This window comes from Ceratotherium simum, chromosome 29, assembly GCF_057802395.1.
Source record: "Ceratotherium simum simum isolate JZ-2026a chromosome 29, ASM5780239v1, whole genome shotgun sequence".
Lineage (NCBI taxonomy): Eukaryota > Metazoa > Chordata > Mammalia > Perissodactyla > Rhinocerotidae > Ceratotherium > Ceratotherium simum.
In genome coordinates, this window is record NC_141928.1 from 30,766,567 (window position 1) to 30,838,655 (window position 72,089).

Sequence of the window (72,089 nt, forward strand, 5' to 3'; positions counted from 1 at the left end):
GTGTGTGTGTGTGTGTACACATATACCACATCTTCTTTATCCATCCATCGATGGACACTTATGTTGTTCATCCATATCTTGTCTATTGTACATAATGCTGCAATGAACATGGGGTGCATATATCTTTTCGAGTTAAGTGTTTTGTTTTCTTCCGATAAATACCCACACTTGGAGCTGCTGGTTCATTTGGTAGTTCTATTTTTAATTTTTCAAGGAACCTCCCAACTATGTTTTCCATAGTGGGTGTACCAATTTACATTCCCACCAATAGTGTACAAGAGTTTCCTTTTCTCCACATCCTCCAGTTTCATTTCTTGATTCCATTTACACAATCTATAATCTAGGCACATAGAAATATTTTCACTTCCCCAACATTCCATGTTCTTTCATGTTTTCACGTCTTCTGCATGCTCTTCCCCCTTCCCTGGAATGGCACTGCCTTTTGCTTCCAGTAATGGTTCATTCAGTTCCCACTCTTATCTAGAAGTAATCAGAGCCTCCATGCCTATAGCTCTGTGTAACAAATACACCACTTGTGGTTTGATTACGAGTACCATAATGAACCTTCTACAAAAACATCTCCTCTACCTCTTGTCCAAGTGCTTGAGATTTCCTCAATTATAAACTCACTAATCTTTATCTTTCTCCTAAAAATGAAAGACTTTTTAACACCTGTAATACTTTCCATTTACGAAACACTTGTTGACCTCTCTGTGTCAGGTACTGCGCCAGGTATTAAGGATAAAGAGATCCATTAAACATTGTCTTTGCCCTCCTGCTCCAGAGAGGGCTAACACAGAAAGAACAGGGCAAGTGCTCCAAGAGGGGTCTTACAAGTACTGAGGAAGTTTAGAAGGGGCGATAACTCAGTCTACCTGAGCAAAGTTTCAACAGACATGCCATTACATCTGAGACTTGAACCAGAGAGAAAATTTCTAGGCAGGGATTGGAATAAAGGGCTTCCAGGTAGAAGAAACAAGAAACAACGTAGCATGGAAAGTTTGAGTAATGGCAAAAAGAAAAGAACTGAAGTAACTGGGACACAGAGCGAGTAGGGGCAGTAGTCAGGCAGTACATGTAATGACGAAAGTATTGGGCTGGGCAGGGAGACAACTCTAAGTCCCACAACCTCTCTAGGCTTAAATTGCCTCAATAAGGAAAACAATGGGGCTGGATCAGGTGAGCTCTTAAGGAGATGCATGTGTAGGTTGGGTGGGGGTCGGATTTGATTTATACAATTCTTTCCTGCTATGTTCCAGGAATTGTGTCAGGTAGAAGTAAGGGAATTCAAAAAGGGTAGAAAGGAGAAGTCTAAATAACATTTTGGGTACTACAGTATTTCACGGGAAGGCATTGCACATCTCGTGTGAAACGGCTTTACGAGAATTCAATGGTTCGGCAATTCCTCATTGATTGAACAAAGTGTTAGACACTATGTTAGTCAATGAAAATGCTAGAATTAGCCTAGTCCCTAAGACCAAAGTGTTTGAAGTTCAGTTGGGGTGACAAACTAACCTGTAGGACAACGTGATATATACTATAATTGAAAATGTACCTTTGGAATATTATAATTTTTATTTATGCTAGTGGGGATAGGACTTAACATGTTTTTTCAGTACCTCGTATATGTCAAGAAAGTGAAAACGTGTATCATGTTCTAATTTAACTTTTCCAGCAATCTATCAATTTGATATTATCAATTTCACATTATGAGAGAGGCACAATAAATAGGTTACTTACATTTGACATTTTTAAAAGACTTTGAAAAATTAAAAATTAGACCCAAAATGGGAGAGTTATTCCAGCTAGCTTTCCTTAGTCCCAAAATAAGAGGAAGGGTGTTCTGAAGCTGTCACTTTCCAGGGAGGTGGAAAAACTTTACTCCACAGAAAGTACAGTGGAACAGAGATGAGAAATACTAGCAAAAATGCTACTGTGGAAGGAACCCTGCCTTGTCAGAGAATAATGATCCTCTCTACAAATTATGCAAGTGTACCTTCGATATGCTATAGTGCAGTTTTTTTTCCAACTGCACTTTGAGGATCTCTGGGGAGGAATCTTAGGATACATTCTCAGGAGTCTATAGCATCTTCTCAGTATTTTAAATTTTGTGCTTTTGATAAGTTTAAAAATGAACACGTACATATTTGGGGCTCATCTCAACTTGTACCTTAAGCACTGCATGGTGACTTCAATGCTAGCATTTACACTTGTGTAACAATCTCTTTAGCATGAAGTGGAGGTATTTTAATGCAATGAGCTATGAAATAAGAGAACAGAGGTGTTCTTAACGTGTACATGGTGTGTCCCTAGCAGGTGATGACCAAACGACACGACAGCACGCTGTACAGGTTTGACAGCGGTGCAGTGAGGAACGGAGTAGGGGAGAAATGAGTCACTGCATGGTTCACATTATCATGCTAAAACCAGAAGAACCTGCTCTGCAGCAGATAATATCATGGTCTCACTCTAAGCAACAACTTTATTTCACTCTTTATCTGCATAATTAGATAAATGTTATTGAGCTAAACTTTGCTTTTATGGTTGTATTTATTTTGTGTTATTTGTTCTCTTACAGTTTGATGAGAATGGAAGGCAAAAGGAGTTCATTTCAAAGTTTACACTCCTATATATTTAAGTAAATCTTGTACGGAAAGTTTTTTTCCTTTAAATAGTTTTTACATTATTAAAGAACGTTTTAGAAAAAGTTGTGTAGTTGAAATTTCATGAACCTTGGAATTAAAGAGACATATTCTGATTCTGCTGTACCTTAACTGAGGGAGTAAATTAACTTCTCTGAGCCTGTGTTTTCTCATCTATGAGAATAATAGCAACTCTGTTGAGTTGTTAAAATCAGGTATTACTTGAAACTATATGCCTTCAAAGCATGCTCAGTTCCTTCCTTTCTTTTCTGTCTTTATCCTGGATCCACATTTTGCCATTTAAATTTTTCAGTAGCAACCCACCAGGGAACAGCATGGACCATGGATTAGCAGCACAGTGCATTTTTGGTCCATTTAGCCTTGATGGAAATTATGTGAGAGACGGGGTGGAAGGTACGGCTTAAAGAATTGAAATTATTTATAAAAGTAAATTACTTATGCTCTTTCTGGTCCCCAAAAGCAGAGGTAATCAGGATGTGTTTAACACCTGCTCCCTTATGCTGAGCTGGAAACAATTTCAGGAAAAAAATCTTTTATAGATTTTTCTTCAAATTAACATCGACCTTGAATTTTTAATCCTAATTAGCAATAAAGCAAACATCTATACCTATATTACTAATGGATTTAAAATTTTGTCTTTGATTAAAGTCAATACATGTGAAATAAAAACCTTTCAACTTTGGAACACAATAGTTTAGACAATTTATATACTTTTCACACTTACAAAAATAGAATAGGAAGTGATAGATACAATATTTAAAAGGGCTGATATTATCAGTTCTTCTGATTCTTGGGATGAAAAGTCTCCAGCATGAAATCTTTGCTCATAAATTTTACTGAGACTTCATTACAGGTATGGTTGTATGACAAAACCCTACTAGTAACTTTACAAAGTGAATATGGGTCAAACAGTCTCATTCTAGTCTCTTTGCTAATCCACACTGTGTGGTACATAAGCTAAATACCACGATCTATTGCATCTTTAACTTTTATGATTCCTTATACTCATTTATTAAGTGAATAATCTTTGAGATCAGGCATTAATAGGTTATGGACTCCAAAGAGATGCACTCAGCAGTTTACAATCTACCAGAACTAAGATACGTCCATTTACTATTATTATGAAATATTTTTTGATGCCTTATGAAAGGGGGATGGGAGAGAAGAATCCATAGAGGTGGCGACTTTTAAGTAGAACCTTGAAGGATGGGTACACCGTCGGTAGGAATGGTATAGAGTAACTGTTCCACATTGAGAGAAGAGCATGAACAAAAATACAAAGAAGAAAGCTGTGTTCAGGAGTGGCAACTGCTGCAGACTGGGTGGAATGTAGGATTTATAAAGGCATCAGTTTAAGATAGGCTGGAACTTTACAAAGCGGGCGATTAGAAGGCTTAGAATGCCAAACTGTTTAAATAGGGTGGTAATGTGCAATAGGATCAATATGCAGAATGGAGCAAGAATGAGCCTTGAGGTTTAAGAGAACTTTAGAAGATGCTTAATCACCATCAAGTAACAGAGCTCATCCTACAACCACGTAAGAAAAGTTGTCTTGTAGAGGATAACCTGTAAATCCTCAACCCACTGAAGAAAACTCTGGTCCTTAACTGGTGGCAAGAAAAGGAACAGCTTATGCCTACCATTCTGTCATGCATTTAGGGATTAGCAGCCATACTATCTCACTAGATTGGTATAAAATGATCCATTAGCATGAGCCTTAGGACTAAACCTCAATCTTTGTTCTCTACCATGGATTTAAATATATCTCCCCTTGCTCCTACCCATGCATGATAAGTTATTAAGAAAATCTTGTCTATGCAAGGCAGAAAGCAAATATTATCTCAGCTCCAGGCACAAACCCAGGAGTATACCTAACTCATAGTTTGTTATATTACAATGGCTAAGAGTATGGGTTCTTCAGCTATACAGTCTTGAGTTTAAATCCTGCCCCCAACCCCCACTTTCTAGCTGTATTATTCAAGTTTCCCATCTAGAGTTGAGAATAAATATGTAGTTGGGAAGGGGAGGAGCATTAGATAATGTGGATATTCTTTCTCCATACTAACAACAAAATGCGACAAGTGACAGCTTCTTAAAAGTTAGTTGCAATGTGGAATCTGAAACCATATCAAAGTTCTCATACTCTGTAACATTAAAATCCACTGGTCTTTTCTGTACTTAGAAGGGCTATTTTACCTATGTGTGATTTTGTAACATCACACATTGGTCATTGGAAAATACCACTCACTGAGTTATGTAGACCTTCAAAATGTTAACACATTTCATAATATCAAAAAAATCCGACTTGAAGATATACAGATGGCCAATAGGCATATGAAAAGATGTTCAACATCACAAATCATCAGGGAAATGCAAATCAAAACTACACTAAGATATCACCTTACACCCATGAGAATGGCTATAATCACCAAGAGAAAAAATAACAAATGTTGGAGAAGATGTGGAGAAAAGGGAACCTTCATTCACTGCTGCTGGGAATGCAAACTGGTGCAGCCTCTATAGAAAACAGTAGGGAGATACCCCCAAAAATTAAAAACAGAAATACCTTATGATCCAGCTATCCCACTTCTGGGTATTTATCCAAAGAACTTGAAATCAACAATCCAAAGAGGCTCATGCACCCCTGTGTTCATTGTAGCATTATTCACTCTAGCCAAGAAGTGTAAGCAACCCAAGTGTCCATCAACACATGATTGGATAAAGAAGATGTGGTATATACAATGAAATACTACTCAGCCATAAAAAAAGACAAAATCATCCCATCTGCAACAACACGGATGGACCTGGAGGATATTATGTTAAGTGAAATAAGCCAGACAAAGACAAACACTGTATGACCTCTCTAATATGTGGAATATAAACTAACACACGGACAGAGAGAAGAGTTTGGTGGTTACCAGGGGGAAGGGAGTTGGGGGGTGGGCACAAGGGGTGAAGGGGCCCATTTATATGGTGACTGACAAATAATAATGTACAACTGGAATCTCACCATGTTATAAACTATTATGACACCAATCACAAAAAAAAATCCCATTTGTTAATATCACCACCAGTGTTATCAGAAAAGTCTTTAACTATTGAGCCATCAAGCTCACAATGGCAAATCAAGTTTGCCAAAATTCTAGTTTTCATTTGAAAGCTACAATTCTACTATTTGCAACAAATATGTCAGGTTCATATGACAGGCTCACTGTTCATTTTTGAGAAACGTCTACCAAGTACCAATAGACTTAATAACCATAGTTTGTCTTAGTCATCTGTTTAAGTACAAATGATATTCCATGAAAAAAGCAGTTACTTCAGACCCCAACTGAAATAACTGCATTTCTGCAAAATAACCATCATGTTTTGGCATGCAGAAGTGCTTTATACATAATTCCAATTTGAACAGATTATTAAAGACATACTCACGAGGTTGATATACAAAAAAATTAATATTTACAGCTTCATCAGACACTCTTAATTGAAACTGCCATTTAAGAAAAATTTAAATGCATGGCAGTGACAAATGCAATCAGTCCCACAGTACAAGGTTGCACTGCCTTGATTTATGCTAAGGTGACAGCAGTTTTACCCATTGCTTTTACCCCATTCGTGCAAATGTCAAAATGTGACTTACAAGTTCTTGATATATTTTGCATGCAATTCTGTCAGCCCTTGTAAATAATTTCTCCTAATGTATGGTCTGTCTTTTCACTTTCTTAAGTGTCTTTTGAAGAGATGTTTTCAATTTAACTTTAATGTTCCATTTATCCTTTTTTTTTTCATTTATGGCTTGTGTTTTTTGTGTCCAAGGAAATCTTTGCCTATTCTAAGGTCACAAAGACTGTTCACCTGTTTTCTTCTAGAAATGTTATAACTTTTTACATCTATGACTCATTTTAGATATTTTTTGTGTATGTTATGAATATACACAAAATGTCTAGCTGTCAGAACCATCTGTTGAAAAACCAACTTGAAAATGGATTATCTTTTATAAATGTTAGATTCAATTTGCTAATATTTTCAGGACTTTTGTTCCTATATTCACGAATACTATTGTCCTGTAATTTTCACGTTTTGTAATATCTTTGTCAAGTTCTAGTATTAGAACAACACTGGCCTCATTAAATGAGTTGGAAGTGTTCCCTCCCCCTCTGTTTTCTGGAAGACTTTGTGTAAGACTGGTGTTATTTCTTCCTTGAATGGTAAAATTCACAAGTGAAGCCATGTGGGATTGGAGTTTTCTTTGTGGGAACATATTTGATAATAATTTTAATTGCATTAATAGATATAAGGCTATTCAGGTCTTGTCTATTCCTGTGGCAGTTTCAGTGAGTTTTATTTTTCTAATAATTTCTCCATTTTGTCTAAGTTGTCAAATTTACTCCCATAAAAATAGTCTTAATTTTGTATCCTTTTAATTTAGGTGAAATCCATAGTGGCAACTTTCACTGCTATTAGTGATTTGTAATTTCTCTGGTTTATTTGATTGGTCTAATTAGAGATATACTGATTTTGTTGCTCTTTGGAGAACCAGGTATTGGTTTCACTGATTTTCTGTCTTATAAATTGTTGATTTATACCCTTTATTATTTCCATCTTTCTATTTGAGTTTACTTTGTTCTTATGTATCTAGAATATAGATTAAAGTAGACCTTAGACCATTGAATTAGTACCTTTTTATGTTTTCTAATAGAAGCATTTAAATCTACCATTTTATTTCTAACAATTTTTTAAAAAATGAAATGATACAAAGTATGGTCCTTGACTACAACAAAATTAAACTAGAAATCAGTATGAGAAAGCTACCTGGAAAATCCCAAGTATTTGGAAATTAAGAAATACACTCCGAAAAAATCCATTGGTCAAAGAAGAAATGTCAAGATAAATTAGAAAATATTTTGAAGTTGAAGATGAAAATGCAACATATCAAAATCTGTGAGAGGAAGCTAAAAGATTACTTAAGAGGGACATTTACAGCGTTAAGTGCTTATCAGAAAAAAACAGAGGGCTCAAATCAATAATCTAAACTTCCACCATAAAACTAAAAAAGAGCAAAGCCCAAACCAAGCAGAAAAAACAAAATAAGCCAAGAGCAAAAATCAATGAACTGAAAACAGAAAGACAACAGAGAATGTCAATGAAACAAAAAGCTGGTTCTTTGAAAAGACAAACCTCCAGCAAGATTGACAAAAATAAAAAGAGAAAAGACACAAAATACTAACATCAGGAACGAAAAAAGGGATAGCATTTCAGAACTTGAAGACATCAAAAGGATAATGAGGAAATACCATGACCTCTACACACAAATTTGACAATGCAGATGAAATGGAACAATTCCTCAAAAAACACAAACTATCACAAGTCACCCAATATGAAATAGATAATTTAAATAGCCCTGTAACTATTAAAGTAATTGTACCCATTTTACCATCCCCCCAAATCTCCAGCCCCAGATGATTTCACAGGAGAATTCTACCAAATATTTAAAGAATTAATACCAACTCTATACAATCCTCCAGAAAATAGAAGAGGGAACATTTCCCAATTCATTTTATAAAGCTACTATTACTGTGAAACCAACGGCAGTAGGAAAAAAAAAAAAAAGAAACTTACAGACCAATGCCCCTCATGAACATACATAAAATTCATGACCAAACTATTAGCAAATAGAATCCAGCAATACATAAAAAAAGTTATACACCATGACCAAGTGAAGTTTATTCCAGGGATACAAGGTTGGTTTCATATTTAAAAATTAAGCAAGGTAATTATATTGTTAACAGGCTAAGGAAAGTTACAGGATCATGATCATATCAATCAATGCAGAAAAAAGCATTAGACAAAATTCAACACCTATCCATGATAAAGTTATGATCAAACCAGGAATAGAAGGGAACTTCTTTAACTTGATAAAGAACATCTACCAAAAGCCTATAGCTAACATTACACTTATTGGTGAAAGATTGAACGCTTTCCTCCTAATTTTGGGAAAAAGGCAAATAAACCAGCTCTCATCACTCTTACACAACATAGTGCTGGAAGCTCAAGCCAGTGCAATAGGGCAATAAAAGGCATACAGATTACAAGGGAAGAAACAGAACTGCCCTGATTTGCAGATGACATGACTGTGGGAGTGCTGGCTTGTTAGATTACCCCACCATATTGGAAGAGGGATTCTCAAGTCTTTGCTTTTGCATTTGCAGTTAGCATACCTGAAACGTCAAAACAACGAACAAAAACACAAGGAATCCTCTCTTCAAACGTTTGAGGTTCTTCCTGAAGATAATTTTCACATGTTGTGTATACAGCTCATCCAGGTATCTCTTAAATTTATTATGTACAATAGATGCAAATGTTCAAGCTGTCAGAGAGGTGGTGTATCATGGTTCCGGAGACCTACAGCCAAGATTTGTATCTTGGCTCTGCCCCTCACTAACTGTACTATCACTGTGGGCAAGTTTCTTAATTTCTCTGCTCAATTCAATTTCTTCAATTATATAACGCTGATAACAGTACTTACCTCACTGGATTATTATTAGGATTAAATGTGAAAACGTGCAAATGAGAATAGTGTCCGATGTATAGAAACAGATCAATAAATATTATTCATGTTATTGCAGATGTGTGAAATAAATGTCCCCATTCCCCTGAAGGTGTTTCCTCTAATCAAAGAATAATGACATTACTCACAAAAATTTAATATGTTTGAGGGTTTTCATCAAAGAGCAAGATTATACGTAAGAAAAAAAATAGGAAAACAAACAGAAATTTGTAGCAGAGGAAAAAAAATTAGTACATACGGCAAAATACTCAACCTCACAAGTTATTTGTAAAAGGCTAGTTAAAACAGCAATGAAGTACCATTTTATAACTAGTAAATCAGAAGTATTAAAATTAACAGCCAGTCTGACTAGGTTGTGGTCAACGGTATTGGAGACAGTGTGAACAGATATAACTGTTTTGGCAAATAATGTGCAATACATTTGGAAGGAAATAAACTTATGTCTGTTATATGTGATATTGGACTTCATGTAACTCAGCATTTATAGCTTTGTCTCTCTCTCCTTCCACAGTGGACAAAACTAATTCCAGATTCAATCCTTTCCAATGTGTCCCACAATATCAGTTACTGGGGTGTTCTCTGACATCCTCAGATATGTATAAGAATGAAGGATGAGAAATGTTAAACCTAGGGCCAGTAAGTATGAGCATATATCAGAGAAAGGATAACACCAAGGAACTAAGACCCAAGTATCAACAAGGGATGTGGGGCCAAAATAACATACCCAAGATCAGACTAGATCATGTCAGAGCTTCCAAGATTCAGAGTTTGGAGACACTGTTCTGGTGATGCACCTAGAGATACTAAGAACTATATATAGTATTTTTATGGCGTTTATTAGCATCATCTTTTGAGTTCTTAAAGGCATTTCATCCTTTTGAACTGGAAAGCAGAAGACACTAAAAAGTATAATGATCATGAAATTTTGAGTCCTTTTGGTAGAAAAGATGGATCTATTTATTTACATATGTATCAGACTGAAGGAAAAAGATAAATTTGGTTTAGTCTGCTGGCTCCTGCATTCTCATTCACCAATAGATTGTTATTGATTGGATTATGAAAAGGCTGGCAAAAATCTTTGAAAATATTAGGAGACTTTAGATAAATTTGCAGCAGAGAGCAGCACGCAACACATCTTTTCCCAAACTTCTATTAAAATATTCATAAAGTTTTTTTTAAAATTAAGATTGCACAGACTAATTACTAAGCATACAGAAACATGATATTGAAGCATCATTAAAATGAGAGAAATCTTTCAAGATCTGTTTCCCATCTGAGTTTAACTCAGGGATCTGGCACTGTGTCCTCAAAGAACTAACTACAAACAGCTCCAAGCGTGCCCAAGAGCTTTCCTGGTCTTCCTTTTGTTGGTCCAGTTATTTGCTTTATAATTCTTCCTTACCGAATGACTTTATTAGCAATAGAAAACACACTAATATTACCTTAGGAATTAAGCTAATTATTTAAAGCTGACTATCAGCTATATTTATCCTACAATTTAATTTAATCTGTTTCTTTGTATTTTTGCTTTTACAAACAGAAGTGATCACCAACCACGTATCTCAGGCTCCCTAATATATAAAGACTTGTGAAAGAATAAAACATTTGATGACACACATAAAATCACAATCACAGTAATTGGACCATAGTTAACACTAAGAAAAGAGGAATCTATGCTCATTTATAAGTGATTACATAAAGGAAGAGAAAGTACGGGTTAAGTAACAAAATAACATTACCTTTTTATATAAACAAGTTAGATAAATCCCAAGTTCTTAAAAAGTTTGTTTAAAAAACAGGTCAAGGTGAAGGAGAAAATCTGTACTTTTAACTTCCCCATGTGATCATTTGGGTCCTTTTGCCTTGGCTTTGGTTTCCTTTGGATTCTTTCCATCTTGACACTGAGTAAATCTGGCTACTGTAGAAACACCATCCACAAACTTGGTTTTGAAAAGGACGTTTGCATTGTTGAACATACCTTCCTTTAGGGACACCACAATGAACTTAAGGGAAAAGAAAACAAGCATGAAAAATATGTTTTGTAATAGTCTTGAAGTTCATGCCTTTTTTTACACTGGGGTTAAGAATTGTTTGGAGATATTGATTTTGTTCTTTCTTTAACTGCTTGGCTCCAAGCAAATGCACAACCTCAAATGCAAGTAACAAACAGTTATACTATTAGGCCCCTAAATGAATTCTGGCTTGCCATGTTTGGTTTTACGAGTCCCTTAATTTTACCTTAAGTGCTGTACTACCCGGGTTTACTACTTCCTGCTGGTTGACTGTTTGTTGCTGTCTTCTGCAGCTGGCATCACTGTTTTGTTGCTAGCTCTAAATGCCCTAGTGAAATACTTTTCTCTGTGATATTTTAATAATATCAAAGAAGGCTTCAAGTTCCTACAGCACTACCACTATCTCAAATGGAATATTTGTATAATTAAGAAATTAACTTCACCATTATCTGCAAAAAAACTGCCATAATAAATGCACAGTCTATAATAACCACGACACATGAAGCCCCCCAGAGTTGTACAATGCATTATCTGTATGACCATGTTTGGCAGCCCCAGTTCCTGCAGCAACAGTTCAATAAATACAAACTGGTGTTAGCTTCAGGGGCTTTTCTCTACTTTCTAGCCAGGAGAAATGAAGACTACCCCATCAAGTGCCACATGATTTCCTGATACCTAGATATATCCTTGAAATAGTCTTGTTTTGATTGTGCATCCTCTGGCAGCTAGAGAAAATAATTAAATTAACTTTAAATTAATCCCAAATTAGGAAAAAATTAGATTCTCCCTCATGCTCCAACCAACAGTTATAATGCTTTCTTTAATAGGGGACCAAACCCTCTTTCCTTCTATACCCATTTGAATCTAAGTATATATTTAAAGAGATACACAGTGCTTTAGTATTCCTCAATGCTAAATATCTTATTAATATTGACTACTACTAAAGAAGTTTTAGAAAAAGAAATACTATACTTTACTACTGAGACAGTTTTTCTGCCTCTCACCTGAGAATGTGTGAAATGAGTACGCAGCATCTGTCCAATATTCTGGGTGTGAGAAAGGTCCAAGGCTGCGTCCACCTCATCTAGGATGTAAATTGGAGCAGGTTTGAAGAGCAGCATGGACAGTATTAATGACAAAGCCACTAAAGACCTAAGAAAAGGAGGCCGGAAGAAAAGCTGTCAAAACTTGATTTTACCACTTTGTAACAAAACATTGAAGCAAATCTGCTATCCTGTCACTACTATTATTATTATGAATAGTATATATTTAGCTGAAAGATAGTCATAGAAAATGAGTTTTAAGCTTCAAACTTCAACACTTTTGTTATATTAAAACGTTGTTTTTATTTTAGCTTTCCATTTTCCTCTCTTCAACAAGTTTTATTTTGAATAGAATAGGTTTACATCTTTCTTCCAGTCAGGTAATCAGGATATTACATTCGGCACCCATCCTTAAGAAAAGATCATGTTAGTGTTAATAGTTTTTCTTTCCTTCCCCAATTGCTTATTAGATACCTAGGTAGCAGGTGAGTGAGGGCTACATACTTAAACTTGTTAGGACAACAGCTATTGTCTTGGTAACAGTATAACTGGTTTATAACTCTTTCCAACTTTTACTGTGTACGCACCCACATGCACAGACACACAAACATATAGACACACTCTACTTTTTATTGGCACCATTTGAGAGTAAGCTATATAGTATATGACCCATTACTTTAAATACTTCAGGGTTAGAAGTTCAAACAATCCTTATGTGATGGTTAATTTTGTGTGTCAAATTGACTGGATCATGGCGTACCCAGATATTTGGCTAAACATTATTTCTGGGCGTGTTTGTGAGGGTGTTTCTGGATGAAATTAGCATTTGAATTGGAGGACTCAGTATAGCAGTTTTGCCTTCTCCCATGTGGGTGGACATGATCCAATTCACTAAGGGCTTGAATAGTGAAAAAGGTAGAAACAGAATTGGCCTCTTCCTGCCTGATTACTTGAGCTGGGACATGGGTATTCCGTCCTCAGTGCTCCTGGTCCTCAGGCCCTCAGACCCACTCTGAACTATACCACTGCTTTCCTGGGTCTCCAGCTTGCAGGCAGAAAACTGTGGAACTTCTCAGCTTCCACAATAAAATGAGCCAATTCCTTATAATAAACCTCTTCCTATATATATATGTACTATCAATTCTGTTTCTCTAGAGAACCCCGACTAATAGCCTTATTTAAAATTTGTAGTTACGCCTACTCTCAGATTCTACAGCTCTTTTTCACTTCTCTTCTAGCTAACCATCCCTTTTAACTGTAACTGTTTTCATTCTAATCTGGTATGAAGAATCATAATAATTCTTATATTTTTTCTTAAACATTTTATAAAAAAGCCTTTTTTATTTTAATACAAAATATTTGTAATTAACATTAGAATAAAAATTGTAACACTTGTAACACACTTTTCTGTAATTTCAAACCTCTCCTGCCATGCAGCACTAGAGTAAATAGTCAATCTAATGCTTATTACATTCCAACAGGGTATTTATTAAGAAACATGTAAGTGGGAAAAAAAATATGTGCCCAGTGGAGGAGGTCTGGGAAGGTGAAACCAAAATTTCTAGCAAAGAAAATGAAACAGTACAATAAAAAGCAAACAACAGTGAGATGGATCTACCTCCACAGAGGGGAGCTGAAGTCATTCAAACAATCTAAAATTATTTTTCACTGCCTTTCTCTGTGTCAAATGTTTAAGGCACTGAGCTTTACACTTAGTCATTCAGAAAAAAAATCTCACCAAGAGTTACACTACTATGCTGATGGTGGTATATCTAAAAATAATTTTATATTATTTTAACTATAGAAATAATTTTTAGGTCCCGATAAGAAAATAAGTATACATTTTCTATTTTCCCCAAAACATTTTCTAGGACTTCAGCAAAAACAGTTAAAGATACCAGGATTTAAACTGTGGAATTCAATTTTGGTTAACAGGCAGCAGAAGCTGTCTTTTAGACTCTTAAAATATTCAGGAATTTTATCAATAATGAAAAATATAGAGTGGACTGCTATCCTGCTCATAAAAATGGCAAAGGATTTCATAAGGAAAATTGACAGGTCTTAGTATTTTCTACCTATGTAAGAGTTACATGATGGCACTATAGGGCACATGAGAATAATTCAAGGACTATGGATTATACATCTCGCAGGGGAAAACACAAAACTAATAACCATCTTCAATTATGTGAATATTCACAATGTTCTCTCAGGAGGTTTTAATTATTTGGCTCTCTGCAGGTAAGGAGTTGGGCCACACAACCTTCTACTAAGTTTCTCTCAGTATGCTGACTGTCTGAATCACTGTGTAAGGCTGGGAGAAACTTCTCTGAAGCTCTGAGCATGCTATCTCCACACCCTTCATTCCTTTAGGTAGATCCAATTTTCCATCTGGTATCATCTTCCTTTCACTTGTACTTTTTTGCCAGGATCAAATTCTTTCAGCTTTTGTTTTTCTGAAAAAATACTGCTATTGCTTTCAATTTGAAGAATATTTCTACTAGAATATTTCTACTAGAATTCTAGGTTGACATGTTTTTTCTTTTGGAACTTTATAGATGTTGTTCCAGACTTCTGGCTTGCATAGTGTTTGATGAGAAGTCTAAGTTACTCTTATCTTTGTTCCTTGGCACATACTCTGCCTTTTTACCTCTGGCTGCTTTTAAGATTTTTCTCCTAATCACTGGTTTTCAGCAATTTTATATGATGTGCCTTGCTGTGGTATTGTATGTAGGGGGGAGTGCATGTGTTTATCCTACCTGGGGTTCATAGGAATCAAGCCTGTGTGGGTTTACAGAACTCATCAAATCTGGAAAATTTGGGCACATTATTTCTTCAAGTATTTTTCTTTTTACCTCTTCCTCTCCTCTTGGAACTCTAATTACATGCATGTTAGACTGCTTGATATTGTCCCTCAGGTCAGTGAAGCTTTGTTTGTTTTTATAGCTTTGTATTTGTCAGTTTAGCCTGAATAGATGCTATTGCTATGCCTTCAAATTCAATCACATTTCTTTTACATTGTCTAAGCTGCTGTTAATCTCATGCAATGAATTTTCATTTGAGGTATATTTTTTTTATCTCTAGAAGTTCCACTTGATTCTTTTTTAACAACTTCCATTTCTTTCATCACGTTCTTTTTTTCTTGTAATTCTTGGAAATAGTTAATGTAACTCTAACTTCCTTGTCTGCTAGTTTCATCACCTGTTATTTCTGGGTCTGTTTCCAGACTGATTTTTCTCTAGGCTATATAAGAGTCACATTTTTCTTGATTTGTCTAGTAATTTTTCTTAGATGCTGGACATTGTGATTATGTTGTTCAGAGTCTTGTCTTTCTTTAAAGCATATTGAGCTTTGTTCTGAGAAACAATTAAGTTACATGCAGATCACCTTGATCTCTTCAAGGCCTTCACTGAACTGTGCTTAGGTGTGTCTAGAGTAGCCTTCACTTCAGGGATAGTGCAGACCTAATGCTAAGGGGTGGCTCACTGGGGCTTCCCAAAATTCTAACCTCTGTTTCCTTAAGTTAGTGAGACTACTGGGCTTTGTGTGGTTCCCCTCCCTGTATCTGCAGTCCAGAAATTGCTCCTGGGGAGAAAGCCGGGTAAACACTCAGCTCAGCACTTCTGTTTCCTTTCTTTCAGGTACCATACTCCACGGCTACTCATTTTCCAATGTCTGAAAACAACTGCTTTTCATATATTTTGTCTAGTTTTCTAGTTGCTCATCCTTATTTCTCCTTTGTTGCCTATTTTTATCAAATATTCTAACTAAAATTTGTAGTCTTAAATATTAGGCTCCTTAAATACTACATGCATAGATAGCTAAGCAAAGCAAAACTGAAATAAAATTGGGAGGCAATGAGATGATGGATTATAATAAAATAAGAGGAATTAGGAATTATAATATTGCCAAGGGATTACGCACCTCTGACCACCACTAAGTTCAGTTAGGTTTTCTTTCCAAGTATTTCCTAAGGCAACCTTGAACTCCAGACCATCCAATACAGTTTGCCCCTCTGGTGGTGCAAGCATAGCATTGGCACCAGGCAAAAGAGTAGAGAAAATGGATCCAAAGTCCTTGTTCACCTGGATAAAAAAATGATATTAAAATATCATAGAAGGTTTTCCAGAAGAATCAAATGTTGATGCGTGTATATGCAACCCAGCAGGTGCATTGTGTTGTTTGTTACTCTAACTCAGGGGTTGGCAAATTATGGCCCATGTGACAAACCAGGCCATGCCCATTCATTTATGTATTGTCTATGGTTGCTAGCACTACAACAATAGAGTCTAGTAGGTACAACAGAGAGTATATGGCTCATAAAGCCAGAAATATTTATTATCCGTCCCTTTACAGAAATAAATTACTGAGTCCTGCTCTCACTTCCAAGGGGAGCTAGAAGTTATATCTCTAACTCTACCCAGAAGGTTTGATACCTTTGTAGGCCATACTGCAGGAAGCCTCAGAGGCATACAATTATATAATATAGGACATTGAACTTTCAGTCGAGGAAGCAAAAACAAAAAAAACCCTCTCTTTTTGGCATAAAATTTTCTCTTATAAAACTTGTTTTCTGTTGACTGGTGGTTATCAGCTAACCTTAAAAAGCCTAAGAAGATCAGGGTGAAATCTAGGAGAAAAGGAGGCATGAAATCAAACAATCACATCTGTTCCAAGGCATCAAACGGTTCTTTTCTGTATACTTCTTCTCATAGCCAAAGAAGCTAAGGTGTCAAGGGACAAGCACAGGATTGGACCCCAAGAGAAAAGGCCTCAAGAAGCTGTTTGGCTATCCCCATCAAGACATAGTAGGAGATTACACAGAGATTTAGGCCTAATTCTAGCTTGTAATTGAGTAATTTTTGTGCATACACACTTGATCAATGATTCGAGAATTCAGCCATCTGTCTTCAAAGACATGATTAATAACATTAAAGAGTTTGGCAGATAAATTTGAGAGTATATATAAACACACACATGTACACATCCAAGTGAATTTGACAGCCGTGTTCTCTAGGGAAATCTCCAAATTCAAGTACAAAATTCAAGTGCAAATATATTTTTATGAATATTTGTAGTAATAAGGAAATCTTCTAGACACAAGCAGTACTCCTGAATATGGATTTACTAAGGAATGCATATTTTAAGAGCAACTGCACACATGCTGAGTAATATCCTACAGAGGTTTTTGTTTTATCTGGGATAGATTTCCAGAGCTAGGCAAGGTTTGTCACAATAGAGAGAGGACCTCTGTCTTTTTTGGGAAAGATGGAAGATATCATAGTATTTATAAACACCCTAGGTTCTTTTTCTTTTTTTAAATTTTTTGGCCAGGCAGGATAGAGGCAGCTCAGGACTAAGACAGTGGAATGTTACTAAACCCCAAACATGACGATGGACCCCATGTGGAAACTCTTCCAAAGTGGAAAAGAGAAATTTACCGGTTAATGGGAAGAGAAGAATATAGCCCTATCCTAGATAGGAAATGAATTCTATTCATGGAGAGATATAAAGATGAAATGCAATCAAATTTTGAAAATCCAATGAGGCTAAGAAGGGAACAAAAAAACAAAAAACACAATACTCCGGCTTTGCAAAGCAAGTATGCTTGATGCCAGAAGGAAGTATACAGTGCTGATAATAATAGTTCCTACCTCGTTAAGTTATTGTGAGGATTAAATGGGAAAATTAATATGTGAATAGTGCCTGAAATATAATAAGCACTCAAATTTACTTGCTTGGGAGAATCTTGGAAATTGGGGAAAAATCCATTTAAAGGATAAATTTGTACTTGCACTAAATCCAGGAACCACGGAGAAAATGACACAAAACCTCTCAGATCCAGTGTTAAATCCAAGTTGTACAAGAAAAACGGGGCCAACTTTTTGCATGCATTTTAAAAGATATTATAGAGAGATGGAACACTGAAAATAAGTCACAGAGCAGGAAAAACAAGATGACTGAAAAGGATAATTGTGCTGCCATTATTGAAAATAAAGTTCCTACAGAATTAAAAAGAGAAAAAGACGCCAGGTACCCAGTTAAATCCCAGAGGCTTGTTAAAGTATCAAACAACACAGTAACTATGTTTGGACTCTTTTGAGTAACAGTCTTTTGCTGTGATAGAGACAGAAAAATTTCCATGCTGAGAGGCTAAGGAGTTATCCTAAAGGAAACAAATACATGCAGCCAGAGAAATAGAACAATAGCAAAGAACCTTCCAATCTGCCAACGTTGTCACAGAACAAAACAAAATGGTAATTGGAATTCTGCTGAATAAGAGATCAGTAAAAGAGAATACTACATTTCATTGTTTACTGCCCAATTATTAAAGGGCAACAAGGGTGACAGCAGTTAGCAACAAAAGGTAATTTTAACTTTGGTTCTAATTTAGGAAAAGAGAATACCAGTTTTTCCACCTTTTGGCTATATGATCTTAGACACACTATTTCATCTTTCTAAGCTTTGGTTTCTTCATCTATAAAATAGGGATAATAAGTATCAAAGTTATAGAATTGTTTTAAGATGATTCGTGTAAGATAATTAAGAGAGTAACTGCTTAATACGTGTTAACTAACATAATTATTAACCTAACATGTACAAAATGCTTTGCTAAAAACCTACGGAATGCATAATATTTATGAGTTATGATGTGCAATTAATAATTTGTAAGTGGTAAAGAATACACCAGCCTTGCTATAGAAATGTTGTTAGAACTAATATTTGACCTCTGAGCTGGGCAAGAGAAATCAAGGAGATGACAACTGAAGGGGTGCTTGGGAGAGGTTTTCTGACAATCAGAGCTCCCCCAGTGTGAAAATCAGATTGCTTCCAATTTCAAGCAGAGGGTGAGTGGGGTACAGCAGATATTGGACAGTATCTAAGGTTTCTTCCAAATAGAAGAGCCTCTGATCTCCTGGGAAGGAAAAGAGGACAAACGGTATCCCCTTTAAAGGTAACACAGACCTAGCAAACAAGGTTAAGAATGAAAAATGCAGAAATCTAGAAAGTTGGAATTTAATATAACTTAGGAACCAGAGAAGTAGACTATGAGAGTATGATGGAGTGACCCAAACTTACCTTTGCAAATCGGAAGTAGCCAAGTCCGAAAAGAATATGAGGTTTTAATTAAGGGGTGACCATGTGCCTCATTCAAACACAAATTAGCCATTTCAAATTCATCTTAAAGAGCAAAAATCTACTGACAATATTTTTCATCCTTGCCTCATACAGAATAAATGATTATATTTTTGGTTCAAATACCTTTTGCCAAGCAATATTTAGGGCCTGGTTTTTCTTCCGATCAAGGTCTTCTATAGTTGCAAGGATTTTGGATTTGTCGTTTTCTACAATTCTCTTCTTCTTCGTCAAGTCATTATACTAGTAAGACAAAAAGCATACTTAATTGGGAAACTATAAAATTTTCTTTATATTCTAGAATTTAGTCAGGAATAAAGAAGTTTCATTATTTTTATATAAAATATATATACTCTTATTTACCAAAAAGATACACTGAATTAAGAGTTATAATGTAAACCAAATTATAGGAAAAGAAAATATATCATCTACATGTAAAATTCAATTACTATAATTGAGAACTTATAGAGATAAGCTCCTGAAATATTCTGACTCCACTAAGTTTCCCTTGTCTTCCTAGCAACCAAGGCAAAAAAGGAAAATGTGTCATATATAAACTCAAAAGTAGCCCTGCATGCTTTCTTCTTCTTAAGGTCAGTCTTAGCAGTGACACAAATAAAACTTCAATTCTTCACCCTGATGTGCAAGTCCTACATATTTATCCTTATGTATCTCTCACTTTTTGGCATCATCCTCCTCTCCAGGCTCCAGCCACACGGTCTTTTTTCAGTTCCTTGAACATAACAAGCTCATTGTAGCCTTATGGTCCCTGAATTGTTCTCTCTTCCCAGAATGCTCTTTCTCCATGTCTAACATAACTGGTGCCTCATAAGTTTCAGCTCAAACATAGCATCTTCAGAGTGACCTTCCCTGGTTAATGTAGAAATTTACTGAAAAAAATTTTGAGGGAGGCTGCCAAGGAATAACTATACCATGAGTAGCAGCAGAACTTTCTAAAAATCCTCAACTCATTTCTCCTCAAAGCCTCACATTTCAAGGAGGCTTCAAATTCTCCCTTAAAAACTCCAGCCAGTCTTCTAGCTTTGTTGCTGTCCCTTCTCCTTCACAGCCAAGCTCCTAAATCCTCCTCTCCACATTTTTATCTTATTCTTTCCATAAGTCCATGTAGTTTCTAATGTGGACAGACATAAAATACATCAAAAAATAAAACAAAAGACCATCTGCTGATCAAAAATAGAGCTTTCCTCTCTGGTAAGGAGATGAGAGTTGGTGAATTCTTTTTAAAAAATATCATAACAAGGTATCATTACCTAATAAAGGCAATCAAGTAAAAGTGAACAAGTTTCGTGATGTTATGCAGCTCAAATGCAGACCAAAGATTTCCTTACACAAATATGCCATATAGTGCAAACCTTTAATGGAGAATGAAAACCAGCAGGAACATTTTATAGAGATTACAACACATGCATTATTAGCCTGTTTGGTATCTAATAGAATACAGATTCTTTGTAGATACTAATGTCAATAACAATTTTGAGCTCATAAGTACTATCACTTCTACAGAGCTCTCATTAACTCTATTATGCAAATTCAAACAGAATTTTGCAGAATTGAAGGTATAGGGCATAATATAAAATTATTCAGACTGCTATTTCCTATGGGGCCGTCAAGAATAGGGACTGCTTTCCCCTCTGGAGTTTTGTAGTCACATGGCAGACTTTAAAAGTTTGTCAGGGTAGGGGAGATGGATAACATTATCAAGTGACTGAGAGCGTTAAAACCAAGAAGATGCTGTTGGATTTACAGAGTAGGAAAATAGTGGTTATGTATATAACAATTTCAGTCATTACTTATACAATGATTCCAGTATACGCAAGAGTCAAAAGGAAGACAGCAGTTATGGCGCGACTGATGAGAAGGTAGACAGCAGGATACCCTATTTTTCAAAGCCTTTCAAGGCAAGTGAAAGAAATGATAGAAATGTGAGGAGTTAACATTATCAAAAAGCGTTATTTTTATTTACTTCAAGAATAAGAGGGCCAGCCTCGTGGCTTAGGGGTTAAGTGCGCGTGCTCTGCTGCTGGCGGCCCGGGTTCGGATCCCCAGCGCGCACGGACACACCGCTTCTCTGGCCATGCTGAGGCCGCGTCCCACATACAGCAACTAGAAGGATGTGCAGCTATGACATACAACTATCTACTGGGGCTTTGGGGGAAAAAATAAATAAATAAAATTATCAAAAAAAAAAAAAGAATAAGAAAAGAGGAGAAAACGTTTATGGCAAAGGGCAAAGCCAGTGCAAAAGTTATTCAAGCTACTACAGAACACATAAACAACTGATGATACAAAAAGAATGAAATAAGAAAAGAAAGAACTGAAAAGGGAGAAAGGGAAAACAAAGAAAACAGTTATCAAGCGCATCGAGCAAAAGGCTGACTCTAATAATTGCTGCAGGGGTCATATGAGCCATCAATGCTACTCACGTCCTGAAGCGGCCAGAGTCACAGGAACACGACTTACCCGCTCTTCAGCTTCTGTCAGTACATTCATAGCTCTCATGTTGACATTTCTTCCTAGTTTCTCCTTCATTTCTTGCAACTTCTGCAGTCTCTGACCAGCTTCTTTTGGGTTGTTAGTTTTGAAATCATAGGCACTATTGGGTTGCCCAAAGAGGTGTTTCTCTGCATTAATCCAGTCATGATCTTTCAACATTTTGGATACCTACCACATACAATAGAAAGATCTATCATTGCTTACAAACCTACATATAAAAACCAGTTTCTTAAATATTTACTAATTTTAAATCAAACATTTTGGAGAAAAACCCCACAATGACTCATTTGAGTAAGTATAAATATTTTTAACTGGAGGATAGGATCAAGAAATAAGGGATTGTATAGAAAAAGATCTTCCTATTACTTTGGCATTATAATAAGAGCCAACTCGGAGAAATTTTTACAAAGAATATGTAAAACATCTCTATTAGAATGAAATATAAGTCAGATGAGGCTCCAGATTTTACCAAATTCAATCTATTGTTTCAAAAAGCAACTTGTGTGGGGCCGGCCCGGTGGCGCAGCGGTTAAGTGCGCGCATTCCACTTCCGCGACCTGGGGTTTGCAGGTTCGGATCCCAGGTGCGCACTCATGCACCGCTTGTCAAGCCATGCTGTGGTGGTGTCCCACATAAAGTAGAGTAGGATGGGCAAAGATGTTAGCCCAGGGCCAATCTTCCTCAGCAAAAAGAGGAAGATTGGCATCGGATGTTAGCTCAGGGCTAATCTTCCTCACAAAAAAAAAAAAAAAAACTTGTGAAAATTAAAATTCTTATAGGATTACTTAACATCATAGATTTGGTAAAATTGTGGAAGCCTAATCTACTGACTGATATCTAGTAAATCTTCTCGGAATTATAATCTAGGCAAAAAATAGCCCTAAATGTTGACTCTATACCCCACCACCCTCTTTTGACAAGGCAAAGTAAAATAGTTCTTCATATAATAAAACTGATGAAAAAGTTAAATCACAGTGCTTAAGGAAGACCTTCCTCTACTAGAATTGTTTAAGGTTGGTTCTGACTGGTGGAATCTAATCCTTGTGAATTTGCTTATCCTTATTAATTCCATGGGTATGGTCTCACCTCTAGGCTCCAATGTACAATGACCATTCCTAGGCTGTCTTTCCTACTGACCTATAAGCTCTATGAAGTCATTCTGTGTACATGTTTCTCATACTTATATCTTCAGTGCCCGGCACAGTATAATGGTAATCGGTATGAAATAAATATTTGATAAACTATGTATTTCAAATAATCTTTGACTTTTTAGCAGTTCCACTTGCAAGTCCCTCTTTTTACTACCTTGGCTGTAAATAAAACCCTCTAGCAATCACCAACACCAGCACTTTCAATTACCAAAAAAACTATTAACAGTAATATTAGCATTGGTAATATGTCAATGAGTCCACTAACACTGGGCTACTATGCTAATGGGAAATCAATACTAATAAAATATTAGGATATTAGGATGTGGCCACAAAAAAATGTTTTTTAAACCAAGTAATGAACCTGAAAAAAGCACTCATGTCTCTTTTAGAGGATGGGGAGACTGTTTTATATGTTCTGATCTTTATGAAGTTAAATCTCCTGTACTTTTATGATGCTAAAAAAGATTTAAAAGGCACCAAACTGTTACACACCTATAAGAAAACATGATGGGTGAATTATTAAGACCACATGGATGCAGTCTCTTAACCAAGCAATGAATTTCTGCAAAAGCATGTATTCTCTCTAAAGTACTTAAGGCACTGTGATACATGAAAGGAAGAAACTTTTAAAAGAGACCAAAAAACTGTAGGTAACCTCAAAAAGATCTTTTTTGCAGCCTCATTTGAAATCTGATGTTTTGCCAAGAAGTTGACTGTACTGATCCTCATAAGGACATCCAGAAGTTAATTAAGTCCTTATTTTAGAAGTTGCCTGTATATATATTTCTGTGAGTTCTTTAAATTCAATTTACAATAAGGTAAAGAATATAGATATTACTACTATTAGTACATTAATAACTAGTTCTACGAACATTTGGGGATAAAAATCAGTCATTTCCATGGGAGACCACTAAATATTTGGTAAAAACATCTTACAGATGGGAATAAACACTGGAAATTAAATTTAAAAGCAAGATATTTGTGCCATCTGGTGAAAATGAGCATTGCTGAGAAGCACTTAACATAGCAGTAAGCCTCAAAATTATGTTACATGGTAGTTTTGCCATTTGCACTAAGTTCTTCATCAAGCAGTTTACTGGAATATTTCAACAACCCAGAAGCAAAAATTCGATTAAGGGTAAAAACGAACAATGCAAACGTGCCTTCGCAGCAGCATCTTCAGCTTCCCGTTTATGTTTGTTGATGTTGTGGTCTAATTCCTTAATTTTAAGCTGAGAATCATTATTTTGCTCCTTATATTTTGCCGCTTCTGCATATTTAGCTTTAACTACATTGTCTTGGGCTGTTATCACTTCTTTTTGCTTGGTCACCTCTTCTTGAGCTTTATTTACTGAATCCTGAAACAAATAATTAGAAGACAATATATAGCAAGGTAGTATGGAGATATTCTTAGTCTACTAAAAGATCATCTAACAGACTTCTGGGCAAGATGGCTATGTGACCACACAGTTGGTCACCTAACCCTCTACATTTTATATCCCCATTAAAACGACTCATGAATTTGCACATGGGAGAAAACTTGTATCACCACTAGAAAAAGGGGGTGGGATGCAGTTTTCACACTGGAAGCAACGAAGTTTCTACTGGATACAGTGTAGCCGAGATCAACTAGGGGGAGGAGAGACTACTGGAATCTGACCTGTGAGGTCTCTCAAAAAGTGGTATTTCTGGGTAGTTAACAAGAAGATAATCTGACAGACCTCCAAATGACAATTATTAGGAGGTGCAAAGAACAGGGGTAGAAGTAAGGTAGGCTGGGATTTGCTCCTTTTCCCTTCTATAGATGTACGCCATAAGGACTTGACCAGCGGCAATGGAAGGTCATAGTGTTTGGTCCTAGCACAGGGGTCCAAACAGAGAAACAGAAGAGGAACAGAAACTTTTTTGAAGAGATAAACATCTGTGACATAAATAAAAACCTCTTGCTCTGACTTTTACTATCCCCCTACCTCCCAAGGTTGAAGCTGCTCAACCTCCAAAGCGGTAACTACAGCTGGGGTTTAGTCTACCGCCCTCCCCGCTGCCCCCCACAAAGCCCTTTGCCTCATCCTAGATCTTTACAGTTCTTCTGCTAAAGATATGGTCACAAACTCACACAAATGTCTAAAAACAAAAAGACCTAGCTCAACTTACATTTAGGTAGGGGGGAAACAAAGAAGGAGAACAACCTGCTAAAAAAGACTCTGAGAAAGAATGTATCTCTGTAAGTGATGAAAAGTACCAGTAAAAATTTAGGAATTTTTTAGGCATGCTCATTAGAAAACAAGATAATCTTGAGTAATAAAGAATACTTGACATTATCGTTAGGTTATTGAACATGCTCAAAGAGCTTTAATTTCCTTATAATATTTAGTTTGTGTCATTAGAGGTCTTTTCCAGAAGAATGATAAATCATGACAATCATCTAAAACACCCAAAGATATTTTAGCTTTTTAAAACTTTTGAAGAACAAGAAAAGAAAGTGAAAAATACTCTGGTGACATTAACCAAGGGAAAAATAACAGACACAGGTTTATTACTAACACTGTATCTGACAAAAATATGTTTATGAAAAAGATTCCCTCATGCCTAGAGTTTAAAAGTTGCATTGTAGGTGTGGCTGTTTTAATCTTTTTTACATGGTAGGAAAAAACATAGGAAATCTGTCACTTAAGATTGCACAGAAATGAAATTTTTGTTTTGTTTGTCTGAACCTAATTAGTCAGTAGGCAGTTTCTTTTCTTAGCTCCCTGGGAGTGTCCTTAGCCACTCTTATCAGCAAAGGGAAACAATTTAGAATGTAGAGCCTGAAAGAACAATCTTTAAAAACTAAGTGATCCATGTTATAGTTTCCATAAAGAGAACTCGAAACCCTCTTTACAGAAATATGTACATTTTGATTTTATCGTTATTTAGATCAAAGAAGGAGTGACTTATTTTATTTTCACATTTCTCTTTAGAAACACATCTAATTTTTTAAAATTCTACATTATGATGTCCATGAAAGACAGTAGAAAATACAGAGGAACGAGATGAAAAATATATGAGATTAAAAGATAACAAATCAGAAGGAAACCAAAAATATTTTTTAAAACTACAATTTACTTTGGAGGTAAACTAGAAACTGTAGTTTCTACAGTATCTGTACTGTAGAAAATTTAATCAGCAACACAAAGGTAAGAAGGATTTCGATCCCTTATCTTGAAAAAAGAGTAGTTAAAAAGTTATTTGATAAACAATGTGTTAAAAATAAAAAAACTTAAATTTCACCATGAATAGAATCAAAGAGGAAAGACCTACTTTCCAAACCACTGCATGCTACAAGGATTAAAACAATCATCTGAAGGGAAAAACGTGACAGAAAATGCAGGAGATGACACAAGCAAGGCAAAAACAGTCTTTACCACAATGTAGGTAAATGAGTGGAACTCCCCTGTTAAAAGCTACATACATTTAATTAACACGAAAATCAATGATATAGACTTACTTACAAAAACAGTATCTATAGCAACATAACAGAAAACTTAAAAAATGAAAGTTATATCACAAACAAAAGTAGGTACATTTTGTACAGCATGGTAACTATACTTAATAACACTGTATTGAATATTTGAAAGTTGCTAAGAGTAGATCTTAAAAGTTCTCATCATGAGAAAAAAATATTTTGAACTATGCATGGTGACAGATGTTAACTAGACTTTTGTGGTTATCATTTCAGAATACACACAAATATCAAATCATTACGTTGTACGCCTGAAACTAATATAGTATTTTATGTCAATTGTATCTCAATCAAAACAAAAAAGAAAGCAGGAGTAGAAACAATATGAAATAAACAGAATTCAAGGTCAAAATCACAGAAAGGGACAAGAGGATATCCAGAATATCCAATATTCATGAGGGACAACCTGTAACAAAGACATACCACAACATCAATTTGCAGGTAACAGAAAGTCTTCATAATATTTGAAAACCCCTCAGCCCCAAATCCACCCTTCACTGCCCTGCTTCTGATATCAGAACACTTCTCCCTCACCAGCTGCAATATTAAGCCTCAACAGTAAAGGATGCTGTAGGGACCTGTAGAAGAAAGGGGCTCTACCTCCTGGTCCTGATGTGCTTTTCTCAAAGGTAAGCCTGTCATGTGCAGGGGCTAGCAGCTTGCACGGCTTCCCCTGGCATCACAGCAGGGGGTGCTCTGCAGTATCTCCATAGGCTGGGCAACCTTCCTATGTCCAGTTTCCCCTGGTGTCCCAGAAGGATATTCCTCAGCGAGTGCTGCCGATGTGGTACTTCTCTATGGATGGTTTCCCCTGGCACTCCAGCAAACTTCACCACCAATGGGCCACAGTTATGTTTTCAACTATATATATATATCAGGTTCTCAGCCTTACAGGTGGAATAGGGCTCTTTTCCAGATTTGTTCCTTCCACGGGTGCACGGCCTCAGCCCTACAGGTAATATTGGCTATTCCCTGTATCTGTTGTTCCTATATTCTTTAGAGTTCTCTTTATCCCTTAGTGATCAATTTCACATCATTCCAAACTCCTATTACAGTTAATACTTTTTTAGTTAAACTTTGCCTGTTCAAACTACTGTGCAGTTTTTGTCTTGAGTAGACCTGGACTAGAAAAATTAGTAATATTATTTCAGGACTCTTTCTAGATTGGTGACCATCATTATCATGATAAGAGTGAAGAGAGCGAGACCTCTAAAGTCAAACATCTTCAAGTCAACATTTCATAAGTAGATTAACATTTGTAATTTCTCCAATACAGTAAGTAAATCTTACCTTATTTTTAGCCACCTCAGCTGCCATTACTTCAATCTGACCTTCATAGGATTTGATAGCTTCATTTACAGCTTCGAGCTGTTGTTTATAGGATGCATGCTCTCTCTTGAGCTCTTCTAGCTCCAGAGTGATAGCTTCAACTTCCTATAAGAAACACAGTATCTGGGTAATCAACAGGTTATTAACTACTGAAAAATAAATATGTACAGGTCAACAAAATTAGTAAGATTCTCATGCAAGTAAGACCCACAGCTTAGTTACTCAACTACCAAAAATACATGTAAGCTGCTTCCCCAGAAGAAGGGAGCGGAAAGGAAATTTATTTTCCTATACTTAAAAAAAGATGATGACAAATGTATGTACAACTTTTATGGGTTCAAAGAACTTTGCATAAACTATTTTCTTTATTCTTTTATTCCTAAAGAGAAAAATAATATAGAATTCTACATAATAGACAAATTAGCAGAGCTAAAGCCTTTTTTTAACACACAATTATTCCATGTCAAAAAGTTAGTTTCTCAATTTTCTTCCTTATCATTATAGCTTTTAGTTCAGTAGAAAATACTTTGTACAGCTATTTAATGACAGAATAATAAGGTGGGTTAAAAAAAAAACAACTATGAAGAAAAGTAGAACAGTGATTCAGAGCATAGCCTTTGGAGACTGAAAAAACCTGCATTCAAATTCTAGCAGGCACTATCCAAAAGAAATAATCAGATACCCCCAGTCTACAACTGAATGGAACTTTGTAAATATAACATGCTTTGTCTTACATCATTCTTTCATAGTCTACATTCACACACATGATCACCAAATGGAAGTGCCAACACTGAATCTCTGATATGACAGAGCCCCACTACATGATATGAGCTTTGGTCCACTCTTGAATGAAGCATTTACGAAAAGACAACTTTTGATCTTTCTCCAAAATTAGCAAGCCAATGCAAGTCTTACTCACAATGATATGACACTCAATTACAGGGTTTTCGGAGAAGACCATATTTTAATTTAACTTATAAGATGCCTAATTTAATAAGATGCCTAATTTACTTTCTAAAAAGCACACCTTGCTTTTAGATTTTGTGATGAACACTGATGAATAAGGCCAACAAATGATGCTCTACCACCTTCCGTTGAAGGTGGTTCCATTTGAGAGATTGACGTTGAAAGATTGGCTCCGTTTCAAGAAAGGTCATTACCTGTTGTTTTTCCTTCATTTTCTTGCTAGAAGCGTCTGCTTTCATTTTGGCACAATCCAGCTTTTTCTGAGCATCCTTCAGTTCTTTCTCTCTTTCAGCTTCTGCATTTTTCATTTTATTCTCCAATACTTCGTATTTTTCTTCTGCTTTTTTTTTAATTTCTTCACTGTTTTTTAAGGTCTCCTCACTTTCCTCTGCATCATAAAGTAGGCAAATGTGGCTAAATGAAGTCCTCCAACTATTAACAGTTACATAATGGCTTATAAATTCAACTTTTACTAGAATAGTCTGCAAAGTTAGAGGCTAGAGTTTTAAAAAATTTAACTGTTCCAATTTTATTCTAGAAATGGTATCTTGCAACACAGATCCTGCCTAAGAGCCATGCTTGAATTATCTAAAGATCTATAAACAAACTATTTCCTGATAACCATATGAAACTGAGTAACATAAACTTTAACTACAACTTGTCTACTTTAAACAAGGTTTTGAAACAACTTATTAAAAAGATCACAGACTATCTTTTTAATACACCTGTATGCTTCCTAAAACCAGCACCAAGAGTATAACTAAGGTATTCTTCCTTTATTTTAGTTGCCAGAAAGCTTACAATTTCTTTATAAATAAGCTTACTTTGTGTTCTTTGCTCATTTATTTTTATTTAAGGAATCTCATTAAAGTAGAGAAATATCCTGAGAACATGTCAGGATGAAGCATAGGAAAAATATTATCTCTAAATTTATGAAGAAGAAAATTAAAAACCAAGATAGAATGAGCATGTTTCTGTCACTAACATAAACTGTTAGTGTTAGGACTTAGGTACAAATAAAACCCTGAAAATCATGACTTCACAATTTCCTCTACTACTTTTCATTGCAGAATATCACTGCAATAAATCAAAAGAGAAATCAAAAAATATCTTAAAACAAATGAAAATGGAAATACAACATACCAAAACTTATGGAAAGTAACAAAAGCAGTGCTAAGAGGGAAGTTCACAGCAATAAATGCCTACCATCAAGAAACAAGAAAAATCTCAAATAAACAACCTAACTTTACACCTCAAGGAACTAGAAAAAGAAGAACAAACAAAGCCCAAAGTTAGAAGAAGGAAGAAAGTAACAAAGATCAGAGTGGAACTAAATGAAATAAAGACTAAAACGGTAACAGAAAACATCAATGACACAAAGATCTGGTTCTCTGAAAGATAAAGGAAATCGACAAAACTTTAGGCTAGACTTACCAAGAAAAAAAGAGAGAGAATTCAAATAAATAAAATCAGAAATGAAAGAGAAGACATTACAACTGATATCATAGAAATAAAAAGGATCATAAGAAACTACTACGAACAATTCCATGCTAATAAATTGGACAACATAGAAGAAATGGATAAATTACTAGAAACACACAACCTACCAAGACTGAAACAAGAAGAGAAAAATTTGAACAGATTGATTACTAGTAAGGAGATTGACTCAGTAATCAAAAATCTCCCAACAAACAAAAGACCAGGACCAGACGGCTTCACTGGTGAATTCTACCCAACATTCAAAGAAGAATTAACACCAATCCTCAAACTCTTTCAAGAAATAGAAGAGTGAAACAACACACAACACACACACAGTGAAAAGCTGAAAGGTTGTCCTCTAAGATCAGGAACAAGACAAGGCTGCCCACTCTCACCACTTTTATTCAACATAGTATTGGAAGTCCTAGCCAGCACAATCAGGCAAGAAAAGGAAATAAAAGGCATCCAAATCAGAGAGGAAGAAGTAAACTGTCCCTATTTGCAGATGATATATATATATATATATTCCGATATTATATATATGGAAAACTCTAAAGACTCCATCAAAAAATGATTAGAACTAATAAACAAATTCAGTAAAGTTGCAGGATACAAAATCAATACACAAAAATCTGTTACACTAATAATGAACTATCAGAAAGAGATTTTTAAAAACAATCCCAGTTAAAATTTCATCAAAAAGGACACAACACCTAGGAATAAATTTAACCAAGGAGGTGAAAGACCTGTATACTGAAAACTATAAGACCCTGTTGAAAGAAACTGAAGACACAAATAAATGGAAAGATATTCTGTGCTCATGGATTAGAAGAATCAATATTGTTAAAATGTCCACATTACCTAAAGCAATCAACAGATTCAATGCAATCCCTACCAAAATTCCAATGGCATTTTTCACAGAAATAGAACAAACAGTCCTAAAATTGGTATGGAACCACAAAAGACCCTGAATTGCCAAAGCAATTTTGAGAAAGAACACAGATGGAGATGCATCAAGCTCCCTGATTTCAAACTATATTACAAAGCTATAATAATCAAAACAGTATGGTTTTGGTATAAAAACAGACACATAGATCAATGGGACAGAATAAAGAGCCAAGAAAGAAAACCCATGCATATATGGTCAATTAACTTATGACAAAGGAGCAAATATACAAGGTGGAAAGGACAGTCTCTTCAGTAAATGGTGCTGGGAAAACTGGACAGCCATATGCAAAAGAATGAAATTCGACCACTATCTTATACCATACACAAAAATCAACTCAAAATGGATTATCAAGACTTGAACGTAAGACCTAAGACCATAAATCTCCTAGAAGAAAACAGGCATAAGCTCCTTCACATGAGTCTTGGTGATGATTTTTTGGATTTGACACCAAAAGCAAAAATAAACAAGTGGGACTATATCAAACTAAAAAGCTTCTGCACCACAAAGGAAACCATCAACAAAATGAAAAGGCAACCTACCGAATGGGAGAAGATATTTACAAATCATATATCTGATAAGGAGTTAATATCCAAAATACATAAAAAACTCACACAACTCAAGAGAAAAAAAACAAACAATATAATTAAAAAATAGGCACAGTATCTGAATAGATATTTTTCCACAGAAGAAATATAGATGGCCAACAGTTACACGAAAAGATGTTCAACATCCCTAATCACCAGGGAAATACAAATCAAAATCACAATGAGATATCATCTTATACCTGTTAGAATGGCTATTATCAAAAAAACAAGAAATGAGGAAAAAAGGGACCCCTTGTGCACTGTTGGAGGGAATGCAAATTGGTGCAGCCACTATGGGAAACAGTATGGAGGTTTCTCAAAAATTTAAAAATAGAACTATCATATGATCTAGCAATTCCACTTCTGGGTATTTATCCAAAGGAAACACACTAACTTGAAAAGATATCTGCACTCCCATGTTCACTGCAGCATTATTTACAACAGCAAAGACATGGAAACAACTGAAGTGTCCACTGATAGATGAATGAATAAAAAAATAATATGGTATATATATATACATATAAAATAATATGTGTGTATATATATACATATACACACACAGACACAGGAATATTATTTAGCCACAAAAAAGAAGGAAATTTTGCCATTTGTGACAACATGAATGGACCTTGAGGGCATTATGCTAAGCGAAATAAGTCAGACAAAGAAAGACAAATACTGCATGATCTTGCTTATACGTGGAATCTTAACAACAACAAAAAACTCCAAGTTCACATATAAAGGACAGATTGGTGGCTGCAAGAGGCAAGGGGTGGGAGGTGAGTGAAATAGGCAAATTTTTAATTCCATAAAAGAAAAAAAAAAAGAATAAAAATATTAGAGGGGAAATAGGTGTGAGAAAGCCTAAAGTCTGAGAAAAATTAAAACTAATATATACAATTAAATTCTAATTAAAATTGTAAGATAGTTCTTAAAATTGGAGACAGAGATAGCTAAAAATTGATTTACATTAAACATTAAAAACTTTTGGGGCCAGCCTGGTTAAGTTCGTGCGCTCTGCTTTGGCGGCCCAGGGCTCGCAGGTTCGGATCCCAGGCACAGACCTACACACCACTCATCAAGCCATGCTGTGGTGGCATCCCGTATACAAAATAGAGGAAGACTGGCACAGATGTCAGCTCAGGGACAATCTTCCTCAAGCAAAAAGGGGAGGATTGGCAACATGTTAACTCAGGACCGATCTTCCTCACACACACACACACAAAAAGAAAACTTCGTATAACAAAATTATAAACATAAAGTTAAAAGCAAAGCATATAAGCCAAAAGATATTTGTAATGCAGGTAACCTATAAGAAATCAGAACTCTTAAGTACAGGAACAATAGAAACCAACCAAGAGCAACCCAACAGAAAAATGGGCAAAAGAAATAAACAGAAAATTCCCAGAAGTAGAAACCAAGAAGTTGAAGGAACAGACAAGAGATCCCAACTTCACCAGTAATCAGAGAAATGCAAATTAACATGCTAATGTGCTATCTCTTCACAATAATCGGATTGGAGAATTTTAAAAGTCTGGAAAGGAAAGGATTTGGAGAAATTAGAACTTTCATATGCCACTGGTGGAAATGTATAATGCTACAAATGGGCAGAACTTTGGCAATATAATAATAATAATAATAATAACAACAATAAGTAATAAGTAACAATATTTAAAATAATTCAAATAAATTTATAGTAAAGATGAGATTTTCTAATACCTAAAGTAAGGTTATCAGTAGAAACAGATTAAGCACAGAATGTTTTTATCTTACCAATGATTTTTTTAAGAGCATCTAATTCTTCTTGTTGCTTGTGATATGAGCTTTGCTGGAGCTTGGTTTGTAATAAATCTGCCTCCTCAGTTTTCATCTCCCACTGCTGTTTTAGTTTGCGATATCTTAGAAAAAGAGAAGTTTATAATATATGACCACAACTTTTCTGATGTTTAAGACATGCATTCAAACTACAGGGTCTTACCTAAAATAAATTCACACACAACATGAACAATATAAGATGCCACTGGTTACAAGAATAGTTTTGATGACTCTCACGTTTCTGAGGCATCAATTAAATCAAGTCTGATTTGGTCAGTGAAGGTAAACAACTCTAAATGACCAAGACCAATAATAACTATACATGCAAATACTCTCAGTTTTGGAAAACACTAAAAATACCTTGAATGAATAGGTTTCCTTAAAAATAATCTCTCCTACTGATCCTTACCAAAAAGAAAAACTCCACAACAGCTCTCCACCACCCAAATAGATTAATAATACATAACAATTACATGAAATTTCAAAAATTTGGTTATCTATTAATCCCCATTTTCAAATGTTAAAAAAATAATAATGTTCCCTACATTTTGTAATGAAACTGATAGTTTAAAAGGCACAGTAGCGAATATAAACATTTGCAATGCACTTTTCTTGCAAACCCTGTAATTCTACCCCAGTTCTGGCTGCTTCAAGTTATTTCTTTGGAAGGTATTTAGCTAATTCAGCTGCAGTGAAATTTCAAGTTATAATAAATTCACAAGGTAGCTTGTCACTAGAAGTCCATGAGGTTTGAGGAAAAAAGAAGCAACTTATAAAACGTAAACACTCCCCTAAGTACTCTTGCCTGAGAGTGTTTGGCAGCAATTAAAACTGTAATCTTAAAGTCATTTTTCAATTCATTTAAAAATGTGGAGTGTAGAAATCTGAAAAAGGATATAAACTATTTTCCTGATATGGTCTATGAAAGAATGGCTTTAGTTGACCCTTCCACTCTCACATTTTTCAAAATTTAATCTATTTTCTTTCCTTGACCTCAGTGCCACAATTAGTCCACAAGACAATTCTACAAAATAAATGACCCAATACTGCTGAACAAAGTTAACAGTTCTAAGCCAAATGCGACTACAAACTCATTGCCTTGCCAGGGCTCTATATCACAGAGAAATTTTATTGCATCTTTCTCACAGAAAAAGTTTATTCACTTTATGGGTAATTTATGTTAATGAAGGTAAAATGCAGGCTTTACATGTATATAATGTTTGAAACTGGGCATTTTTATGATTATGATAATCTCTTCCACATATGTTGTGTCCCAAAAAAGTCTTGGTACTGTTCTAAACTTTGATAATTTCAAAAGATGAATGCTAAAAATTTACAAAAAAAAATCATTTTTCAGTTATTCACAATAGCCAAGACTTGGAAGCAACCTAAGTGCCCATCAAGGGACGAATGGATAAAGAAGATGTGGTATATACACACAATGGAATACTACTCAGGTATAAGAAACGATGAAATCCAGCCATTCGTGACAACATGGATGGACATTGAGGGTATTACGCAAAGTGAAATAAGTCAGAGGGAGAAGGTCAAATACTGTATGATCTCACTCATTAAGTAGTAGGTAATAACAACAACAAACAAACACTAGAGACAGAGATTGGATTGGTGGTTACCAGAGGAGAAGGGGTGAAGGAAGAGGGCGAAAGGGATAATTCGGCACATGTGTGTGGTGATGGGTTGTAATTAGTATTTTGGTGGTGAACATGATGTAATCTATGCAGTAATAGAAGTATAATGATGTACACCTGAAATTTATACAATGTTATAAACCAATGCTACTGCAATAAACAAAAAATTTTTTAAAAAATCATTTTTCAAAGTTGTAGATTATTTTTTTTACCTTTATTCCGTATTGTGAATTCTGAATAAAATATTTGATTTTATTTTTATCTCAGTTCCCATTTGCCATGTTCAGAGGGACTAGAAAAAATTACAATTAAACTTTCAAATAATGTACTTTGTCAGCTTGTGGCATTTATACTCCTGAAGCTTTTAAAGCAAGTAAGGGCTCTTCTGGACAACCACATGGCGAGTTCACTCTCATCCTTCAGGTGTTTATTCCACAGGCATCTTCTCAGTGAGGCTTTCCCTGGCACCCAATCTATAATTTCAACACCTCTGTGCCCTGGATAGTTTATATTTCCTTTCCTGTTTTACTTTTCTCTTCTTAGAACTCAGTATTATCTAACATATATTTACCAATTTAACTTTCTTTATTGTCTGTCTCCCCAACTGTGCGCATGACAACAAGATGAAGGAAGAGATTTGTTTGATTCACTGCTGTATCCCAAGCTCCTAGAAGAGTAGTTGGCACATAGAAGGCACTCAATAGTGACTAATGCCAAGTGACAAAAAGAGGTTAAACAGTATGATGCCAAGTTTGAAAACATAAAAATGTACATATGTATATAGCTGTATCATACACAAACAGAAGTAATGTTGAAAGGTACACACACATACTAATCTACACCCACACTGTAAGGAAACACTATAATTTTAGCCATGACTTTCTGACATCAACTTGTTTACCTCCTCCACAGGCAACCCAGTGATCTTCAATATCTAGAGGACAGCCACAATGCTGCTAAACTTACTGTAGACATCTGATCAATGCTATGCTGTGTCATCATTTCAAATCAAGGACTCAAGTATCCTCTGGTATCAACCTCCAGAGTATCTACGGGTTTCCCCATCAATCCCAGCAGAATCTTAACACAGTATACCTCAGGAGGGAAAGGGGAATATTTGGCTGATTTTTTTGTTTAATTAGCTTTCCCTAATTTCTTATAACAAAGACATTATTTTTATCAGAAAAAAATTAAATAACTGATAAACAAGTTATCAACTCATAATTTATTCAAATAAAACCAAAGGCATTATGAAAAAAGTCCGAAATTGTATTTTTTTAAATAAAAGTAAATTTTCTACCATGCAAATCTTTGACAAAAAAATTCAAAACTACAGCTTCATCTACAGAAGTCTTACTTTTCAGCAGTGTTTTTAAGACCTGCTAATTCCTCTTCTAGCGCCCGTAGCTCATTCTCCTTGATTGTCAGCTCATGTTGAACATCTTTGAGTTCTTGAAACTTGGTTAAAATAGAAGCTGCCTGGGACCGAGCACCTGATAGAGGCAAATTGAAACAGGCCTTGGATTAAGTTACCACATATTTAGTAAACAATAAAAAGTTTAAGAGAATTACACTTGAAATGATTCAATAGCAAATCTTTTACAGTGAGCTTATGAAGCTACAGAATTTATTTCATCATTTGAATCTTAGGACATACATATTTGATAATAAATACTTTTAAGTGGATGTGGTAGGTTATTTATTCAAAATAATTACTGCCCCTGCCTACTGGGTCCATCTCTCCAAGGCCCATTTTCCTCCCCACTAACATTGGGCTTAGCCATGGGGTTTGCTCTGGCCAATGCAATGGGAAATGTGCCTCTTCTGAAAGTAGGCTTGAAGAGGCAGCACGTAATTCCCCATTTATTTTCCCTTTCTCATGAGAAAAGCATGTTCAAAGTAGGGACTGTTTCTCCTTCAGCCTGGGTCCCAGAACAAAAATAACATGGAACAGGGACAAACGATCTACAGTTAATATAGCATAATGACGGAATAAACTTGTTCTAAACCACTGAGATTCGGGGGCTGTTTGTTACCACATCATAACCTGGCTTCACTCTGATATAGCAGAGTCAGAAACCAGAGTCAGAAACCAGAGTAAACTGGTTTCACTTTACAGGCAACTATAATTGTCTGGAAGTAACAGGCTCAGGTGTTATGTTGGCAAGAAACTCTATAGGTTTGATGGGAGAACATGAAGGTCAATTAGCAATGCTATTGCGAGCACTCTGTTGACATGATATGGGATTACATATTTGCCATCCCTTAAGAATAGGAACTTCAAGAACATCCAAATCAATGAAATCTAAAAAGTTTCTTTTGTTTTACATATTTAGACATATTTGGTCTCTCTTTATCTTCCAACTGCAGATACTAGTCATCTTACTGTGTACTAGGGAACTTGATCATGGATTTCATTTCATTGGCTCATGTTTTCTTGGCTTAGAAAGAAATTAAGTCATTTGCTATCTCAAGAGGCATTATAGAGCCTCTTGCTTTGGTTAAAAGCGCAAACTCTGAAATCAGACAACTGATTTGAATTCAAATTCTGAGCTTTGCCACTTACCAGGAAGCTATTTTAAGCACTCTGTACCTTAGTTTCTACAACTGTATATTGGAGATGATAGTATTATGCCTACCTCATAACTGCTATAAGGATTAAATGAGTTAAATACTTAAAGCCCTTAGCATAGGGCTTTATAGAATTATAGAAATGTTCTATATCTGCATTGTCTAGTTATCAATTAACCACGTGTGGCTACTGAGCCCTTGAATGTGACTAGTGCAAGTGAGGAAAATTATTTTTTTGTTTAATTTTAATTATCTTAATTAAATGTAAAGAGCCACGTGTGGCTAGTGGCTACTGTATTGGACAGCACAGTCTTACAACATTGCCTGGTACACAAAGTGCTATTCAGTGTTTGTTCTTACATGATCACTTGATACAGATCTGGAAATTCAATGTAGCAAATATTAGAACAAAAAGAATATGATCATCATCTAGGAATTCGTTCTTAAGGCATTAAAGCACCATCTCAAGGGCAGATTTAATTTTTTGTTTTACTTTTGACAGAAGCAGTGGCATATACACAAATGAGAAGTTAACATGTTTCCTGAAGGAGAAGTGGGTAGTTAAGCTAAAAATATACTGAATAAAAAGACTTCATTTCCTAGTGACTAGAATATCCTGATAGGGCAAAAAGCAAGAGAAAATAAACAGAAATAGACTTACTTGAGATGAATTAAAAAAGCTATAGGATTAATTACTAAGACTATGCGTTCCTTGAGAGCTGTGACATTGTATCATTTCTCAGTATTATTAAGTACCTGTCACATAGTAGATATTCAAAAGAAGACTCAATCTGGATTAAGTTATTCCAACCCCACTATTTACTGTTCAAAAAAAAAAACCCCCATCCTATTCACCATACAGAACTGTGAGGGCAAAATGATATAAAACATACCTCCACTCAATGTCCCATGAGGATCAAATACTTCACCTCCTAGAGTTACAGTTCTAGTCATTATCCTTTTATCAAAGGCCACTTTTTTTGCATTATCCATATTGTCACAAACAAAGGTTGTTCCGAAGACAAATTCCATGGCTTTCTGAAGTTCCGGTTTGTATTCAACCAGGGAAAGAGCCACATGAACATTGTTAGGGCCAACCTGTGGGAAAAAAACAGATATGTCATAATACATAATGCCTTTCCTTTCAAAAATTTTATAAAATAGTAAGAACTGCTACAGTAGGAATTTAAGTAATACTTACCTAGCACTATAATTCCTTTTGACTTTCTAAAATGCTATGGAAAACTCAACAGCTTTGGAAAGAAACAATTTCAAGTTTAAACAGTGAAAGATATATTGATAAGTAAAATATTTAGCTAAGTATTTGGCTAAAGTACTAAGCATTATGAGAATTTCTACCAAGCAGGAGACACTACCAAGTTTCTAAATCCAAAATGGACTGTTTGGACACACATTCTTCATTAAAGTACAGCAATTTCTGGATCAACATAATTACATAAAATGTTTTGTTTCAATTATTAGTAATTTGGTTGTTCCACAGTGAATACTTTTTCATTCAAATTAACCATGGTAGGGCAGCCACCTGCTAGTTACAGAAACAAAACACAACTAATAATTGAAAGTTAAAAAAAAAAAAAATCCCTCAGTCCTTTATTTTGATCCAACTGTCTCTTCTCAACCTGTGTTTATAATGTCTACCTCTGCCCATCTTTTTAGAACTAAGCACCTTTATGGAGCTTAATAGCAGCAGCAGAAATCACAATGAAGGCAGCTCTAAGTAACATATGTTCAGTATTGTCCTCTAACAGCAGCTACCATTCAACGGGTCTAGCTAAGGGATCTGGGCGGAAGTATTTTTGCTGTTAATTGAAATCCCAATTTACTTTCAACACTGGGACTTGACCTAAGGCTGAAGTACTTCCAAAGCCGTCTAAGACCCAAGGGTGACTGTTCAAAGTAAAGGAAGTACTAACGAAAAATACCATCTTTCAATTACTCTGTACTCATCATCCTTCTGATAGTATACATATTAATACAGCTGTATTTTGAAATAATTTTCGTTGAAGGCTTCTCAATTTCAGCAAGTACACTTAATATCCATATAGTATCTTAATTACAAATGCATTTATACATTTCACAGAACTATCTTTTCAACTCATGCACTTGGAATGCCTGCTTAATAACAAACTGATATCACTGCTGAATGTTATGACTGGCTTCAAGTTTTTACCCAATATTACACAACCATAGTAGCCTGTGAAATGTATTTCCTTGTACTCATCTGTTTTTAAACTAGTAGCCATACTAGTTTAGATCCACCTCAGCAGGCAAGCTACAAGAACTCTAAGAGAGAAGCATCTCTATGAGACTGATGGATACCTTCCATAACACTTGTTGCTACAGGCAGTTTAAGTATGCCCGGCATGAAAAAAACTCAAGAATTCTGGTATTTATCTATAAGCTCTATAATTCTAACTATTCCGAAATTAGAAATTTAATATTTATTACCACCATGACTTAAGGTTTAAAGACAATCTAATATTCAACTTTTAAACATGAGAGGGAGTTTTAGTCTTCCAACATTTCTATTCTCTTTCCATCTAATTTCACAAAAGCCAACTCTATGTTTTTGTATCTTAACTTTTTTAAGCATGGTAACCTAATAAAACTTTGTGGTTTTGGATACGGTTATGTTCCCCAAAATGAATGTCCTCTAATTAAAAAAAAAGATGCAGATAAAACATATAAGTAAGACTTACAAGATTCTGAGCGACCTTCAGAGTTTCTGGAGCAATACATCTGGCTGAAATTTTATTGAGTGGAATTATAGTGTATCGACGCTTCAATTCCCCCTTTTCTAGTAGCTTTTTTCCAGTAACCTAAAACATTGTGCATTTGAAATAAAAAAATAAAATATTAATGATGATGATAGAAAACATTCAAATGGAAAGAGTGCAAGTTTAGGAATCCATAATCAAATAAATGTCTAATGCCTACTAGCCCGAGCAACCAAAAGTCTAAGATTGATAATATGCACTCTGGGTTCCCAAGTAAGCATGACTCTTCCTTTGGAATGCAGTTAATCAAATATAATCTAATCAAAAATATAATGAAAAAGTCATTAACTGAATAGTTTTACCCTGTAAAGAAAAGCAAAGTGAAGCTTAAAACACCAAGAAAGTACCCAATTCTTCTAGCAGCACAAGATTTTTCAAGCAATTACAGATTTTCTTTAAAATCAATTTACCTCTGTATCTACTACAACATTGTAGAGTCGTTCCCCAGCCACCAATTCCAAAGCTGTGGTTGCAGAAGTATCTTTCACGCTAATCAGAGAAGCTACAAGTCCTTTCACACAATTTCTATTCCAGTTCTTCTCTGGATCACTACAATAGAAAAGTTGACAAAAATTAACCCGAGATGATAAAATAGAAAAAGTTGTACTTTACTAGTCAAGAGCTCTTTCTGACAACACATTACATTGAAAGCAAAAGACTCACATAGTGTTTTTTTTCTTTTTTTTTTTTTTGGTGAGGAAGATCAGCTCTGAGCTAACATCTATGCCCATCTTCTTCTTTTTGCTGAGGAAGATTGGCCCTGGGCTAACATCCGTGCCCATCTTCCTCCACTCTATATGGCACTCTATATGGGACGCCGCCACAGCAAGGCCTGACAAGCAGTGCATCGGTGCATGCCCGGGATCCGAACCCAGGCCATCAGCAGCGGAGTGCGTGCACTTAACCACTATGCCACAGGGCCAGCCCCAAGACTCACATAGTTTTAAATAATTTAAAAATGTTCCAGATTAACTAGCCAGCTATTGTTTTTAAATCAATCAAAAGATCTTTCATTATATATTGTTTTCAATGAACAAAAATAACTTTGATGTTCTAATCTTTGTAATACATATATTACTGAAAGTATTTAATGAAAAAATTTATGTAGTAAAACAGATTATAAAATGTTAATGTAGATATTAATGATAGAATAAATTTAAAGAAACTTGGGACTGAGATTAAATTTCCCTCATTTTGGTCTTAATTTAAGATTAGTGGCATTAGTAGCAATTAAACTTCACAAGAATGTCCCCTGCCAACATTTGAAACACTTCAATAACTGTTTAAGGAAAAAACCAATTAAAGAAAAGTAGCATACAACAATTTTCATATAAAAATCTTAACTAAATTTTCAGATTGCTTTCCACCTTAAATAAAAATATATCTTGTTTAACATTTCAATAAATGTTTAAGGAAAAACTACCAATTAAGGAAAAGCAGCTTATAATTTTCATACAAAAATCTTAATGTCAATGAAATTTTTAGGTTGCTTTCCAGCTTAAATAAAAATATATATTGGTTATTACTATGTTAAAATTCAAGGTTTAAATCTCTTACCTGTAGGCAAATCGAAGATTGGGAAATCTGGCCAGGAGAGCTTCATATGTTTCTTTCAATCTACTGATATCACGAGACAGCTGCCTGCGCTTTTCCAGAAGGTTTTCCTCCTTGTTTTCTGAACAGTAAATCATAAGTAAATTGAAACCAAGTTCTAAAAACTCAAATGTTCTACTGTTTTAAGGAAAATATTAGTAACCTCTATTTCCAAAGCATTTCTAGAAGCAAAATTCAAATTCTGATAAGTATTAAATAAAAAGCATGCTTAACACTCAAATTTCTATCGAGAGTCAAGTAGATATTATTTCCAAAAATAACAAAATTTTGAAAGAAACAACATATGAATTGAATGTCTACTAACGTAGAAATATACAAATGACATTTTTGAGTTTTTAAATGGCACTTCAGAGTGACTGAAGCAGGAAATTCTCAGTACTGAGTTTTCAAAAATACAAAGGGCTGTTTTATACTTAGATATTTTTGTGATTATATTTACAAACATTTCTTATACCAATACCCATTAATAGGGAAAAAAAATTTTCCTACTTGCTATTTCCTTTATTTAAGCTGGTTTCTATCAATAATCACTACCTGCTAATGATTTAATATCTTTAAAGGCAAACCTTCATAATTGAGCTTTTTCATTTCAGCTTCAAGTTTTCCTTTAAGTTTCTTCACAGCCTCTAAAGCCTCTTGATCCTTCCTGTAGCCACTATCCATCTTCTTAACTTCAGCTTGTTTAGTCTTTAATTCTTGTTGGGCATGTTTCAACTTCATCTGAGCCTGTACCAGGAAAATGTAACAGACTGTATGAGGCAGACAGTGCTAGTGATTATACAGCCACAGACTCAGACTGGCTTAAGAGACACCAGCCTTGAAAATTGAACTGTTGGGTCACTTGGATTAATATCTCAACAGATGAATCATTTTCCAATATTTTCTCCCTAAAAAACTACTCAGAGTATAAACCAATATACACTTAACATAAATCACTAAACAATTTGCAATTTAAGTCCATATTTTTAATATTTAGAAAATACGACATTAATGAGTTCAAAAATTGTTATCAAAGAATAATTGTCATTAGCTGGTTAAATTAAAAACACAATAGAAAGCTAGAAATCACAACTCTAGTCTCCTTTCTTTCCACCTAGGTATCCATATTTGTATTTGTGTGTAATTTGAGAGCGTTGTCTAATTAACCGTAGAGAAGTTGTATTGAGCAATGAAAAATAAAATTACATAAGAAAGGGAAGCAAACTGACAGAGAAATTTAAATGCTAGGAGTCTGATATTTAATGCTAGTTTATATAATTGAGCACTGTTCCTTAAAACCATGAACTAGTATTCTAAGATCTAGATGGGTGTATCCGCCCTCTAAAACTGAATAATGGTGGACTTTTCCCAATATAAAATAAGTTAACAGAAAACTGAGAGGATTTTAAGTTTTTATGCTACTGATTTCTTACAATTTTTTTATACTCATCATCTTTGAATGAAAAGTTGCAAATATATAATAGAAAACCTGGAATAGGATTAATATGCAAACACACACACGTCAGTATATATCTTTAAGGACGAGTCCATTAAAAAAATAAAGGAATGTATGTGTGTGTATATCTATTTTTTTCTTTCTGCCATCAAAACTCTTCGTTCATAGGACTTTAAGCTGCACAATTATCTAAACAAATTTGAAAACCATTATAATAGACTGATAAGCCTTTGAAAATGATGAAATCAGACTAGGGAAACCAAAGACTGGAAAGGGGGTAAACGGGAGATAGAGAACTTCTAAGGAGGATGTTGTAAATTTTCAGAAACAGGTTTTAAGAACTAGGTGTGGTGGGCATAGACATGTAGAAGTCGTTTTTGTTTTCCTGTTAAAGATTTTTTATTTATTCAGTTTTTTCCCCCCAAAGCCCCAGTAGATAGTTGTATGTCATAGGTTCACATCCTTCTAGTTGCTGTACGTGGGACTCGGCCTCACGTTGGACGGAGAAGTGGTGCCTCAGGGCGCTCCCGGGATCCGAACCCGGGCCGCCAGCATCAGAGCGCGCGCACTTAACCGCTAAGCCACGGAGCCGGCCCTTGTTTTCCTGTTAAAACCTAAGACTTCAACTTTATGATGTCAATAAAAACAGCCAAAAGATGAAAACAGATCGACTAACCTCAAATATTCCATACAATGGTGTGAACAGAATAAAGCATTTATTGCACTTACAATTTCAATTAACCTATAAACATATTTTATATTTTACAGCATCTTACACTATCATCATCAATATTTAGCAATCGACATATTTGAATTTTGTTGTACTAGGTACTATAGAGTGGCAGAATAAATATTTTCAACATTTTATAACAATTGCCAGAGCAGAATGTGACGCAGCTTCTCAAAAAAACCAAAACAACACAAAAACAAACTGCAATCCCATAGTGCTTCATGTCTATACTTACCTGTTTGGCTTCTGTCTGAGCTTTGCTTATGTCATTTTTACAGGCCATCATTTGACCGGCAAGAGTTGCTTCTGCTCCATCTTCATTACTGGACAGCCCAGCGGAAACAGCGTTGAAGTGCTGCTGTGCAGCAGCCAAAGCTTCGGCATCTTTATTACTGGCTTCTTGCAGGGCGTTCAGCCCATCGGTTATACTTTTAACCTCTTTTTCCTTTGCTGCTAAAGTTTTAGAATCCTTTAGGAAGAGTTTCAGATTGAAAAGCATTATATTTTAGGAAAAATATCCATTTTCTTATACATATTTACCCTTATGTCATCAAACTTCACAGCAATTTGAAGTGGGCATGGTAATAAGGAAAATAATTTTAACCATCATAACTTTAAATACTTGATGCCCATTTTCAAATTCACTTTCCCTCAGTTTTTAGGATAAATGTGCCTCTTATCCTAGTAGAAATACTTTCATTCCACATGTTATAGGCAAATCCGGGAGATGATGAGCTAAAACATCATTGCAAATTTAAACAAACCACTTGAAGAAACTAAAATCAGTTTCCAAATCTATAAAATTGAAATAATAGCCGTCCTACATCAAGCTTAAAAGTAGCAATTTTAGGATTAGGAGCATGTATATGAAAATATTTTTATAAACTATTAAGGGCCATAAAATTTAAGTATTAAATAATTTTGGGAACAGCATTACTAATATTTAACACCTGTTAAGTTATATTTGCCAGATATCTAATACTATGCAAGATACCAGCACTGAAAAAAAAAAATCTAGCTACATTGTTTACCTGAAAGTGACCACAAATTTTGGCCCACTTGTTTAATTCATGATTCATTAAATACTTATTAGACGTTTACCATGTACCAGCCATTGTTCTAGACATTAAAAACACAGGCTCCTCAGGGAGCCTATATTCTAGGGTGGAAGACATAGCCAACGAACTAAGGTAAAGGGACAGAAAGTGATATTTTAAGAACAATGATGAGGGAAGGCCTTGGTGTGATGACATTTTAAGCAGAAACCTAAATGCAATAAAAGGAGTGACGATGCTGATACTAGGGGGACAGTATACCTGGCAAGCTCTGAGGAATATGCTTGGGGGTGTAAGGAACTATGGTTGGAGCACAGTGAGCAAGTGATAAAAGGAGCCAGAAGTCATATTATGTAGGGTCTTGTAGGCCATGGTAAAGACTTGGGATTTAATTATACATTTAACTATACATAAAACCCCACAACTTCTCTGAGTACACCCACTTCTACTTCATTTATCCAAGTGCTATCACCTGGACTAGCACCTACTACCTGGATTCCCTGCTTCTTCCCTGTATCTTCATGGTTTATTCTCAAAACAGCAAGAACGGTCTTATTAATACATAAAAAATGTCACTCTTCTGCTCAACCAACTCCAGTGGCTTCCCATGTCACTCAGAATAAAGGTCAAAGTCATTCACATGTCTTACAAAACCCCATGTGATCCTACACTCCATTACCTTTCTGCACTCCCACGACTTAGTGCTAACCAGCCACGCTGATCTCATTGCTTTTCCAACACCTTAGGCGCTCAGGCAATTGCTGTTCTTCTGCCTGAAAGATTTTCCCCCACAGCCTCCCAATTTATCTACATGGTTCTCTGACCTCTTTCAGGTCTTCAATGAAAATATCACTCTCTCAATGAGACCTTCAATGGCTACCCAATCTAAAACCCCAAACTGCACCCCTCTCCCCTATACTCCTAATCCTCTCCCCTGCTTTATTTTTTCTCCACATCAGTTATCAGTATATAACATGCTATATATTTTACTTATTTCTTTATCATTGTTTCCCTCAGTGGAATGAAGACCCACAAGGCATTTTGTCCCTTTTTGTCATTTTGTCCAGTGCTATATCCCCAGACTAAACAACTACATTTGGTTCATTGCACACAATAAGTATTAACAGAATGGATAAATGTATACTAGTAGAATTAAAAGCTTATTTGCTTACCTCAACCATATTTTTTTCCAGCTCTTTGCGTTTGTTCTCTTCACTTGCCAGATTTTTCTTCTTGAGATCAAAGGCACTTTGAGATTTAGTATTAACTCGCTGAGCTTCTGCAAGAGCATCTTCTAAAGATCGGAGTATACCTCCAATTTCCTATAGTCAAATGCACCCAATTCAATCAACGTACTTAAAATATGTTCATGTTGTCATTTTCTTAGATGATTTCCATATAAATTATTTACTTTTTATAAGCTATTTTATTATCATACTTTAAGATTAACAAATCGATATGGAAGACAATGCCCAGTGAATCTTCAAGTTATTTATATAATTTTTTTCACAGAGAATATTATCTATTCTTAAATAAATGTCTGACCTTATCTTTTCTTTTTTCCAACTCTTCTATTTCATGACTAAGTACTTTTATTTTTTTATCATTCTCAGACAATTCCTCGTGAAGCTTTACAATTTTATCCTGCATTTCTTTTAACTCCTCAGCTGAGCGTTCTTTGGTATCTTCAGCCAGCAAAAACTGATAAGCAATATACAAACGACTCAAATGTTCTATTTCCCTCATTAGTTTTTGGTACTCCAAGTAGGAAGATCTTTCCTGAAAGAGAAATCACCAATAAAGTACAACTCAAAATTCATATTTTTGAACAAATCTGTAAAGAATCAAATTACAACAATATGTGTAAAATTTCCTATTACATGATATAATTGATTTTGTCTTAGATTAAGTGATCGTGGATTACAAATTTTAGGAAATGTTAAATAACATCAGAACTCGGACTTTTTAGATAGCATTACACCATCTGTAGGGAATCCTATGTGGCTATTTCTCCTAATATATAATCAGGCAGTTGCTATCAACAAAGAAATGTGGACATAAGGTTCACAGACTGAGGATAGTAAGAAGTCTATAAGTACAACCTACACAACCACCAATGATATACTATTAAATGTATTTTGTAGTAGCATTACCAAGATGCCCACCAAACATTCATTCATATAACTATTTACAGCATTTGCTTACACATTGTTAAACTTGTATAACTCCTGTAAGGACCTGCTGGGGCAGACAAAGTAACAATTAAAATCCCTAAGTGGCAGATGTAGAAACAATCCAGAGTGGTTAAATGACCTCTTTATGTTGTCAGATTTAGAAACAATCTGGCAAAATCAGATATGAAACCTAGGTTTAAACTCATGATCTAGTGTTTTCTACTATATCATGCATACAAAGGGGGTACCTTCAAGACAACAACTTTTCAGTTTTTTTCAATAACATCTACACTACTTTATGGATTCAGAAGACAGCTTTGAGAAGTATAAATTTTAATGAGCACTTAATATATTCCTAAACAATTAACTTTAAAAACAATATGCTATAAATGCATTCTTTCACTGAAATACTGATTATGATGTCAGAAGCTGCAAAGATCATAGTCATCTGTTTTAATACTTCTCACTTACCAATTGCCTTGACAGCAGTAACAGCAGTGACAGCCCCTATTATCCTAGAAGTTATTCACTCTATAACAACAGTTACTAAGAGCACTGTATCTTTAAGAAATGTTCCGCTTATCTATTTTTTTAATTTTATTTTATTATTTTTATTTTTTTTGTGTGTGAGGAAGATCAGCCCTGAGCTAACATCTATTGCCAATCCTCCTCCTTTTTTTCCCCCAAAGCCCCAGTAGATAGTTGTATGTCATGGTTGCAGTGCTCAATTCTAATTATCTACGAAAATCTAGACTTAGTTCTCTTCAACAAAGTATTAAAATCTGGCATATCATTTTCTGAGATTATGAAGAGCAATGTCCAAAATCATTATGACTTCAACAGATATGAAGTACACATCCTCCACAAGCAGAAGGCTGAGCATGGAGTACCAATTCTAACTCCTTATCTCATCCCAGAGAAAAATTCCTGAGAAGTGGTACACATTTCATCCCTATGGGTGACCTTGGATACGTCACCAATTTTGAGAGACACTGTAGCTGGCTGTCCTCGCATATATAGTATATACCTCTTTTAATTTTTGAATGGTTGGAGTAATCTCTTCTTCAAGTATCTGGAAAATAAAGGAAAATCAAATTTTTCAGTATATGAAGTACCATAAAAAAAATTTTAAAAGAAGTAGCATGGAAGACTAAGGAAAACTGAACCAAGAGGGGAAAAAATTTCCCTCTTTACAGCAGAGAAACTCGAAATGCAAAATTACTCTTTTCTCTAAAAATGTTTTATAGAAACTCAATTACCGTCTTAATTTCTTTCAGCTTCGCCTCCTTTTTTTCTATGGTTTTCTGGGCAGCTATTTTTTTGTATTCATACATCCTGGTTCCAGCTGCTTCTTCTATCATGGACAAGATCTGGAAAGACAATTGTCTTCATGTTTTAAGAATCCAAGACAATGAATCTCACTGGAATTTACATTAAGTATATCATTTAAGGCCTTGACCTCACTAAGCATCTTATCAAAATAATGGCCCAAAAGGACCATAAAAGTTAAGTACATAAAAACACACTTATTAGTCATAATCCTAACATTCAAGAAACATTTCTGGCCTTCACTCCAATTCTAAAATCAAACTTTATGGTACATTGAGGTTCCTGAGTACATCTCTTTTAAAACTGAAGCCCCTCTACAAGACAAACGAAACCAGAATCAAGATGAACAGACAACCCACCAGCTGGGAGAGAATATTTGCAAAACATACATCTGACAAGAGGTTGATCTCCATAATATATAAAGAACTCACACAACTGAACAACAAAAAAACAAACAACTCGATCAAAAAATGGGCAGAGGAAATGAACAGACATTTCTCCAAAGAAGATATACAGATGGCCAATAGGCACATGAAAAGATGTTCAACATCACTAATCATCAGGGAAATACAAATCAAAACAACACTAAGATATCACCTCATGCCTGTTAGAATGGCTATAATCACCAAGACAAAAAACAACAAATGTTGGAGAGGATGTGGAGAAACAGGAACCCTCATACACAGCTGGTGGGAATGCAAACTGGTGCAGCCTCTATGGAAAATGATATGGAGATTCCTCAAAGAATTAAAAATAGAGATGCCCTATGATCCAGCCATCCCACTACTGGGAATCTATCCACCGAATCTGAAATCAACAATCCAAAGAGGCTTATGCACCCCTATGTTCACTGCAGCATTATTCACCATAGCCAAGAAGGGGAAACAACCTAAGTTTCCCTCGACTGACGACTGGATCAAGAAAATGTGGTATATATATACAATGGAATACTACTCAGCCATAAAAAAAGACAAAATCGTCCCATTTGCAACAACATGGATGGGCCTGGAGGGTATTATGTTAAGTGAAGTAAGCCAGAAAGACAAAGACAAACACCGTATGATCTCACTCATATGTGGAATATAAACCAACACATGGACAGAGAAAACTGTATTGTGGTTACCAGGGGCAATGGGGGTGGGGGGTGGGCACAAGGGGTGGAGGGAGACATATATATGGTGATGGACAAACAAAAATGTACAACCCAGAATTTCACAATGTTATAAACTATTAAAACATCAATAATAAAAAAAAAAAACTGAAGCCCAGTAATTCCTCCCTTCTCTTTTCCTTTGAATACAAGTCTAAAAAAAAGTGAAGGCTAACACCATTCAGCTTTCATTTTAGAAGTTTCTACTGAAAATTGGTCCAAGTGAGACTTCAGCCATTCTGTGCCTACACAGATGAAGCATGGCATAACATTTTGCATCCCAATTGTGGCACACACTTTAAGACCTTGGGCAAGTAACCTAATTCTCTCTCTGCCTCTACTTCTTCATCCACAGAGTACTGATAATGTTTGTTGAGAACTGAACACCATAAGTCATGTGAGAGCACTCTGCAAAACGCAAATATTAATCAATTATAATTTTATAAGAACAACTGTGCCAGCACTCCATTTTCAGAACCTTCTACTCACATCAGTCCCTCTCGCAAGAGGATTATTTCTCTGGAAACCACTTTGATGTCTATGTATTTGGCAGGTTTCCAATTGTAAGTTTCCTCTTTAGATGTTAAAGAAAATAAGCATGACCTATGTTCAAATGAGACTGGTACTGTCAATTATCAGTCTTCTTATTAGCTATTCTCAATAGGAAGGAATAATTAAACAGTCTTTGTTCTTGTACAAAACATTCATTCCTTCATACTAACTCTTCTCAAGGGGGCTCCAAGAGAAAATTAAGTCTTAATGCCCTAAGTAATCCATTGTATGTAATGAACTAATTTCCCTCAAATCTTTTTCTGTAGAGTTTTTCTGTAGGGTTTAACTCTGACATGGAACACCAGATGAGAAAGGATGTTTTATACAGTCAAAATTTCTTTTAATATTGGGCACATAAAACTCCTAAAAGAAAACACAGGGGATAAGTTCCTTGATAACCGTCTTGGCGATGATTTTTTGGATTTAACACCAAAAGCAAAGGCAACAAAAGCAAAAATAAACAAGTGGGACTACATCAAACTAAAAACCTTCTGCACAGCAAAGCAAACAACAAAGAGGGGCTGGCCCGGTGGCTCAAGCGGTTAAGCGTGTGCGTTCTGCTGAGGCGGCCCGGGGTTCGCCGGTTCGGATCCCCGGGCGCGCACCGACGCACTGTTCAGCAAGCCACGCTGTGGTGGCGTCCCATATAAAGTGGAGGAAGATGGGCACAGATGTTAGCCCAGGGCCAGTCTTCCTCAGCAAGAAAAGAGGAGGATTGGTAGATGTTAGCAAAGGGCTGATCTCCTCACACACACACAAAAAAGGAAACAACAAAGATAATGAAAAGGCAACCTAGAGAATGAGAGAAAATATTTGTAAATCATGTATCTGATAAGGGGTTAATATCCCAATACATAAAGAACTCATATAACTCAACAGAAAAAAAAGCCAATTAAAAATGGGCAGAGGATGTGCATAGACGTTTTTCCACAGAAGACATACAGATGGACAACAGGTATATGAAAAGGTGCTCAACATCACTAATCATCAGGGAAATACAAATCGAAGCCACAATGAGATATTATCTCTGTTAAAATGGCTATTATCAAAAAGACAAGTGTTAGCGAGATGTGGAGAAAAGGGAACCCTTATGAACTGTTGATGGGATTGTAAATGGAAAACAGTGTGGAGGTTTCTCAAAAAATTAAAAATAGAACTACCATATGATCCAGCAATTCCACTTCTGAGTATTTATCCAAAGGAAACAGACATTAACTAGAAAAGATATCTGCAGCCCCCAAGTTCATTGCAGCATTATTTGTAATAGCCAAGACATGGAAACAGCCTAAGTGTCCAATGATGGATGAATGGATAAAGAAAATGTAATATATGTATATAATGAAAATTACTCAGCCATAAAAAAGGAGGAAATCTTGCCATTTGTGACAACATGGATAGACCTTGAGGGTATCGTGCTAAGTGAAATAAGTCAGACAGAGAAAGACAAATATAATCTCACTTATATGTGCAATCTAAAAAAAAATACAAAACAAAACTGAACTCACAGATACAGAGAACAGACTGGTGGCTGCCAGAGGTAGGGAATGAGTGGTAGGTGAAATGGGTGCACGTGGTCAAAAGGTACAAACCTCCAGGTATAAAAATAAAAAATTCTGGGGATGTAATGCACAGTTTGGTAACTATGGTTAATACTACTGTATGGTATATTTGAAAATTGCTAAGAGAGTCAATCTTAAAAGTTCTCATCATAAGAAAAACAAGTTTGTAACTGTGTGGTGATAGACATTAACTAGACTTATTGTGGTGATCATTTTCCAATATATACATATACTAAATCATTATGTTGTACACCTGACATAAATGTCAATTATATCTCAATTTAAAAAAACAATTTAAAGAAATCTGCTTAACAATGTCCCATGCATTTTCTTATACATATTTAATCCTCAGAACAGACTGAGGTAAGGATTACTGACTCCAATTTATGGATGAAGAAACTAAGGCTCAGAAGGGTCATGTTACATAACTAAAAATATATATATATACACACACACACACACACACACACACACGTATTGGGCACAGTGCCAATATTAAAAAAAAATACTGTCTTTACTAATAATTCTTAAATAATGTTTCCAAGAATTTTAATGGAAGAAATTACATTAAAAAATTGATTACCTAGAAGATTAAAATAATATCTATAATTACTATTTTTACTGTCCATAAATAGTACTCTTACCTCTGGAGGTTTCATGTTCAATACCTTTGTAATTCGGCCCTGAAAATAAAATGGCAAGCTCACTAAAATGATAACAAATTACAGAAAGGGTAACCTAAAGGCACATATATTTATGTGCACTGAAGTTGTTATATCGTAATAAACTAATCTTTTGGGAGTTCTTTCTTCCATCTACATGAAAAGATGTTTCTTTTATTACATTTGAGACCAAAAGTACCTTATAATTTCAGAACTTTGCTATTCACTTTCTCGCTTACCAGTGATACAATTTACACTGGTATTAACTGGTAATAACAATTAAATGGTACAAAATTAACTCATCATATTTCTGAGAGTTATTATTAATGATGTAGAAGTCTCCAATTCTAAAATAGGTAAGTATATAAGCAAATTTTAGCATAATTATTGAACATTTCTTGATTTTGTGGTATGACAGCCCTCTAAAATAATTTGTAGAAATAGACTACATACTTCTAGGCCTCAGTAAAATGTTTTATTTTGATGCCAGAAAAATTATCAAATTCCTTCAGTGCCAAAAAAACTAAACTAAAAAAAAAAAAAAAAACCCACTACCCAACTCACAGAGAACCAGGATTTAGATTCATTTGAAGTAAATTTTCAGCTTTGAGCCTGTGATGTAGTGAAAATAATTTTATTTTGGTCCCATGAAGATCCTGCCATTGACCTTGCTGTGACTTTCTCAAAGGATAGCTGGCTGGGTCAAGTGAGATAATGTAAGGGAAAGATAACCTTTGCCCTTATTTTTCATTTGAGTAAGTCTCTAAAGAAGAAAATTATTTAAAATTTAATATATATTTGAAATAATAAAATGCTTTATTCCAATACATTAAACAGATATATTATGACAATATTTTTAAAATTTTTTTTATAGTAAGCATGTATTGCTCTTGTAGTAATAGAATCTAAGTAAAGGAAAATTACTTCTAGATGTTTTTCAAAATTCAAATGTATATAATATGTTAGAACACATCAGTACAAATCACTAACCCACATTTCTTGACAGGTGCCCAAACACCAGCATAACAGTAGATAAAAAAATGGAAAATCCAAAAAGAAGCACTTCTAATAAGTTGTAAAAGAGTAACTTAAAAAATAAAATATGTCAAAACCATTATGAAAAAGATATAAAGACCACAAACAAAATACCTGCATGATGAGAAAGTGAGGGTTGTTAACATTAAGGCCAACAGAACAGAAGAGATCTTGTACTCTGGTATTGTTTGCATTTACTCCATTGATTAAATATTTATTTCTGCCACCAATAACCACCTAAAAAGGGAAATATTTTAAAAGATATAAATGAACACACATCTTGAGCTAAGATGATAAATTCCTGAATACATTATCTTTCATTTGTTTGTTCTGTAACTAATGGTAAACAAAACCAATTCTGAGTAGATAGTGGAGGAAGTGTGACATGCTCAAAAAGAAGACAAGATTGAGTCAGGACAACTGACTTCTAATCCAGGGACTCTGCTACCGCACAAGCTTCCTAACCTCCCCTGCCTTACAGTAGGTCTCTAAGGTCACTTCTAAGTATGTGTAAAACATCTTCTATCCCTGATCACCCTCTTTCTGCAATTTTTCCACACTCAGAGGTTAACCTTTCTTCCTCCACTTTTTAATTTCCAAAGGAACGGAAGTCAGATACTTAACACTAAAAACAAGCAGTTTCATACCAATCCTAGACAAGATTCTAAAAGGGATTAATAAAGACATGACTTGTGAATACTTGAAAGAAAAAGAGTAATCATGGAGCTTCAGCACAGGTTCATTAAGAACAACTTATACCAGACACCAGCTAGTTCATACCCTATCACAGCACTTACACTGTCATTTATCAGGTATGACTGTCTCACTTATATCATATTTTGAGGTCCTTAAAGACAAGACCCATTTCTCATTCTTTTTTCTACCTGTTTTTCCCAGTGCATTCAAGAACGCCCAGCACACATCAGGCACTTAATACTGAGTAAACGTTAATTCATTTCTTTTCCTGACGGGATTATTAGGCTGGGTAGATCAAATATTAACATATTTGAACAACAGACCTAGTATACCCATAAGTAATTTGACAAAGTCTTTATGACAAAATTTTGGTGAAGATACAGGCATATGGACTGCATGAGGACAGGAATTTTAGGTGGATTAGTAACAGACTTACTGAAAATTCCTAAAGGGTGATTATTTGATGGATGCTCAATGACAGAGAACAGGATTCCGTCCCAACCTAGTGAATGGTTTTTTTACCAGAGGCTTTCATTCAAATAGAGAGGGAAATCTTTGAGTTACATAATGCTAAGATGGAGAGTAAATGGGAGTTAAAAGAATTTTTAAAAATAAAATTTTGACAAACTGAAAACATTGTCTGACTATAATAAAAAAAGATTTTAAGGGACAAATGTAAGGTCCTGCATTGGTTTCAAAAACCTTTTTACATACAGAAATGGCAGTAACACGGCCAAGTAGTAACAGACGTGAAAAAAATTAGAGTGATTTTAAGTAAATCAGACACAAATTAATAATGTATTATGAACTCTCCAATATTATATTGTGAAAAATTGAAGTAGAGTATCTAAAATGAAAGAAGTGACAATTCTGCTTAATCTTGTCTTAATTAGACCAATTCTAGCACATGTAACTTGAGGTGCCATACATTAAAAAAAAGATATAAAGAACCGAAGCAAATTCGTATTCAGTGTGATTAGACAAGTGAAGGAACTAGAAACAACTAAATATCATTTGAAAGACCTAGAGAGATTTAGCATAGAAACATTTAGACTTACAGAACACTTAAATATTGAAGTACAGTATAAATTAGATTTGCTCTTGGTGCTCTCAAAAGAACTAGGATTAATGTGTAAAACTTGAAGATAGCACACTGGCTCAATTTATAGGAACAACTCTCTAATTAGACCTGTCCAAAAACAGAACGGGTTACCTCAGAAGACAGCAAAATTAAAAGTACTGTAGGCGTTCCAGCACAGACAGAGAAGATTCAAGTACAGTTCAAGATTTAAGTACGGTTGAGTGCTCATACTGATGGATGACTTTTCAGATCCCTTTCAATCTTCTTGGTAAACGGCAGAATTTGCATGATCAAAATTTTTACATAAGGAATCTAGTCAGTATTGGATGCATCAATTTTGCTCATAAACTTTCTCTCTCCAGCAAAGTTATATTGCCAAAAAACACATCAGACATGCAAGTTCTTAGGTATCCAAATATTTAGTAGCCACTCACCTGCCTTGTTACTGTAATTTCATCATGAACCTCAAATCCTAAAGGACTTTGCTTTTTGTCAGAATTATCAAAGGTGATTGACACTGAGGCTTTGGTAATACCAGCCTGCCCATTTTTGTAAACTAAATCTTGTAAATTAGAAGCCCGAACCTAAAATAAAATAAAAGTTTATCAATTACAAAATCCCAGATTGCCAAAATGGCACTAAAAATGGGTTTCTTGATGTTGGAAAACCACCCACACAATATCCATTAAGTAGCCAAAGACACGCAGTCGCATTCACAGGCAAGGAAGGCAAGGAAAATAGGCAACAACCTGAAATGGGCACCTTTCTCCACAGGACTTTTCAACCCTGAATGGAATTGTCTTTTACTCATTTCTTAACAAAACTTCATTTGAAAGACTGAAGCGAAGACACTGTCTAAAAATTTCACTATTCGTCCAATCCCATTAGTAGATCCTGAAAAGGTATTATAATGCAGCAAGGGGAATACAGACTCTGGAATAAGACTGCCTTAAAGTAAGAATGCCTGAGTTTGAATGATGCTCCAAACACCTTAAGAGGATGAACTTTAGGCAACCCCTCCCAGTTTCTATTTTCTCACCTAAAAAATGAAGTAATAATATCTACCTTTAAAGGATTGCAGTGAGGTATAAAACAATTCACATAAAGTAAAAAATGCAAATGAAAAGAATATTGGCAACAGTCTCCAAGTTCAAAGAGGATTCCCTTGAGGGTCCCCAAGCTTCAATTCAAATAAATCAGAAAGTTTACACTTTACCTGAGACAGGTTGGAGATGCCCAGCAAAAAGCAGATGGAGTCCAATATGTTGGATTTCCCGCTACCATTTAAACCAGTGATAGCATTGAAGAGGGGGTCAAAACCATTGACTTCAGTCCTCTGGGCATAGGACTTGAATCCTTCAAGAATGATTGACTTAATGTGCATTTTCACTACTGACTTAGGTAAACCTCTGCTAGAAATCAAACAGTCCACAAAGTAGTTCTGTACAAAACAGAAATAACACATAAGTGGAATGTAAACTTGGAATCACAGTGAATGTGAAAAACTAAAACATTTAAGGATAACAGCTCAATAGAAATGAAACAGCCACTTGCCAAGCTACTTCTGATGTAGATGTCCTTCTCCAACTTAAAAACATGCAAGAGTTAGTCACTACGGGGAAGTTAATTAAACCATTAGTTCAATCTGGAAGTCAACTACCTACTTCTCCAGGCTTTGCTTCCACCATTATCATACTCTAGCTAACACAGACTACTGATGATGTCACATCCCATTCCCTTTGCCCATAACGTCCCTCTCCCCGAAACTGTCATGGCTCACTCTCCTTTACTACACCCACTCTCTGCTCAAATGTCACCTTACTGCGGTCCTCCCTGACTTCCCTATACAAAAGAGGACCTTTACCCATCCTTTCACTCTGCTTTCTTTTCCTTTCATTGCACTTAAAGCTAACACTAAACAGTACGTACCTATTCGTGTATCCAACCCTACGTCCACCGGGGCAGTGGGGGTCAGCAAATACTTACTAAATAAATGAATTCCATATATTCTCCAGCCTCTTGCTTTCACTCAGGCTGTTCCCTCGCCTCACCAGGCCTTTGTGTCAACACCTCCTCACCCTACTCCAAGGCTGGATAAGAACTAGCCATTCTGCTAGGAACCCTTGAGGACCCATTTTAGTCTGAGGTCCTTTCTTGCTACTCATCCCCCCAGCCCATCGCCCCCATCTCCCGCCAGGAATGCCAGACTAGGCCCAACCGGCGCGCGCATGCACCCGGCTCACCGATGCGTCGGGCCGTGTGGGCTTGGGACGCCCCCAAACCTCTTCCCGGTCACAAGGGCGCAGAGCGGGCCAACCGTGCCCGGTTCCGGGCGCTACGAAGGAAATTACCGCATAGCGGGTACAGCACTCGCCCCGCGCTCTGCACCGGGACCGGAACTATTTATACCTTTGAATTTCGGCGCGAGGAAAGGACCCCCGCTTCCACTGCCTATTTCATTGGCTGCTGCCTAGGAGGTGCCTGACTTAGGGGTTCCACTTTTTTCTCCCATCGGACAATCAAAGTGACAGGGAGATAGGAAGGAGGGTCGCGACAATGACAGCTCCGGTGATGCCACGGCTCGGGCCTAAGGACTAAGAGATCAGATGGCATACGTTGAGATCGGCGTCCGGCACACGTCGGGCAGCCCCGCACCTCAGCTTCGGGGCCTCGCGCTCCGCCGGCCCCGCCCCGCCTCAGGCCCTGTCAGGAGTGGGCCGCGCTCTGGAGACCCCGCCTCCTCGCGGGCGGGGCGGGACTCGCTGGTGCGGGAGGCTGTCTTCTCAGAGCGACGGAGGAGGCAGCCGGCTAGGCTGCGCGGGTTCATTCTGGTCCTCTCGTTCTGCTTCGGAAGCCTCAGAACCTCCCCGGTTGGCTCAGAGTCGTCAAAAGTGGAAGCTGCACTTTGTTGGGTCTGGGGAGGCGCCGGTCTTCTGCGGACTCTGGTCGCGCTCTGGCTCCGCCCCTCCGGCTCAGGATCCTGGCGGGCTTTTCGAAGGGACGGCTGTAGTCGCTGCTGAGAGCGGTGCTGAGCACCATGCTGTGCGCGGAGGGTAGTAGGGCTGGACAGATGGGTGTTCCTTTCCTTACACTAAAAAGCTGTGTAATGATAAGCAATGGCAGAATTGACATTCCAGGGAAGTTTTTTGGAAACACCTTATGACAGCCAGTATTTATTGAGCCTCTAGGATGCCAAGCTGGGTTCCAAGGGCTTTTTACAATTCTCGCAGCAGCCCTGTGAAATCCGTGATACTGTTTTCATTTTACAGATGAGCAAACTGAGTCGCAGAAAGGCTAGTAACTTATTCTAAGTAGAACCTGGAGAAGCTGGGATTTGTTCCCAAAAAAGCCTAGCTCCGAGTCAAGTACTCTTATTCTATAGTATTCCTCTTCGTGTACAGAATCCAGTACTACTAGTAACAGATCCTGTTATTTATTAGAGTGTATTGTTCGTTCCTTAAAAAAAAATACCTGGCCAGTTTTCTTCTTCTTTTTTTTTTTTTTTGTGAGGAAGATCAGCCCTGAGCTGACATCCATGCTAATCCTCCTCTTTTTGCTGCAGAAGACTGGCTCTGAGCTAACATCTATTGCCAATCCTCCTCCTTCCCCCCCCCCCCAAAGCCCTGGTAGATAGTTGTATGTCATAGTTGCACATCCTTCTAGTTGCTGTATGTGGGATGCGGCCTCAGCATGGCCAGAGAAGCAGTGCCTCGGTGCGCGCCCGCGTGCCTGGGATCTGAACCCGGACCACCAGTAGCGGAGCGCGCGCACTTGACTGCTAAGCCACGGGGCCGGCTGCTGGCCAGTTTTCTGACGGTTGAGCACATTGGTTCTAATGAGTTAGGAAGAGCTTAGCTTCTGAGAGCATCGTGCTGTCCTAGGTGATGTATAAAAAGATGGTGTGGCCAGCGTGCTAAATGGCCATATATTTAAAGTTGCTTTCTTGGCACCAGAATGACTTTGCAGTATTCGACACCAGTCTTAAACTACCAAGAATGGGCCTATGTTTTGAAATTATTTCTCTACTTAAGAGAGTAAAATAAGTTTTCTGGGTTTTTTTGTTTAAGAAAGAATTCATTTATTTACTCTCATAGCCTACCCCCTTCTCTAATGTCAATCATTACAGGCCTAACATCAATTTAGTTAAGCAGCTGTCTTTGTCTACCTTGATTCTTGCATCCCCTAGCCTCCACAGCTCTTCACTTACATTGATTCTATTCAATCTTAATACATTTATTTTCAGCTATGTCCCCTTCATTTCATCACTGTGAATAAAAAATTTTAATTTGCCAACAAACTTGAATGTGGATTTTATTGTTATAAAATAATTCTTTGGAGTGAAAATATGTAAGACATATTATTAGCCTTTGCACTTATTTAATAGATTAATAACTAGTTGATATATTTAAGACAAATGGATGAAAACATATGCAAATACACTTTTGCTAGATAAGGACTTCTGGGTAGTTATAAGAATATCCACATCTAATTGCTTCACTAAAAGTATTTATTAAAATGAAATCTGCTTATAAAGGAGAGATCTATATCAGTTTTCGTCTTAGTGCTGGCCAGAAACACTAAGGAATTTCTGTTAGTATAGCTGGACTTGAGGAAATCACTAATGGCCGACTTACAACTCTGCTTCCTGAGATCACCACAGGGAAGTGGAGAAGACCAAGGCACAAAGCCACAAATGCCCACCTAATGTGGAGAGGTAAGGACTGAAGTAAAGATAGAGTGTAGGGTAGATGTAGTATGAATAGAGTACTGTTCTTGTTTCATCACCATGGATCAACAGCTTTTGAAAGCTTCAACTCTGGCAGGCTAGTAGAGTCTTAGTCCTTATGTGGAAGGCAGCAGCACGAGCGAGGATGCTGTTAAAGCCATAAAGCAGAACCTAGGAAAAAGATTTGGTCTTCTACTCTTCCAGGGCGTTGGGAGGGACCCTCTTTCCCTGGTGCACTTTTCTAATTTTGGAGTCTTAAAGTAGTTCTTCTAGGGACCTGGGTGAATCCTCTCTCCCTGGAACTTAGGATGGGAGAAAAAAATGAAAGGACTTTAGCTTCACTGCAGAAATAGGGAAAGGTGGATTCATTTTATTGCGAGATTAATTTGGGGTTCAAGGGGATGAATTGATAATGACAGGAAGTTCACATTGTAAAATTGTGTTGAGTAGCAGCACCTTTTGAATACACCAAGTATAACCTGTCTGGAAAACGGGAAGAAATACAGCTGAGCATAATTTAAAATGAGGAATAGAGAAGGAGGTGATTATATTCATTCACCTATGGGATCTGGCTAGACCCTTTCATTTTCATTTCAATGACAATATTGTTTTCAGTATTACATGTTCTGTTTGGTTCTTTGTGAAATCTGCCTATTCTTTCATTATGATTTCTATTATTTTGCCTCTTCAATCAAGTTAAATGTCCTCATTTTATCTTCTCTTTCAGGTACTTCTATTATTTCCAGCTTTTGAATTCCTAATTCTGCTGTTTATAACATTTGCTAACTCTTAACTCATAGTGATTTATTTCCTCCTGTGGCGCTGTTCTGGGATGGGGTTATTTTGTTTATGGGAGTCTCTCATGCCCTGAATTCTGAAAGAGTCCCTTCAGAGTAGTTATGTATTTGCTTCTGCCAGAGTTCTTTGGCTCTTAAAGATCCGGGAGCATTTGTAACTGATTTTTTCTCAGTTTGTAGTTCCTGGATTATGCAGATATTGTAAATTTATATCAGTTGCTGGCCTGGGGTTTTGATTTCTCACAGGTACCTTTTGTTTTTTCCCCTCTATCAAAGCCCCAGGCAAAAAGAAACTTATTTGCCTCTTCCCCAGGCTAGTAGATGGAGTTTCTGCAGTGCCCGTGCCTGGCAGTTCTTTAAGGCTCCAGGTTTTACCTAACGGCCTTGTTCCAGCTCCTCTGCCTCCCTGAAGCTCAAGGCCTTGTGCTTGTGCATTAAAACCCAGCTACTGGCTCCTGAGCCCTACAGCCAAGTATAAAATGTTGGAGGGCTGCCTTGGCATCAGTCCTTGTCCTTCAAATTTTCCGTTTGTTTCTGGCACTGAGAATTTCCTGTTTGTCGTTCTTTATTATTGAGCTTGGTGTGTGGTTTACATAATAGTTATATTTTACCCAGGACTTCTATGAGTTTATAAAGGGAAGTGGAGTCAATCATGTTGGAGGAGGTCTTCTCATCTACTTTTCGTGAAGAACATCAGTGATCTTTGTTTTCCTCCTGCCAAGCCTTGCTTTCGGATTCTCATATTCCACATTCAAAGTAGCTTTTCCTAAAAAACAGAGAAAGATGTCTGGTATTAGCTCTTAAGAAAATATTTTTGGGGCCGGCCCCGTGGCATAGTTGTTAAGTGCGCGCGCTCCGCTACTGGCGGCCCGGGTTCAGATCCCAGGTGCGCACCGATGCACCACTTGTTGGGCCGTGCTGAGGCCGCGTCCCACATACAGCAACTAGAAGGATGTGCAACTATGACATACAGCTATCTACTGGGGCTTTGGGGGAAAAAAGGAGGAGGATTGGCAATGGATGTTAGCTCAGGGCTGATCTTCCTCACAACAAAAAAAAAAAAGAAATATTTTCATTCACCGCTCATAAAATCCAGTCTCTTCTTACTTATTTCATACTTGTTCTTTCAGTTTTTCCAGCTCTCCTTGGCTTTTATCACTTCCATGCTGGTCTATAGCCAAAGCTGTTCATCTCATCTGTCCTCTGCTTTGCCACACCCCTTCCTTTACGGGATGATTATGGGCTCCTCTTTCTCAAATGTTATTCTCATTGTATTGTTCTCCCGGTCATAGTGGTCCCTTGTTACTTTTTATTTCAAATCCAGACTCATGTGCTTGCTCTTTCTCCAATTGGTTTCCTTTTATTACCAACTCAGTTCTTTCTAGATCCAGACAGACACTGCACTCAGATGTTTTTTTCACAAAATCTGTCTCTTCTCTAATTAATGTTTCCTCTACCTGTTACACCATTCTGCAGTCCTCCAGTCACAAGTAATTCCTCTTCTTTAAATTCTGACTTAAATTCCCACTTCAGCAATACTTACTCCAGTCTCTGCCCTCTCTAAAGTTCTACAAAATATGTTTCTATATCGGAAATATGATATCCCTCCACTCTGCATAAACCCTTGGTGAAAATTGCCTATAGAATTAATTCTAATCTCTAAGGTGGCATGCCTGGCCTTCCATAATTTATTCTCAATCAGCTTTCCTAGACTCATCTCCTGTTGTTTCTTCCCTAAATTACCGTGTCTTTTTTTATTCATGACTGTGAACCAAGCACCAACCAATGACAAAAAAATGTATTAGATAACTTTGTTAATGAATAGATGAATGAATTCAATAGGCATTTATAGAATGCCTACTTTACGCTAAGAATTGTGTTAGGTGCTGGGATACAGAGATGACTAAGATGTGTCCTGTCCCCAAGGAGTCCATAGTTCAGTAGATGTATCAGGTATAAAGACATAACCAGAGGAAAAGAAGAATGAAAGACATTATACGTAGAGTAGATTGCACAGGCAAGGGCGTAGACGATAAACATAGTGTATGAGGCAAAAAGTAGCAAGAGTTAGTGTAAGAGATGCACAGAAGCCAGATTATGGAGCATTTTATGTGCCATCGTAAGGAACTTTGTGTCATTCGTGAAATATTGACGTTCTCTTCTCCATCGCTGTCTTTACACATGCTGAACTTGAAATACTTATCTCCTCTCCATATCTCCCCCAGGTGTATTTCTATTTACATTTCAAACCCCAGATCTGATCCATTTTGGGGAGAATTGTTTGCAACCTCTTCTGTAATCCCTTAACTCTTTAACCAGACTGTTCTTCTGACCTCTATTCCTACTGTGACCTACCTCAGTACCTAGCACATAGTAGACAATAAATATTGATTGAATATCAATAAGTTTGGGGGATTCATTTGCTGCTTTCTGATTAAGGTAAAGGGCAAGAACAGATATAAAAAGTTTTTTCTTTTTGCTCTCAGCACCATACACTTTCCCGTGTCCTGCTTTTTTGACCCATAAAGTAAAAACAAGCTTCTACTATGCTATGGAACAGCTCCAGTTCCAGGTTGAAAGAATATAATTCAAGTATCACCACTTCCTTAGTTGCTGCCAGGTATAATTACCACCCCTCCTTTGTGCTCCTTTATTACACACACAGACTCCTTTTACATGTTATTGTATTTACGCATTTATATGTTCGTCTCTCCCCACTGTGAGCACCTTGATGTCAGTGGTCCTGCCTTATTAGTGTCTGTAAACCTAGCATCCGGCCCAGTTCCTGGCTCAGATTTGTGCTCCATTAAAAATGTTTACTGAATGGATGAACAACTACATGAATACATAAAGATTATAAAGATGTTCACTCTTTCTAAACCAAAGAACACTAATTCTCTGTTTTGTAGATTTTTCAAATGAATGTTGGTTGTTGTTATTTTTACCCTTATTCCTAGGTAACTACCTTCATATTGCATCAAATGTTAACGTGCATGGAAACTCAGGAATTACCTTGATCACCTTCTCTCCTCCCTTTCTCATTCTGGCCTGATCGTCAAACACTGACTTCCACTCCACCTCTACCCCACTTTGAGTGGGTGGCAGATGGGGCATCGATAGCCCCTGTGTCTTCCTTTTCAGTCTCCACTCTCCCTATATGCCTTCTCCTCAAATCCCACTCCCACCCATAAGGGTTGAGTCTTGCCCGTTGGTCCCCAAGGTATTTCAGGTCGGGGATAGTGTAACATCAATACATTTCTAATAGTCTGAGGGTTTTTTCCTTCAAAATACAGCATTTGCGGGGCATTCACAATAGAGTTCTGATGGGGCTTCAGCAATCCAAATCTAGTTGTCTTTATGTTCTTTGTCAATGGGCAATGAAGATCACGTCTCCAGGTCTTTTCTGCTATTTTCAGGTCTCCTCTCCCAATCTCCTACGGGTAATTGCCTGGAAAAAAATGCTCATATACTTCTATAAGGGCAAGCAATAATGTACAGGCATAGAATGATCTAGACCCATACATAGTAAAGAAACACGTTTTTAACAGAAACAGACTCTGCCTACATTAATATCAGTATGTTAAAATAATAAGCAAAGCTGTGTATTTCCTTGGTGCTACATGTCTAAAATCTTTCTATTCCAGCAGAGAACCATTGCTCTACATTTGTATAAACTTGAGTATTCACTCAGATGATTTCAAAGAAACAAAGGCTTTTTATGCCTAAAATTTAACTCAGTCTTTCACATTCTAGGGGAAAGAACAACACTTGCAAATTTCAAACAACAGTTTTCCTCATCATTGCTCTTTAAGGATTTAAAATGATCTTTTATTTCAGACTTAGCTTGAATCATCTTATTTATGATTATTATTAAGTAATTTTATTGCTTAAAATATTGATGTATACTTGTTCTGTGCCAAGTTCCAAACACTTTCCCTAAGTTACTTCATGGAATTCAACAATTCTTTTATTATTATCTCCATTTTACAGATGAATAAGCTGGATCTTGGAACTAGACTTGGATCATAGAGCAGAGCCAAGAGTAAAGTCCATCCATTTTTTCAACTGATGCTTGAGTGCTTACAACGTCAGTGAACAGTCCAAAAAAATTTCTGCCTTATGGAGCTAATATTGTAGTGGATATCAGTTCTTATTTTATTGATTATAAAGCATAACTCCTTACAACAATCTTATTATGCCCTAGGAGTGGCTATCAGTCTTAATGCCTCAAGTAATTGTCCTTTCCATGTGACTACTGAAGCCCTCAAGTCATTGAAACCCCAGCTGACCTATTTTACCAGATGTTTGGACATTCTCAGTCAAGCTTGGATTTAGAGTGGGGACCCAAGTTTAAGTCAAGAACATAAAATTTGAACACTTTAAGCACTGCTCATAAGGAGTGAATTCCTAGTGAAGAAGCAATGTCCCACTAGGAATAAATGCTATAACAGGCTAAAAGGTAGATTTGTAATTATTTATAAAAAGCAGATTGGATTTAGCATAGGTAGAGGTGCTGAGCAGGGGCCACAGGAGGAAATGTTCTTAATAGTGCTGATTGGTGGCATCTTCTTTGTATACAAAGAAATGTTGCCAGCAATTCTGCTTGGACGACTAATTTGGAGTACTTTTTATTTTGTATATTTTTTATCAGTTAATGGGATCTAGGAGTGCAATAACCTGGTGAGAATTTCCCTGCGAATGACAATCAAATTAGTCTTATTCATGAAACTCATGAATAAGCTGTAATTCAGCATTTTATGTCTAGGGAAAATAAAACTGGGGTCATGCTGTTTAAGAGGATAAGGGAATTTAATGGAACGCTGGGGGATTTATTGCAGATTTATGATGAAGATATATTCTAACTGGAAGCTCAATTATGATTTAAATGATAGGTCAAGCTGTGCAATGTGTTTTCTTTTTAGGGAAAAATGTTTGGGGAGATATAGTGTGCTTGTTTAAAAAAGAAACAGAAAGCAAATGAGAAAACAGATTGCATTTTCTGTTTGTTTTTAAATTTCAAGCTGCTTTAAGTCAAATTGCCCCTGAGTTCCCGATGATGGCTGTTATGAAATTTTCTTGTTTTCCTTTCTTTGTGTTATTCTCACCCTCTGTTCCACAGCAGTTATTTTACTTGACAGTAACAGAAAGATGTAGGCAGCATATCTGCCAGCAAACTAATATGGAAACCAGAGATAAGGTATTCTCAACCTTTCTAGAATTGTGACATCCTATCATTTTAGACTGACTTGCATAAAATCAGCAAGTTCTGCAGATGGAAGGGCCCTTGAAGAATTATAGCCACTCATTTTGCAAATGGGGAAATTAAGGCTTAGTAATTTTTCTAAATATCCTCTTTATCTGGAGTAAATTAAGGTCTAATCAGGAAATAAAATACGTGTGAATAATTTTAATTCAAATATAAAGAAATTGCTTCTCTGAAAAATAAAAATTAAAACAGATAATCAGAGGTTGACTCTGTAGGGAAGATTTCTTCTTGGAAAAGAACAGTTAGACCTGACAGCCCAGACTCTTACTCTCTGCCATTTCCCTCTCTCTGTAGGCGACACCCCTCAATAAGTAACACCACAACAACCTGCCAGATTCAGCCACGGATGAGGATGGAGTTGGGGGTGGGGAATAGGGACAGAAGACCTGAGAAGGAATTGAAATGATCTGCTCTCCCTTTAAGAATGTGAAACAAGGCCAAGTCAAAAATGGAATATTTAAACAATCATCTATTAAAACTTTAACAATAATAATGGAGAAACAGTACATAGAATATGGTGAAAAAAGAAAAGACTCTAGCTTATATGATATGACATGGGACAACAAGATACTCTGGACTCACAGGCTTAGTGTCCTCTGTGTGGGACCCCAGAGAAACAAATGGCACTAGAGTGTTCTATCTGAATCCCTCTTGGTATGTCCCCATCCTTACCATCTTCTGTCTTAGTTTCTCTATGCCTCAGGTTTGAGGAGCAGCCCATAGTCATCCACTTAGAGGGACTTTCCTTTATACAAAGCAAACTTATAACACAGGATTGATGCAGAGTGCCAAGAATGTCCAAAAGAAGAAAACAAATCATGGCTGGGAAAACCATCAAGCGATACTTCGTGGGAGGGTTTCCCTAGATGGTGTTTGAGCTGAATCCTTAAGGATAAATATGCTTTTGACAGTTGGAGATAGGAAAACAACAGTTCAAGTGGACAGATCATTGTGGACAAAAACTAAGAGGTAAAGGTTTCCATACGAGAACCTGGTGCAGGCTTCCGATGATTTCATGAGAAATTTACACTACTCTTGTAGTGGATGCTGTATTGCACCATGCAGGATCCGCCTTCAAGACAGAGGCATAAGTTCCTTCAGTTGCCAGAGTGTTGGCTGCTGATGGCTCACAGCTGAGCCTCTTCCCAGGCATTGCCCTCCACTGAAGGAAGCTGCCTGGCTGAAAGTTATACCTCCTGTTCTGTGATTGACCTTATCCAAAGACTGGTTGATGCAGGGACACAAAGCCCCTTTGCTTCAACCAGGACAAATATAAAGGGCCATCTAAACTGTTCCACGTACCATCAGCTGGGGCCTTGTGACTGCATCACAGTTCGGCTTCTCCCTCTGGCCAATTCTGTTTTCTGCACTGGGTCACAGGTATTGTTCTGGACAGCCCTCCCAAATAAACTTTCTGCATACAAATCTCTGTCTCCATCTATTCTCTGGCGGAACCCACCTAAGATAACTCCAGATATAATTTGAGACACTATAGGCTATTTTAACAGCATTTAACATTGAGTTTGGAAAGCTTAAAGAGTACATATGATTCAGTCATTAGAAGTGCTGGCTTGTGCTCTCTATGGTAACAAGTTGGCATCTCAGGTTAAGTGCTGAATTACTAAACCAATTTATATTCCACTGATAAAGAACTGGAAAGGAGAGAAATTGTACCTGAGCTGTGATTCTTCTGTCCTCAAGCTTTGCCAAACCCATCAATCAGTTCTGCCACTAAGTATTAGGGGCTCTATCAGTAAGGCTATATCAGGAAGTTATGCTGTGGGAAAACAAAACAAAACAAAAAATATCAAAGGCTTAAAAAGTAACAGTGGTTTATTTCTTGTTCATAATACATAGTCATTACAGGTCAGCAAGGGGAGGAGGTATTTCTGCTTACCATAATCACTAAGGAAGCCAGTCTAATGGGGCAGCCACTACCTAGAACTTTGTAGATCTCTGTGAGAGGGAACAAAAGGTCTGGAAGGGTCTAGAACCAGAATTTAAAATGCTCCATCTAAAGTGACACACATCACTTACACTCACGATTCACCACAGCTATTTAACACAAGGGGCTCAAGAAGTGCAATCCCAAAATGTGCCTGGAAAGGCAAAGGAGGAGGGAGGGACTGGAATATCTGGCAGGCTGCACTACTGAGGACTAGGGGAAAATCTTGGAATCTAGAAAATAAAAAAAAGAAGAGAAAAATCAGGTTAAACTGACAGTTGAATTCTCAATTTTCAATTAAATAAAAAGAAGCTTGGTAGTAAGTTATCTTTGATCCTTCATTATCTGTCAAATCGTATTTGCACTGTTTTGATTTTACATTTATCTATTTTAATATTTTAATAAACATCTATTAGGTACCTTCTATTCACAAAGTGCTGTGATGGTTAGTCTTGAGGCACGATATGAAAAATCTCTAGATTTCTTTGTTTCTTTTTTTTTTTTTTAAGGAAGATTGGCCCTATGCTAACATCTATTGCCAATCTTTCTCTTTTCTTTTTCTTTTTTTCTCCCCAAAGCCCCAGTACATAGTTGTGTATCATAGTTGTATGGTTGTAGCTCTTCTATGTGGGACGCCGCCTCAGCATGGCTTGATGAGTGGTGAGTATGTCCGTGCCCAGGATCCGAACCGGCAAACCCTGGGCCACCAAAGCGGAATGCGTGAACTTAACCACTACACCACCAGGCTTGCCCCTCTAGATTTGTTTCTTTAAAGACTTATGTCTAGATGGAGATATAGGCATTCAAAGTACACAGGGGAGAAAACAGAGAGAGGTTGGGGCAATGAGTGTAAAAGGAAATCATTAAGTGCCAAGTTTCCATGTTTGAAGCTGGAGTGGACAAAATTGTGCCTTCTACAAGTACACCAGAGAATACCCTTCTGATCTGAGCTGTACAGAAGGACTTGATAAGCAAAAGCAAATGTTACATTATTACTTTTAAGTCCACTTCTTGATTTCTGTTTCCCCCCTCCCATCCCAGAGCCTTCTACTTATATTTTAAAATTTTTTCTGTAGATAGTGCCACAAATCTTTATGTGGTTAGGATAAATGATTGTGAACCAAAAGCTGATATTGTTGCTTCTTGAAATCAGGAGTCATGCTTTTTGGGTATTTTGTACATTCTTTTCCAAGTTACTGCTGATTTACAGTGATAATTATAATAAATTGCACCTCTAATGCCTCATATAGCTTATAAAGCAAGTTTACATATACTATTAACGTTATTTCCACAACATGCTCATGAGATAGGTTCAAGAAGTTTTAATAAAATTATTTCCAGGCCAGCCCGGTGGTGTAGTGGTTAAGTTCGCGTGTTCCACTTAGGTGGCCTGGTGTTCGCTGGTTCAGATCCCAGGTGCAGACCTGTGCACCTTTCATCAAGCCATGCTGTAGTGGTGTCTCATACACAAAATGGAGGAAGGTGGGCACAGATGTTAGCTCAGGGCTAATCTTCCTCAGCAAAAAAGAGGAAGATTGGCAAGGGATGTTAGCTCAGAGTTGATCTTCCTCACTAAAAAATAAATAAATAAAAATTATTCCCATATCATAGATAAAGAAATTGAGGCTGAAAGTAAGGTAATTTACTTATAGTTGTTTATAGCTGTGAACAAACCACCCTAAAACAGTGGCTGAAAACAATAGTATTCATTTATTGTGCTCACCTGAGGGCTTACTAGGCTCAGGTAGTGAATCCTCACTTGGGGTCTCTTATGCGGTTGCAATCATGATGGCTGGGCCTGAGTTCACCTCAAAGACTTCACTGACGTGTCTGATGCCTGGGCTAGAAAGACTCAAACATCCGGTGTGAGAACAGTTGGGGCTTCTCAGGCATGGCTCTCTCAGTGGTCTTCCTCCACACGGTCTCTCCACATTTGACGTGGGCCACCCTGGGAAGGGATGTGAACTTGGGAAATATGGTTCCCTGCAGCTGAAGCAATCCCTGAAGGTGGTGACAGCTGAAAATTGTCTGCCAGTGGGACTCCCAGCAGCCGAGGCAACATGTCCTTCATTAAAGGAGAATTACCACATTTTGGCTCCAAATCCAGTACCCTCCCATTATACCACACTGTCTCCAGTAACATAATATCACTAATCTGTAGACATTAATAAATGTTAATTGTGAATTAAAATTACACAGTGAAAATTAATAATCACATTGGAACACTTTGTTAAACAATTATGTAGCACTTTGCATGTATATCTATTACAGGAACATGCCATACCTTATTAATTTGTAGGTATCAATGAGATCACATCACCATTAGCACTCAACTCTTGCTCATTTCAAGCTCCCAGATGCTCCTCTAACAATTCTACCTCCTTTCCTTTCAGAGTAACCATCTTTAAACATATGTGGGAATGCCTCTAGGTCGAATATATGAATTATGAATCAGTCCAGGCAGCCACTGGCTGTCAGCCTTTATCTATTGCTCCAGGCTGCGCTACCAATGCTTTTATCCCTAATTCCATGTTTGTTGCCATGGAGATTTGTTGCAGTGCTCCAACGGATCCATCAAGCTCCAGACTCCTATATCCAATTCTTAATCAACATTTCCACTAATAGTGAGTCAGCATCTCAAAATTTACTTGTCCAAAATGAAACACCTGATGTTGCCCCCTGAAACTTCTATGCTTCTACATTTCAGTGAATGGCATAACCATTCTCCAAAACCTAGAAGTCATCCTTGATTCCTTTCTTTCACATCCTGAGTGTGAATACCTGAAATTACATTACTTATTTACTTATCTACTTATTTATTTTGTCTCCTCCTCCTAAAATTGTAGCTACAGGAGAACGGAAAACTCATTTCTTTTGTTCCCTAGCATGTGCCCAGCACCTACAAAAACTTGGGACTACGACTTACACAGAGTAGGTAATTACTAGGCAAATAGATGATAAATGTACTTATGAAGAAATTAATTAATTAGTTAATTTATGTTAACTAATTCAGGATTCCACAGCCACCAGCCTCAACAATTCTACAGAGATGCTGTTCCAAGAAGACACATCTCTGCTCTAAGCAGAGATAGCTCTCCTTAGCCTTAGAATCAGACTACTTCTACCATCACTATTTACTGAATGCCAGCCACTCTCAAGATTTGCTGATGTCACAGCCAGAGTGGCTAGTCTGACGGAGATTTCCCATCTGCTGGCCTCCACAACTGTTTTGCCTTTATTTTAATGGCACTGTGTCCAGTGGCCTATGATGGCATGTTTGCTGACAAGGTGCAAACACCTCTGCGCTTGTGAAGTATGTTATGTTCAGTTGTATAAAGAAGTGTTCCACAGCAGAGTTATTTGGGTCTCAAATCATTACTGAGTTTAGTGAAACAGACCTTTCAATTGACACACAGCCCCTTTTATTCTCCCTAGACCTGTACACAATCATAGCTGGGGTAAGATGGAAACAAATAAAAACTTAATACTCAAAAGAGCCAGTTTCTTTTCAGACTAATTTTTTTCACTCTTAAAGAAAATTGTCTTGCAAAAGCTG

General features: G+C 36.5%; 1 protein-coding gene across 3 annotated transcripts; it reads right to left on the bottom strand.

The window, feature by feature from the left end:
* Nucleotides 1-8,357: 8,357 nt before the first annotated feature.
* On the bottom strand, nt 8,358-58,207 carry SMC2 (structural maintenance of chromosomes 2). Of its 3 annotated transcripts, XM_087419369.1 has the most exons (25): nt 58,043-58,207; nt 57,016-57,240; nt 56,234-56,383; nt 54,137-54,259; nt 52,970-53,008; nt 48,995-49,105; nt 48,763-48,807; nt 47,107-47,340; nt 46,734-46,883; nt 44,742-44,975; nt 42,908-43,067; nt 42,285-42,402; nt 41,138-41,276; nt 40,650-40,769; nt 38,823-39,027; nt 36,716-36,851; nt 33,668-33,792; nt 29,077-29,270; nt 27,878-28,021; nt 24,249-24,443; nt 21,902-22,102; nt 19,547-19,663; nt 16,208-16,368; nt 12,248-12,395; nt 8,358-11,234 (listed from the first exon to the last, which is right to left on the bottom strand). In XM_087419369.1, exons 2-25 carry the CDS (start codon nt 57,181-57,183, stop codon nt 11,076-11,078), a joined length of 3,576 nt encoding a protein of 1,191 aa, XP_087275495.1. In that variant the 5' UTR covers nt 57,184-57,240; nt 58,043-58,207; the 3' UTR covers nt 8,358-11,075. The 3 variants fall into 3 exon arrangements, with proteins under 3 accessions (XP_087275495.1, XP_087275497.1, XP_087275496.1); XM_087419371.1 differs by lacking the exons at nt 54,137-54,259; nt 56,234-56,383 and having other exon boundaries at nt 57,197-57,240; XM_087419370.1 differs by lacking the exons at nt 54,137-54,259; nt 56,234-56,383.
* Nucleotides 58,208-72,089: the final 13,882 nt, after the last annotated feature.

What these genes read in the sequence shown, in the direction of transcription:
- SMC2 (XM_087419369.1), bottom strand. Translation starts at nt 57,183, where the DNA reads ATGCACATTAAGTCAATCATTCTTGAAGGATTCAAGTCCTATGCCCAG. An exon ending in CTCACTTTCTCATCATGCAG is followed by an intron (nt 53,009 to 54,136) that starts GTATTTTGTTTG and finishes TTTTATTTTCAG; the next exon opens with GGCCGAATTACAAAGGTATT. An exon ending in CTGAGGTGGCTAAAAATAAG is followed by an intron (nt 24,444 to 27,877) that starts GTAAGATTTACT and finishes TATTTGTTTCAG; the next exon opens with GATTCAGTAAATAAAGCTCA.